Here is a 72,089-nt window from a genome sequence, read left to right on the forward strand (position 1 = left end):
GTCTGCCACACTGGTTCCTTCCGTCACACTTAACCTATCACATTAAAACACCATCACATTTCGCATGAGCTCATTTCCCAGTGATTTATCTAATCAATCACAATGCCCCACAATTATCTGTTGCTGAAGCTGTGCAACATGATACTGGGCATACATTCCAACACTAAGTGAACTATATTACTGCCATAATAACTTCCATAGCACCTGGGAGGAAACACAACAACCGTGAGCTTCTTTCATTCCCGACAAACCTTCTATCTGACCATCTAACCATTGATTCCCAAATGACTAACACTCTCCTCCTTTCCCCCCTTTCCTTCTGTGCAACAGAGAAGTCACCTGCACCCAAATACGTTCCCCTGGTAACCCGCCCCCTCAACATTATCCAAAAAGGGTACACTTGTTGTTCAGGGGAATGATCACCGGGTTCCCTGCACTGATTAATATCCCCCTTCTCACAGTCACCCAGCTTTCTTGGTGTCGAGGATTAACTATTTCCATGTATCTCTTGGGTATCACAGACTCTGCCTCCCGAATGATCCCAAGTTCAACCATCCGCTGCTCCAGTTCCCTAACGTGGTATTGGTGTAGCAAGAGTGGGGTGCACTTCCTGCAGCTGCACTTGGATGGGTTACTACTATCATCCCTCTCCTCAACATCATGCAGGAGGAACATTCCTCTCCCTGCACTACCTTCCCTGAAATGTCATTATCAGAAAGTAAAACAGGAGAAGCTTACCTGATGTGTCCCTGCTGTTAAAGATGAGGGGAGGTGGATGGTTGGGAGGCCCGACAAGTGTAGGGTCCCGGGTTTAGAAAACACTCACTTATTTCGCTGAGGGTTTAAAAACTCCCCCCTTTCCCAGAAACTTCTGCTCTCCGATATCAGATATAAAGATATAAATTAGTGCCGCACCTTTCCCGGCAGGCCCCTGGTCCAAACCCCCGCTTTTCCTGATGCTGAAAAAAGAAATGGCAGTGGACACCGATGAGAACGTCCATGACTACGGGCGTCCTTACTGCTACACAGCCTTGAGTATCACTAGATATTTTAACCATTCATGCAAATTGTATTTGATGCTGCAATGCGTCGTGGTTCTTCAGTGACCCATTTTTCACTCAAGGTTTGCAGAGAGACTTGAACACAGCAACCTGACTAAAACGTTGAAGCTAGTAATAACTGATGCGCAGTTAAACTATTTTCTGGAAAAGGTAAGATTGTTGAAAAGATTTTCGATTAAATCCGAACGTTAATTGAAACAACACAATCTTGACACTCACAATATGAAGCACTATCAAGCATGGGGATTGTTTGGCGGTGCTGATATCTACTGATGGTACTGGGACACTGAATTCAAATGTCTGTCTCGTAGGAATGACTCATATAAAATACGATCCTGTGAAAATGCCTACTTACGATCAACATTTAGTTTACTCATGGTTACACGTCAATAGTAAACAATGAAACAAATTAATTTAAAAGCGACGGTTTCCAAGACATTATACATGCCAGGAAACAAAGTGCAGCTTACTTTATCGTCGTCCTTCAAATGATTATGCAAAACATTTTACTTGAAAGGAAATTTCTGTTTTTTTTTAATTTGGTGAAAAGGATAACATGCAGCATTTGAGAATCAAAAAGCATGCAACACTAATTGCAATGAAGACTTAACCAACAAAAACGTCTCACTGATTAATATTAAATCTCGATTCGAAACATTTCAAATGCTATTAAGAAAACTTGCAAAGCCGAATTTTTGACGTAACAACAAAAAACAAATGCACATAGTTTTCAATACACGGCAGGCTTCATGGATGAAACACGTGTAAACTTCTTTGTAATGTGCCCCAAAGATCCAAAGCTTTACCAGTGATACCAATAGCTGCGAGCACTGGGTAGTAAAATCTTTCTATCTGAAAGATCATTGGAAATTCCATTATCTGTATGAAATATCTGCTTTCATGTGAGTCGGTGATTCCAGTTGATGAATTAACAATGCAGATTCAACACAGCCAATATTTATATAGTTGTGTAACCTCTAGTGATGTAATTATCCTCTTTCCCTAATGAATAATATCTATATTTCAGAAATCGTGAGGGAACCCTGTCTTAAATGTCAAAATACGGACATAATTCAATCGTGTTTGAGAAACGTTGCGTCATGTTTTGAAATTTAATATGGAGGGAGTAAGGGTGGAAGTACAGCCATAAATACGAGTAACATTTTAGACATCTCTGTTAATGACTTTGATCAGTCTGTGATTGGAAAATCAACTCCCCATCTTCCTGTTTATCATATAATGGCCCAATCCGAAGGTTGAATCTCATACTCTCTGATGTGGCGACAATCCCTAAAACCAAAGCATGCCCCCCACTGGTTATATAAATGTTACAACTGATACAAGTGTTACGACTGTTGCATTTTGTTTTATTTCAGTTGAGTTCTAATGTCCCCAAATTTGAGACTGTGCTGTATAATATGCTGTTGAATCCCGGAAATATTTGGTCGAAAAATGTTAAAAATGGAACAAATTCTTTGCATTTATATCTGAAGAAATTTTATGATTTGGTCCTCTATCTTTGCTGACAACCTGCACTAAACCGAACCCTCTCCATCTACTGCAACTGTAAAACTACCTAGTTCATTCCAAAAATTAAGAGTAATTTGAGGTCACCAAAGAAGCTTAGTCTGCATCACTAGGTATATTTGGATCTGATAGGAAATTTTCGCTCCATACCATGAGAAGTTTTCGACATGATATCAGTAAATAAGAAATGGGTAGTTTTCTTATTGAAGCAAATTGTCCAAAGTAGCAACAAATCCAAAGAAATTACGGAATATTGTTTTCTGTATTTGTCATTATGAAACTATAAACATTTGAAACTGACCTATGAATATTTATCAAAAGAATCAGTTTTGGATTACATTGTAACAATGCGAGCTACAATTTGGAGGGTGTGACATTGAAATAAGACGAAGATGTCCACGTCGATTTGAAACTAATCCATACACCTGAAATTCACTTCATTGAGTGACTTGAAGTTCCAAACACATATCTGACCACAATTAAACACGTAGTCCTGTATCTTTTTAATCTACATAGGTTATATATTAATCAATCGATAATCATGAATCACAACTGTGAACTTTTCACTGTCTTCTCTCACAACAGCCAACTCATATTTGTCTCAGTAAACACATGCTGGCTTTTTAAAAAAAACTTGTATCCACATCAATTTGAAAACAATCTTTCATTTCACTTCCTTGGCAGTTACAGAAAAACAAAGGCTTCTGGAAGACCATATTGATCCATTATTTCCAGATATCCAATGGAGAAATCGAATCCTCAAAGTGCAACGTTAAAATGCCTGACACCCTAATTTTCCAGAAATGGTATGAGAACCTGGTTCTTGACAACAGTACAGAATGCTAAAGTTCTGTATTAATTATAACATGTTAATTGTTGCATTAGTATGTTGACATTTATACATTTAAGAAAAAAAACCGATGTGGTGTTTAAGTTACTCCAGGATGATACAACGACATGATGATATCATTACCGTGATGATATCTCAACAATTCCAAAAACAGCCACAAAAATTGGATGCAATATTGATATCAAGAGGATTTTGAAGTAAACCTACTGATTTGGGGTCAGCTCTCGGATTAATGAAGAAACGTTATGTGCGTGAGTTTATGATAGCTGCTGGGTATTGTGGAACCGTCAGTAAGAATCCTAAAGTCTGGAATGGCTTTATGAGGTAGCTGGTGATTAATTTCAATACTATTAGGTCGACTCAGTAAAATGCGACTTGATTTTACTCTCAGTTCCAAAACGAGTTTCGTTCTTTTGGACAGCCGAATGTTCCTTTGCTCAGCCATTATGTCAGGATCCATGTGGCATTGGCAGAACAGAAGATGAGTACCTGTGTGTAATAGTTTATTGCGAAACTGCCAGTTAATTCCATTGCCGACGCTATGTTCTATATTTGTTTCAGCGAGTAGACATATTGGATTGAAAGGTTGCCTGGCTCATCACCCTTGAGGCAAACACAAAACATCTGCATCTGTCGACATATTTAGACTGCATACAAGAGTTGTACATTCGTGAGCCAAATTGGCAAAGAATATCTCTTTCTGTGTGTTAAGATTTCAGTATTATTTGCGTGGATTTGTTCGGAGCATAGTCACTAATTGTTCAGTATTTCAGGCAACTGCTTAATATTACATAGTTTGAATCCATGTTGATACAAGACTAGCTTGTCCAACTAACCCTCATCAGATGGCTTTCTTTTTCCAATTTTCCAATGAATTACCCTCTCTCAAATCTGCTCCAAATGCATATTAATTATTACATGAGAGTATATGTACACGATATGTGAACTGTTTTACGCCATCCCAACGAAGATTACATGTTCATGTGTGATAAATCAGTCACATTGATGCAGGAACGGGCAGTTGATAATGGAACTTCGATTTTGCAAATGGAACAATGGCTAATTAAGAGAAATCATGTTTGCAAACAACATCTTTAAAGACTATATAATCGGAATATCGATTGTAAAAACATAAAAAGGAGTAGAAACTGGTTATTAAGACTTCCAAACCTGCTACATCATTCAATAATATCATGGCTGGTTGAGGAATAATCTCAAATCCGCAACCTGCTCACCTGTGAAAAACATGATTATACCCCGTTGCTTAAAAAGCACCTAGTGGTTTTCCAGTGTCATAATTTTTGAGTGGAATGAATGTATTGTTGAATTTCAAAAGGTTCAAAGAGACTGCTTCAACCATTTGTTTCAAGGAACAATTTACAAAATTTTGCGTCCCTCTGAGAAACAGAAAATAATAGCTTCTCATCAAAAATGTCAAATGGCAACCAATGATGTTAAACAATGATGTTTAACTTCAAAACTGATAAACCAGTGATGTTTAGCCTCTGCATTCTCCCATTCGGAAAACAGCCTCTCCACATCCATTCTGTCAAGGCACCTCAGGATGCATTGTTATATAAATTTGTTGCTGCTTGATTTTTAATCTCATTTACACAAACCGAGTCAGTCCCTTCTCGCTTTATTAACTGCACTTACTCCATTTCGTAGTATTAATCGAGGGAATAGTCCCTAAACTGCCTGAGAATCATGTACATCCAGTCTTAAATGGGAGGATCGCGGGCAATGTAAATCTAAAGGTGGTCTCATGAGCAGAACTGGAATGTAATCTCCTGATTATTGAATTCATTACCCACTTTACATCATTGGGGATATACGTATTTTACTTTAGCTTTTGCAGTTCTGGATCCAATTTGCATGGTTTGGCACGGAGATATTAACACATATGACGTATCTTTCTTCCAAATTTTGCTTTCGTTGACAAATCTTTTTTCTTCCATTTCAGGCTGTACTCTTTCTCTTAATTAAGTATACCAGCCTTGTTGTCAAATGATATTTATCAAAACCGGATTTTACTGCAACCGTTTGTTTGGGGTTAGTGACAAATTCTCGGCTATTTTTGGCATTTACATTTATTTCAAGGACGTATTTACAGGCGTTTCTGTAATGAAGGTTCACTCTACTCCTCCTTGGGATTATTGCATTTCCTCAGGAGGGAGATTGATCCGTTTCAGTGTGTCTTCATTCTCATTGAATTCCAAGGCAAGATATTGACAAGCCTGGACTGTTAGCACAACAGAAGGATGAATTTCACTTTGACGGAGACGAAAAACTAATATCAATGTTCAAGCTGATATTTCATGATTTTTTGTTTCCCTTTTTATCAGTTTTAGCTTGGTATTCTGAGCCGAGAGATTGAGCTAAAAGTGGCGTTTGGACTCTGGGTGACGCGATGTAGTGAAAGCTGAAAATGATTAAAGAAGCTTTTATTGTATTCGTTTGGTCAATCCGGTAAATTAATTGTAGGTTGATTCCCAATCAAAAGTTTCTCCTGATGTTTCACCAACAGGTAAGGGCATTATTTTGCAATAGATAGCAGAAGTTGACTGTTCACGATGTCAATACCTGGAAACTCACTACAGCACGTCATGAAAAATCTTAGGTTCAAGTAGGTAGCAAATGGTGAATGGGAAGTGGGGCCTCGTAAGGAAGGCACTCGGTATACCAGTCAGTAGTCAGAGTATGAATTGCGTATCGCATTGCGTTTTCTGAGAAGCAATCTGTGCTTTGCGGTTATGCTGAAAAAAAAATGATTTGGAAACACTCAACTGACCTGTCATTCATAGTTCTTAGAAGCTCAAAAAAATATAATCCTAAATTTTAACTCGGGCTACAGTGCTCTAAGTGAAGAATAAAGGCGACTTTGAACTTCACCATTCTGACAATAAAACATGTGTGAAAGCTGTATCGTTGCCTGTGGTACGGCCCATCGTGAAACACACTAAAGTAATTTGGCCAGTTTTATTGCTTCATTTTATTTATCCCTTAAGTGGGTTGCACGTTTGCCTCCTTTGTCTGAATGAGGCTGAAAACAACGACTTTTAGATTGAAGTGATCGCACAATTAGATTTTTCTACTGCTTAATTTTACTCTAACAAATGTATGTTCGTTGATAAAATTCCGAATTTTTTGCTTAAGTTACGAAATGGTGTTGAGAAGATATTATTCCCAAAGTCTGCAATTAGTTTGAGATTTTGGAGAAGATTCAAAGCTCAGGTTGTGGATTAGTTTGTCAGTTTGCTCCCCTATATGGATGCCGTTTGCCAAACTCTCAGCAAAATCAGGAAGCGATTTTACCTACCACAACAAACCGTGACAGAGAAAATGAAGTGTGCGGGACAAAACACCACAGGAGGCTCACTGATTATGTTGCAGAACATGGTGACAAAGCGTCTGAGATCAAAATCTATCAGCTCAGGGAGCAAATTTACAACCTGGTCTGCGAATGCTTATTACAAAGGTTTGCGTTGGAAACTCTGCGGTCAGTTTTAGGGCTTCCTGAATGTTTCTGTTTTAGCGTGTCATGAATATAAAATCAAGATTCCCTTAGAATGGAGACAGGCCATTCGACCGAAACTGTTCGATGATGACCACGTTTCCAGCCACGCTATCCCCATTTCCACAACGTTAACCAAAAACTGGCTAATCCTTTTCTATTCATGTATTCGTCCAAATGCCTATTAAATGTTCTTAATGTGACAGTGTCAACCACATCCGTTGGCAGCTCATTCCATATACGCATCACTGTCTGTGTGCAAAAGGTGCCCTCAGATTTCCTTTCATTCTTTCCCCTCTAATATTAACTCGTGCTCTCTAGTCCTCGATTCTTTTGCCAAGGGGGAAAAAAATCATTTCCTCTATCCTTACATCTCATGATCTTATTCACTTCTATAAGGACCCCCTTCATTGGGGCCTTGCACTGTATTCCGATCTGACCTGGAGAGCGCAGCGGAGCAGAAGGAAGCACTGTCGTTCAGTGAGTTGCTGGGGAGGGGATGTTGGGAGAGAACGTTCCCTCTGACACCAATGCCACAGTGCCTTCCAAAACCATTCGTTTCTATTCTCTCACGGGAGGGTGTGGCTCTGCTGACTGGGTCAGCATTTACTGCCCATTCCACCCTGCCGTGAACTTCTGCAGTCCATGTGCTGGAGGGTCGACCGACAATGTTCCTCAAGGAGAGGGACCCAGGAATCTGACCCAGGCACACTGAAGGAACGTCCGAAATATTTTCACTTCGGTTTGGTGAGGGACTCAGAATGGGACCTGAAAGGGAGGGTGTTGTGTTCCCACACGGTGTGTCTTTCGAAATCGAAGTAGCCTTGGGTTAGGGAGGCGCTATAACAAGGTGAGTTTCTGCCATGCGTCTTGTCCTTGTTAGACACTGCTGTTGCTGAGGGTCGGTTGGAGAGGGAGCGATGGGGGGTTGTGGTGCCAATGCAGACAGGCGGGTACTGCTCTGTCCCTGGTTAGTTTCGACTTTCCTTCATGTGTTGGAACAACAGCTACCCGGGACAAGTGGGAAGTCTTAGCGTTCTGTCGGTTTCTCCCGTTCCTTCATTCCTGGAAATTCGAGGGGGAAAGACACAACACTATGCAGTTGGCTTTACGACACCAGTCCGGCAAACCCTGCAATGAGTTTGGTAAACTCCGTAGCCAGGGCGGCCCTCTGCCAGGGAAGGAGACCAAAACTGCACTCAGCACTGCAGATACAGTCCGACCTATCCAATTGCAACAGATGCTCCCAGCTCCTGGACACAAGTCCTCTCGATCTGATGGCCCAGTGTACCGTTTGCAGTAGCATCATGGGCAGGAGTCTCTCTGATTGATGACTGAGGCCGAAACATCTTCAGCTGCTTCAAAGATGAACTGGTTTCCATAGAATGTCAGGAGAGGGGGATGTTCACCGATAAATATTCAGCACTATTCGCCACTCCTCAGACACTGCAGAAGTCCGTGTGGTGGACTTGCAAACCTGGACAATAACAAGGCCGGTCTGAATACTACAAGAGATGAAAATGCGGACGCTGGAGATAAGATTTGACGGTGTGGTCCTGGAAATGCAGAGCAGGTCAGCACATTCCGAAGAGCAAGAGAATCGACGTTTCGGGCAAAAGCCCTTCATCAGGGCCAAGGGGACTGAGAGCGAAATAAGAGTTGCGTGACGTTGGGGCAAGGTAGCTAGGAAGGCGATAGGAAGATGAAGGCTGCAGAAAGTGAAAGTTTGGAGTGGACAGTTAAGCAGATAAATAGACGAGACAAGATTAGACAGGACAGGCCTTGGATTTGGGATAAGTTGGGATGGCAGGGAGAAGAAATGCCAAAACTTGTGAAATTCCCATTGATTCGGTGTGGTTGGGGCACCCATGGCAGAAGTTGAAACGTTCTTCCTCCAAGCCTCTGGTGGTGAGGGTTTAGCGATGGAGAAGGCCCAGGACCTATATGGTCTCAATGGAGTGAGAAGGGGAGTTGAAATGTTCGGCTTACAGAAAAATCCATGTCGGGTGTGGAAGCTTCCTTTGGGACTGGATGCCAATTGCGGAGTGCTTCAGGGACCACCCCCCAAATGTGCGCACGGACCAATCCCACTGCCCCGTGGCCGAACACTTCAACGCCACCTCCCACTCTGCCAAGGACATGTAGAGTATTGGCTTACTCCATTCCCACTCCATGACCACACAACGCCCGGAGGATGAACCTTTTTTCTCCCTTCAGAACCCTCCAACCCCACACTATCAAATTGGATTTAACCAGTTTCCCGAATTCCCCGTACCCCATCCTTTCCCAGATCCAACCTTCCAACTCGTCACCTCCATCTTGATCTGTGTAATGTCTTTCTCATCCATCTGCACCACCCTCCTCTCCGACCTATCACCATTGTTCCACCTCCCCCTAACTATCGCCTTCCAAGCTACTTTTCCCAGCTCCACCGTCCTATTTATCTCTCAGCCTCTTTACCCCGCACACCCACATTCTTCATGAACGAAACATCAATTCTTCTGCTCCTGGGATGTTGCTTGATGTGGTGTGCTTTTCCACATCCCACTCTTGGCCTAAAACCTGCAAATTAAAATCTGCATCACGCAAATGTGAGATGATTAATATCTCCAGTCTAAAAATATGTCTATGCTTTTGTGCTGATGACACACAATCGCTCGCAGGAAGCAGTCTCCACACTTCACATGAGGCGATCACTGATTGAAACCTGGATGGTAGCAGCTCACGCTGTATTAGCGCGGCTGCACAGAAAGACAGTGAGCTGCTGTGTTACATCAAGGGACGGTCGCTTCTGACAACTGCGTTGATGTGGTTCAGACTGGCTGGAGTCTGGGGATAAGGCAGTTCTGTTTCAGAAGGGAATGTTTAACAACTCAACTGCGGCTCAAAGGCAGAAATATTTAACCATCAAGGCAATTGGTTAAGGCAGGGAGAAGGAGAGAGAGAGAAAAAAGAAGGGAGAGGCTCAGAGAAACAGAAGATAGGATGAGGAGACCGTAAGTGTATAAAAAATAGCCACATCATTCGACCTTGTCGCCCCCTCCATCCTATTCCTCCTTGAAGTAGGAATATCGCTGGTTCAACAATTCTGCGCATCCACATTCCTTCCTCCGACCGATCTCTCGCTTTCCCCGACTGATCAAGAAAGAACCCTTTCAGTTTTTAATATGCATAAGGACTCTGCACCACATCCCCCAACAGCGCTGTGTGGTGTTGAAAAGTCTGACACTCCTCTGAGAGAAGACATTCCTCCTTACTTTAGTCAGAAATTTGTCGTTTTCTTTCCTGCGACGATGCTCATCGGTCCTGCACTCGCTCACATAGGAAGACACTTTCAAAGCTTTTACTCGGTCGAGCCACTTAAGAATCCCTTGTGTTTCGATGAGATCCCCTCTCAGTTGTCTGAACTCCATGGAACAGAATCTAAAATTTACTCAGACAGTAGAGGGGTGTGGAACGTCCTGCGTACAACCAGCAGTAGACTCGCCAAAGTGAAGGGCATTGACATGGACTTTGGATAGACATATGAACGAGAATGTAATGGTGTAGGTTAGCTGGAATTCAAACTAGTTACACAGGCCCACTAACAACGAGGGCCTGAGGGACTGTACTGCGCTGTAATGCTCTCTGTTCTATCTTCGAACTCGTTTCACCTTTGCCCTTAAGAGATTGGAAGGACAAAGTGCAAGGAAGGTAGGGAGAGGTTAAAAGCACTTGGAAAAGGCCAAGAGGGATGGAGAGAGAGAAAGAGAGAAGAAAAGAGAGGAAATAAGAAAAAATGAAGACGTGTCTGTACAGATGAGATAACGGGATTAATAAGGATGTGAACATTTTGTCGCGTCGGTCACAACCCCAGGATGGCCCAGAGATTTGTTCAGACAATTGAAAAGTTGTAAGTACTGCAATTCCTGAAAATAAATCAAGATTTTCTTTTACCAGGGAGAATTATCCAATTCCACTCCAATCGATGGCTAGAGTTTTAAAATTTCGACGAATTCATTAGGCAGGGGTTACCCCAAACCTCTGATCTGCTCTTGTAGCCACAGGATTGGTGCAGCTGCTCCAATTCCTTTCAGGTCAATGGTTTCCCCCAGGTATTTGCTAGTGTCGGAATCAGCAATGTGTAGTCCATTGGATTTCTGTGTGTCTGTGTGTGTGTATGTGTGTGTGTGAGAGAGAGAGACTCTGTGTCTGTTATGGAGAGACTATGTTAGGGAGACAGATAAACGCTGTGTGTGTGTGAGTGCGATAGAGACTGACAGACTGCGATAATAAGGCTGTGAGTCAGAGTTAGGATGTGTCAGACAGAAAGAGTGTGAGAAAGACAGTGATAATGTGTTCAACACACAGAGAGAGTAACTCACCCAGAGCCATTTCTGTATAATTAGTGCACCTAACACTTTTGACAATTTAGCACGGCCAATTTCCCTAGCCTGCACACCTTTGGAGTGTGGGAGAAAACCGGGTCAACTGGAGGACAGCCATGCAGAAACGGGGAGAACGTGCTAACCACTGAGCCACCCTGCTACGCTCGATGTGCGCGACAGAGAGATTGTTTTCGAGTGTCAAAGAGACTGTGTTAGAGAGACAGGGAGACTGTGTGTGTGTAAGTGAAACAGAGAGAGACAGAGTATGAGACAGAGATTGTGTTAGGGACTGTGTGAGAGACAGAGAGACAGACAGTGTATGTGAAGCACATAGATTGCCGTAGAGAGACGGAGAAGCTGTCTGGTTGTGAGAGAGAGAGTATCCGCGTGTAAGACAGGGACACTGCGTGTGTGAGATAGAATGTGTGTGAGAGACAGAGAGACTCCTTCTGTGTATTTGTGTGTGTGTGTTCGTGTGTGGCGTTTGTGTGTATGTGTGTGTGTATTTGTGTGTGTGTGTGTGAGAGAGAGAGAGAGGCTGTGTGTGCGAGACAGAAAAAAAACAGTATGTGAGAGAGGGAGTCTGTGTGTTTGAGGTAGAACGACTGTACGTGAGAGATGTGTGCATGAGATACAGAGATTGTGTTCGAGAGACAGAGAGGCTGCGTGTCAGAGTCATTGTCTGTGAGACACAGATACTGTATTAGATAGACAGAGATACTATGTGTGAGAGTCAGTGACAGTGAGACAGAAAGGCTGTGTGTGCGGGACAGAGAGATTGTGTGTTTGTGTGTATGACAGAGAGAGACTCTGTTAAAGAGAGAAATAGAGACACTGTTTGTGAGATTTAGTGTGTGTGTGAGAGAGAGAGACTCTGTTCGAGAAACAGAGGGACTTTGAAAGACTGAGCGACTGTGAGACAGATACTATGTGTTAGAGACGGTGTGTATGAGACAGGTAGGCTGTGTGAGAGAGACAGAGAGAGAGATAGTGTCAGAGAGGCAGACAGGCTGTCTATAAGAGACAGAGACTGTGTGTGAGACAGAGACTATTTTACAGAGAGGCATAGTGACTGCGCGTGAAAGACACAGAGACAGATTATGTGAAAATCTGTGTGTGAAAAAGAGAGATTATGTGTACATGACAGATATACTGTATATGACTGACAGAGAGAATGTGTGTGAGGCAGAGTGTGTGAGAAAGAGAAACTGTGATAGAGAGACAGAAAGACTGCTTGTGAACAACGCTGTGTGAGAGATCGAGAGACGGTGTGTGGGTGTGAGAGAGAAAGAGACTGTGTGGCAGAGAATGATGAGAGACTGAGACACCGTGTGTGTGTGTGTATGTGTGTGTGTGTTTGTGCGGGTGTTGGAGCGAAAGAGAGAGAGATAGACTGTGTCAGAGAGAGGGACTGTGTGCGACAAACAGAGAGACTGAGTGTGAGTGACAGAGAAACTGTACCCATGTAAGAATCGGTGTGTATGAGCTGGAGAGACTGTGCGAGAGTCAGTCTGTGAGACAGAAAATCCATGCGTGTGAGACAAAGAGATCGTGATTGAGAGTCGATGTGTGTGTGCGGTAGAAACTGTGATGCAGTACAGAAATCGTGTGTGAGAGACAAAGACTGTCTGTGAAGACAGAGAGAGAGGGAGAGACTGTGTATGAAACAAAGTGTGTATGAGAGTGAGACAGACAGAATGCATGTCAGAATCATCGTGTGTGAGACACAGAGAGACAGTGCCAGAGAGACAGAGAGATTGTGTGTGAAAGTTAGTGTGAGGGAGGGACAGAGTCTATGTGTGCAAGACAGAGAGACACTGCATGAGAGAAACAGACGAACTGTGCGTGAGAGATAGAGAGACTGCATGTGAGACAGAGAGACACTTAGAAAGAACATGTGTGTGTGTTTGTGTGTGTATGCGTGTGTGAGACGCATGTGTGCATGTGTGCGTGTTTGTATGCACGTATGGGTTAGGGAGAGAGCCTGTGTATGCGCATCTATCTGTGTCAGTGTGTGAGAGAGTGTATGGTTGTATGTGCGAGTGTGTTTGTCAGTGTCTGTGTCAGACAGAGAGCATGCACGTGTATTTGAGTGTGTATAAATATGCATGCTTCGGTATAAGAATGAGGGTACATCTGACAGTGAGTTAGAGTGTATCTAAATGTGTGTGTATGTGCACGTGTATGTGTGAGGTGTGTCTGTACAATTGTGTGCGAGAGTGTGTGACTACGTGCGTGTGTGTGTGGGAGACAGTCTCAATATGCATTTGTCAGTGAGTGTGTGGAAGAGAGTTTGTGTAAGTGTATCTGACCGTGCATGTGTGTGTCTGTGCGAGTGCGTGTGAAGAATTTCTGAGGAAGAATGTGAGCGCTTAAGAAAAGGGTCTGTGTCAGTGTGTGTGAGTGTGAATGTGTGTGACGTAGGACTGTGTAGTGTACGTGAATGTGTGTACATGAGGGACACGATCGTTGTCAGTAAGTGTCAACGTGTGTGTGTGGAGGATCTGTGTCTGTGTGCGTGTGTGTACATGTGAATATGTGTGATTATGAGCCTGTAGGAGCATGGTCTGTGATTATGTGTGTGTTGGGGGACTGGGTCTGTGGCAGCGTGTGTGAACGTGTTGTAAATGTGAGTGTATGTCAGTGTGAGTCAGTGGGAGGGGAGTTTGTGTCAGTGTGTATGATTGTGTGGGGGGACAGGTTGTGTGTTAGTGTGTGTGCGTTGGAGGAGTGTGCGTGGATATGTGAGCTCGTGTGAGTTTGTGTGCAAGGATGGTCTGTGTAAGTGTATGAGAATGTTTGTGGATATATGAGTGGGTGTGAATGTGAGTGTGTGAATGAGGGTTTGTGTAAGTGTAAAAGTACCTGAGTATGTGTGATCGTGAGTGTGTGGGAGGAGGGTCTGTGTAAGAGTTTGTCAGTCTGTGGGTGAGGTTCTGTGTAAGCATGTATAACAGTATGTGCATGCATGTGTGTGTCTGTGTGTAGGAGTGTGGATGTATGTATTTGTCTGTGTTTGCAAGCGTGCGTCACAGATTGTGTGTGAATGTGAGTGCTGGTGAAAGGTCTATTTTAGTGTGTGAGAGCATATGTGTGTATATGGGAGTGTGCGTGAGTGTGTGTGCGTGGGAGAAGGGTTTATGTAAGCGTTTGTGTAAATGCGTGTTGGGAGAGGGACTATGCAAAGTTGTGTAATGAGTGCAAGTGCGAGTGAGGAGGGTCTGTGTCAGTTGTGCATGAGTGTCTCTATGTGTGAGTGGGTGCGACTATGTGTGGGATAAGGGTCTGTGTAAGTGTGCTTAGGAGAGTGTATGTGTGAGTGTGCGTGAGTGTATGCGAGTGTGTGTGGAGTAGAGGGTTTGTGAAACATGTTGAGTGCATGTGTGGGAGAATGGTTAATGTTGGGTGTGTGGGAGAAGGTCTGTGTTCATGGGTGTGAGTGTGTCAGTGTCAATGTCTGAAGAGTGTCTAATAAGCCTGTGTGTGTGTGAAATTGCATGTGTGTGTGTGTTTCCATGTGAGAGAGTGTCTGCGCAAGTGTGTGTACATGTTAGTGTGTGTTTGTGTGAGTGAGAGAGACAGTCTGTGTAAGTGGGTGTGAGTGCATGTACAAGGGATGAAGGCGCTCTGCCTAAGTGTGTGCGATTGTGTGTTGGAGGGCCTGTATAAGAGTGTGTATGAGTTTGTGAATGTGAGTGTGTGCATGTGGATATATGAGCGTGTGAGAGTGGGTCAGGGTGGGAGGGGGTTCGGTGCAAGCCTGTGATTTAGTGAGTGTGTGAATGTGGACTGTTTGATAAGTGTATCCGAATGTGTGAGTGTTTGTGTCAATGTGTGGGAGAGTGTGTATATAAGTGTGTGAGAGTATGTGTGAGTATTTGTGAGCTTTTCTACGTGTGTGGGTTAAGGGTTGATGTAAGTGAATGTGTGGTAAATGTGAGTGTGTTTGAGTGTATGTGAGATAAAGTCTGTATAAATGTTCCTGAGTATATTTGATTGTGTGTTTGTGAGTGTGTGTGGGTGTCGGGTTGAGGTGGGCCTGTGTAGATGTCGTTGTGTGTCTGAGCGTGGGTGGATGTCTGGTTGTGTTTGTATGCATGAGAGTGTGTGTCTATGGAAGGAGGTCTGTTGCAAGTGTATGTACATGTGCGTGAGTGTGTGCAATGAGGGTCTGTATAAATCTCCGTGAGTTTGTGAGAGTGTGAGAGTAAGTTTGTGGGAAAGGTTTTGTGTCAGTGTGTGTGAGTTTGCGTATTTGGGAGAAAGGTCTGTGTAAATACATGTAAGTGCATCGCAGCAGCATCTGATTGAGTGTGTGTAAATGTGGGTGGGGAAGAAGATCTGTCTAAGTGTGTGTGATTGGGTGCGGGTGTGTGGAAGAGCGTGTGTGAATTTGTGAAGGGGAGGGTCAATGTACGTGTGCGTGAGTGTGAGTGTGTGTGAGTGGATGAGAATAGTCTGCTTAGTGTGTGTGAATCCCTGTGAGTGTGTGTGTGGGAGCGGGCTATGATAGATGTGTGATTGTGAGTGCCAGCATATGGTTGGAGATTCTGTGTAAGAGTGAGTTTGTAGGAATGTGTGTTTGAATGCATGAGTGTGTGAGAATGCGTGTGTGGGAAGGGATTCTCTGTAAGGGCATGTCACTGTGTCTGAATGTCTCTGTATAGGTGGATGGTCTGTGCAAGTGTGCATTAGGGTGTGTGTGTTTGTGTGGGAGGCTGCATAATTATCTTCCTCTACAAGCTCCTACGATGCTGCCTGACCTGCTGCGCTGTTCCAGCAACACATTTTTCAGCTCTGCATAATTATGGTTATGAGTGTGTGTGTGAGGAGAATCTGCATATGTCTGTGTGTGCGAGTGAGGGAAGAGGGTCTGTCGAACTGTGTGGGAGTGTATGTATAGAACAGAATATGTACGGGTGCATTAGTGTATGTGTTTGAGTGTGGGTGGAGGGTATGTACAAGTGTGAATATGTGAGTGTGTGTGGTGTACAATGCAAGCATATGTGAATGTGTGAGTGTGATTGAGTTGGACGAGTGTCTGTGTCAAAGTGTGTGCTTATATAAGTGGGTGCGCTTGTGCACCTGTGTGTATGGAGTGGTGTGTGTAGTGTGTGAGGGAGGTTCTGCGTAAGAGTGTGTAACTGTTTTTGGGAGAGGAACCTGAATAGTGTTTGTGAGTGTATGAGTGCAGCAGGAGGGCCTGTGTAAGTGTGAGTCAGGGCCTGAGTGTTTGAGTGTGTGCATTTGGCAAAGTGTCTGCTAAAGTGTGTGTCTGCATGGAAAAGGGTCCGTGAAAGTGTGTGTCAGCTTATGTGTGTTAGTGTGTGTGTGTGAGAGAGAGGGTCCGTGTAAGTCGTTGTGAGTGTGGGTACAAGGGAGGAAGGCAGGTCTGTCTAAGTTTGTGATACTGTGTTTCGGAGAGAACCTGTATACGTGTGTGAGAGTGTGGATGTATAGGTTCTGTGTAAAAATGTGGATGACAGTGTGTGAGAGCGTGTGCATGTTCATATGTGAGTTTGTGAGAGTGTGTACTTGTGGGAGGGGTTTAGTGCATGTGGGTTAGTGAGCTTCTGCATGTGGAAGGTCTGAATAATAGTGCGAGTGTGAATATTTGTGTCTACATGGGCGAGAGTGCCTTTAAGTTTGAGTGTGCATGAGTGAGATAGAGATCCGTGTAACTGTGTGTAACTGTGTGATTATGCATGAGTGTTTGTTAGTGTGTGTGAGTATGCGTGACTCTGTGCAAGAATGTGGGTTAAGGATCAATGTAAGTGAATGTGTGGTATATGTGAGTGCATTTGAGTGCGTGTGTGTGGGAGAAGGTATGCATAAGCATGCCTGCGTACACATGAGGATGTGTGTACGGGAGGAGAGTCTGTATAGGTGTTTGAATGTATGTGACAGGAAGGACAATGTAACTATGCACGTACACATGAGACTGTGTGTATGGGCCGGTGGTCTGTGCAAGTGTTTGTGAGTGTTTGTAAGCATGTAGGATGAGGTGCTGTGAAAGTCTGTGTGAGTACGTGAGTGTTTGTGAGTGAGTGCGAGTGTCATTGTGTGGCATAGGTTCTGCATGTGTGAGAGAGTATGAGTATGTGGAAGAATGGTTTCTGTCAGCATATGAGTGCCTGGGAGGAGAGTCTTTCAAAGTGTGCATGCGTGAGTGCGAGTTTGTGTGTTGAAGAATATTTGTGTACGTGTCTGTGCGCGTAAGTGGAGAGTCTAAGTGTGTGGGAATCTCTGTGAGTGTGTGGGAGAGGTCCTGAATGGGTGTTTCAGTGTAAGTGTGTGAGTGTGGTTGGAGAGTCCATGTAAGATTGAGTGCATGGGATTGTCTTTGTGCATGCCTGGTGGGTATGAACGTGTGTGTGGGAAGACATTTTGTGCAATATTATGTGACTGTGTGTGAGTGCCAGTCTGTAGGTAGTGGGTCTGTATGAGTGTGTGTGGGTGGAGACATCTGTGCAAGTGTGTGAATGGGAGAGAGCATGCAAAGTCATGTGAGTTTGTTTGTGAATGTGGGTGAAGAATATGTGCAACTGTCAGTGTGTGGGGCGCGGGGGTTACTGTGCATGAGTATGTGAGTGAGAATGAGTATGAGTGTGAATGAATGGGAGGAGGGTCTTTGCAAGGTTTCGTGAGTGTGTGAGTGAATGACGGGAAAAAGGCTGTCTAAGTTTGCTTGAGTGTGCATGTGGGAGAGAGCACGTATAGGTCTGTAAATGTCAGTGTGTGCACGTGGGGGGAGGGTATGTGAAATTGTGACAGTGTGTATAATTCTCTGTGTGTTTGCGTGAAAAATAAGAGTGTGAGAGTGTGGGTGGGATTGTGGTCTGTGTAGTTCTGTGTAAGTGTGTGTGGAAGAGGGAGTATGAACGTGTGGATAAATGTGTGTGAGGGAGGAATACTTGTATAAGTGTGTGTGATTGTGCTCGTGTGGGACGAGTGTCTATGTACATGTGTATGATTGTGTGAATTTGTGAGCGTTAGAGTCGTGTTTGTGTAAGTACGTGTGAGTGTGTGTATATCCATGTGGGTATGTGTGAGAGTGTGAATGGTGCAATAGAGTCTGTATAATTGTTTGTGACGGTGTGCATTTGGGAGGAGTGCATGTCTACATGTGTGCGACTGCATGTGCACGATAGGAGGCGGCTTGTGTACGTGAACGTAAAAACGTTGGAGGAATATCTATGTAAGTATACGTTAGTGTGCGAGAGTGATAGTGTCTGGGAGAGAGTATGTGTACGTTTGTGTGAGTTTGCTTGGTTCTGAGTGAGTGGGAGGAGAGTCTCTTTATGTGTCCGTGATACTGTGTTTGTGAGTGACAATGAGTGAGTATATGCGAGCGTGAGTGAGAGTGTAGGTGCAGGTGGAGGATCTGTGAACCTGTGTGTATATATGTGAGTTTTTCTGAGTGCGTAGGAAAGGATCTGTGTAAGGATCCGTGAGAGTGTGGGGGACGGGGGTCTGTATAATTGTGTGTGAATGTAAGTACCTGTATCAGTGTTTAGGACTGTAGATGTAGGTGGGAGGAGTGACTGCGTAAGTGAGTGTGTGAAAGAAGGTTTGTACCTGACTGTAAGTGTGTACGCAAGAGAGGAAGGAGGGTCTCTTTAAATGAGTATATTTTAGATTACTTACAGTGTGGAAACAGGCCCTTCGACCCAACAACTCCACACTGACCCGCCGAAGTGCAACCCACCCAGACCCATTCCCCTACATTTACCCCTTCACCTAACAATACGGTCAATTTAGCATGGCCAATTCACGAAACCTTCTCATTTTTGGACTGTGGGAGGAAATTGGAGCACACCTACACAGACACGGGAAGGACATGCAAACTCCACACAGACAGTAGACTGAGGCGGGAATTGAACCCGGGTCTCTGGTGCTGTGAGGCAGTAGTGCAAACCACTGTGCCATCGTGCCGTCCGCATGTGAGTGTTTGAGTGCGTTTGATGAGGGCCTGCATAAGTGTGTGAGTATGAAAGTGTGAGAATTGGTAGAGTATCTGTGCCAGTGTGAGTGTGCGTGACAGCGTCTGTGTGCGTTTATGTGCATGTCAGTATGAGACATTATGTCTGTGTGGGAGTGAGGTCTGTAAGTATGTATATTATATGTGTGCAAGGGAGTGCGTGTCCATATAGGGTCTGTGTGATTGCATGTGTGTGTACATGAGTGTGTGTGAGTGACAGTGCATTGTAGTGTGTGTACGTGTTTGTGAGTCTGTGTGAGTGTGTCTGTGTATATGAGAGTGTAAGTGAATGTAAGTGTGTGGGAAAGACTCCATTGAAGTGTGTATGCGAGTATTTGTGTACAGTTGGGTGTTTGTGACTGGGCGTGCGTGAGAGTGTATGTGATTTTGTGTTTGCATTTGTGGATGTGAGAAGGTCTGTTTGAGGGTATGGGAGAGGGTCTTTGTAAGTGTGCGCCTGTGTTTATGTTTGTGAATATGTGAGAGTGTGTCTTTGTTGGAGAATATCTGAGTGTGTAAATGTGTGTGTATGTGAGTAGGTCTGTGCGAGTGTGTGGCTGTGTGAGTGGTTATGATTGTATGAGAGTTTGTGTTTGTTGGAGAATATCTGTGAAAGAGTGTGTGTCTGTGTTGGAAGTGTGTAAGTGCGGGTGAATGAGTGTGCATATGTGTGTGTGAGGAACGTTTTTGGAAGTGTGTGTTAATGTGAGTGTGTGTCTGTGTATTATAAGAATGTCTGCTCAACTGTGTGTGATTGTGTTTGGGGATGTGTGCCTGATTGTTTGTGTATATGTGAATGTGTGTGCATGAGTATATTGTGGGCAGAGGGTCTATGCAAGTTCGTACGTGTGTGTATCAGTGTGTGGGAGAGGAGTTGCGTAAGTGTGTGACGTGGGTAAGTGATGAGAGTTTGTGTAATTTTGTGTGAGTGTGAGTGTTTGGGAGATGTTCAGTGGTAAGCGTGTATTTGTGTTTGTGAATGTGTGTGGGGGAGGAGGATCTCTGTAAGGACGTGTGTGTGTGAAAGTATGGGAAAGTTTCAGCGTAAGTGTGTGTGAGTGTGATGAGAGTGTTGACTAGGTTCTGTATAAGTGTGAGTGCATGGTCGAACATCTTTGTGTGTATGTATGTGTGTATTGTAGAAGGTGTGTGTAAATGTGTGTGAGTTTACGTGTGGGAGAAGGTTTGTGTACGCATGTGTGAATGTAAGAGGATTGCCTGTGCATGTGACTCTGAATGTGTGATTGTGAGTGTGTGCATGCTTTTGTGTGGGCAAGGGTCCATTTAATTGGTCTTTATCTATGTGTGTGTCAGTATATGTGAGTCCATATCTGGGAGGTGGGTCTGTGTAAGTGTGAGTGACTATGTATAGGGGAGGATGGTCTGTTTGGGTATATGAGTGTGACTGTTGAAGAAATATCCATGGAAGAATGTTTCAGTGTGTGTGAGCGTGAGTTTGTGGAAGGAGGGCATGTGTAAGTGTGAGTGTGCGTGCATGTCTGTGATAGGATGGGAAAGATTCTGTGTAAGTGAGTTGGAGCGTGTGTGAGAGGGTGGGCCAGGGTCTGTGTAAGTGTGTGTGAATGTATGTGATGCCGTCTTTGTAAGAGTGTGTGAACGAGTGTGTAAAACTGTTACAGGCAGATATGTGCAAGTGTGTGCTAGTGTATGTGTGTGGGAGAAAGTGTGTGCAAGTGTTGTGAGTGTGTGAGTGTCAGAGGAGTGTCTGTGTAAGTGTGCGTGAATGTATGTGTAAGTGTGTGTGCATGTTTGCGTGTGGGAGATTGTCTGTTTAAATTTGTTGGAGGAGGGTCTGTGTCTGTGTTCGTCAATGTGTTGATGTGTCTGTGCGAGAGGAACTATACAGGGGTGTGAAAGTGAGAGCTGGCAGAGGTTCCATGTAAGTGTGAGTGTGTGCACTAGTGTGTGTGTGTTTTCGTTAATGTGTTAGTGTGTGAATATGTGAAAGGGGCTATCTGTAAGTCAATCTGAATTTGACTGTGTTCCAGGAACGTCTGAGCTAGTGTATGTGCCTGTGTGAGCCTGTGTTTGAACGTTTGTGAGTGTATGTGAGTGTTTGGGAGAGAATCAGCGGAAAGTGCATGTAAGTGTGTTTGAATGCGAGTTTGTGAGAGGAGGGCCTGTGTGTGACTTTATGTGTGAATGATTTTGTGTAGATATGATCATATGGGAATGTGTCTGTGGAATTGTGTGCCAGTGTGTGAGTGTGAGTGTGTGGGAAGAGTGGCTGTGTAAGTGGGCGTATTGTGTTTGATTGTGCACATGCATATGAGAGGACGTCTTATAGCGTCTGTGTAAGCATTGGAGTCGGTGGAAACTGTATGCAAGTGTGAGTCTGTGTGTCAGAGAGGGTGTACGTAAGTATGTGTGAGATTGTGTGAGTGTGAGCGTGTAGGGGATGGTCTGCGTAGGTGTAAATGCCCGTGAGTATATGTGTGTGGAAGAAGGTCTGTATAAGCGTGTGTATGCGTGAGAAGTAGCTGTGTAAGTATCGACAATTGTGCGAATGTGGCAGGGGGTCTGCGTAAGTGCGTCTGACTGTGTTACTTTAGGAGAATGTCTGTGTAAGTGCATGAATGTGACAGTGTAGATGCTGGTCTGTGTAAGTGTAAGTATATGAATGTGGGAGAGCGTCTGTGTAAGCTTGTGCATGTCAGAGTGTAAAGGTTCCGTGTACGTGTGTGTGAGTGCGCAACAGTGGGAGAATATCTGTGTAAGCGTGTGAGTGTGTGTGGAGGGTCAGTGTGAATGTGTGCGAGTGTGAGTATGAGGGAGGACGGTCTATGTGAGTGTGTGTGAGTGGGTGTGTGAGTGTGCATGAGTCTGGGTATGCGAGTGTCCGAGAGTGTGTGTGAGAATGTGTTTGAACGACTGAGCATGAGTGTGAATGTGTGGTTGCCGTTTACATAGAAATACTTTGATATTTTACGATTCCTTCTGTGTCACAGGATCCTGCCCCCCCCCCCCCCCCCCCAGCGAACTGACAAAGTAGCAGCGTTTCGAATGCAAGGCTTTTTAATAAACATTTTGAACTCTAACCTAATATTATGCGCTTTTTAATTTTGTAAACTCCAACACTGGCAACTCTACATTATAGAAATATGATTTCCCTGGAGCGATGGAGGCTGAAGGTAGACTTAGTTGAAGTCTATAAAGTCATGAGATGCAAAGATAGAGTTAAGAGTCAGAATAATCTTTCCCAGAGTTGAAATATCTAATACCAGAGGCTATGTATTTAAGTTGAGAGGGGGGCATTAGAATGAAAACTTTCTCCTTAAATCTCCTTTGAACTGCCCATCTCTCAACTCTCTCTCTCTCACACAGATTTTTTTCTCTCTTTCTCTATCTCTCTTTCTCTGGCATTTCTCTCCGTCGCTCTCAGTCTCTCCCTTTGTCTCTCCATTTCTGTCTATCTCTATCCCTATCTCTGTCTCTCTTACTCGTCATGCTCTCTATGTCTCTCTATCACTATCCCTGTCTCTGTCTCTGGGTCTCTGCATTTTCTCTCTTTCTCTCTATCTCCATCCGTATCTCTTTTTGCTTCTTTTTTATAATCTTTGTTTCCCTCTATCACTATCTCTGTCTCTTCTTCTCTATCTGTCTATCTCTCTCTGCCTATGTCTCCCACTCCTCTCTGTCTCTCGCTGTTTATTTCTCACTCTCTATCTCTCTGCCTTTAAGACACTTCTTGATCGAAAATAATTTTGAGGCAAATACTGGTGTGCTGTGGAAGCATTTTTGTTACGTGGTCCTGTGAAGCACGGTTGGAGATTTCGTGAACTCCCTGGTTCAAAACGAGCTGGTCCGTTCTCCCAGAAATTTGCTCCCAATCGTTTGACCTCAGTCGGAGAACTGTGTACAGCTCTGATCTCCAAAGTGAAATGATCGCAGCTTGTGGTCATACAGGAAAAGGAAGGTCCCACACTGAAACCTGGTTGTTAAGCTAGAGGTGTCAGATTGTTTTGTTTCTGCTATCATTGAGGGTAATCAATGGACGTATTCAGAAGAGGTTCGAAGTGTACAATTAACACGAAGGACATGGACATTTCAAAAATAGGCTGACAGCTTTGTTGAACAGCACAAGGATTGTTGGGAACGTGCAATTTCAAAGTTTAGAAAGAACGTTTCATCGTTTTAGAAGACACAAAAACAGACGGATTATCACATCTCAGGTAACATTGAATCCACTCTACACTGAATTTTCTCATTCAACTGATTGCAAAGTTGATTTCCATTTCGCATACAGTGCATCTCCACTTAATGTATCCGTGCTGATACCCTTAAGACAAGCTGCACAATTCTGTTCTCAATATCCCTCAGTTATACCATACAGAAAACAACATGCACAATTGTTTTCTCAATGTCCATCAAAAAAAAACCGCATATAATGCACAGTGCAGAATTCTGCACTCAATATTTCTCAGTTGCATCACACATAAATAACTATGCACAATTCTGCTCTCGATATCCCTCCATTACACCACACATTAAGCACAGTGCACAGTTATGGTTTCACTATTGGTTCAAAAACACTTTGAGCACTCTGGGTAGTTTTTCGTTCTGTATCCTTCTGTTAAACCACACTGCACAGTGCGGTTCTCTGTATCACTTGGTTGCATCCTACTTGTAATACTGATTGTTGATAATAATGAAGTCGCGTTTTCTGTTTCCTACGTTTATTCAGCGATTGTATGAGTTTGGGTGCAACTTGTAAACAAATGCACTGTGACAACAGTGAGACGACTCTCACTGGGATATGTGCCGGGAACAAGTACTGCTGTTGGAAAGACTTAGGAAGGGAAAACCGAATGAGTAACAGAGCGAGGCATGACTGAGTTTCAACTTGTGCTGTCTGCCCATTCTGAACTTCGGGTTCATCTCAGTTATGAAGATATGATAATGTCTGACCCACTGGTTTATGAAACAAGGGAATGAAACTAACTGTATTGATCACTGAGTATTTTCTGTCTCTCATTACTCACTGGGATCAGGATGAGCTCACACTGACCAGGAGTTAGGGGACGTGAGTGGGGCGTCGTTCGGACAGGAATGCCACAATATGGAGGAAGCACACTGATTTTATAGCTTCTACCTAGTCACAATGCCAGTGTCATCGTGACATGGCAAAATGCCACGTTTACCCATTGCGTAGCCTGTTCGGCTGCAACTGGGAGTACAGGCTGGAGATAATCATTACGAGGTCTGGATGCGACCAGTCCTGTCAGAGATCAGTGTTTAGGCATGTAGGCACTGCTGGACAGTCAGTGCTGAGGCAGTCAGGACTTGCCTTGCGACAGTGCTGAGGGAGCACACTCTATCAGAGTGTCAGTGCTGAGGGAGCACAGCACTGTCAAAAGGTCTTTGATGAGGGATCACCGCACTGCTGGAGGATAAGTGCTGAGAAAGTGGGCAATATTAATGGGTCAGCGCAGACAGAGACGGTTCTGTCAGACATTCATGTTGTGGAAGTAACCTCCCTTCGAGGCTCAGTGCTGGGGAAGCAGGATCTGTCAGATGGTCAGTGCTGTGCATTACAGCACTGTCAGAGGAGCAGTGCTGAGTATGTGGGCTCAGTTAGAAGGTCAGTGGTGAGGCAGAGGGTGCTGTTGGAGGGTCAGTCCTTATACACAGTGTATTGTTGGAAGGTTACTTCTACAGAAACACTGTACTGTAGGAGGGTTAGTGCTTTGTCATCACTGCACTGTCGGAGGGTCAATGCTGAGGAAGTGGGCATTTATGAGGGACACTGTTGAGGGAGCAGACAGTATTGGTTGGTCAGCGCTGTGAGTGGTTCAGCGCTGTGGTAGTGTCACACTATTGGAGGATCAACGCTGAGACTGTGGGCACTGTTGCATGGCCAGTGCTGGTGGAGCTCCGTACTGCTGAGGGCCAGTGCTGACAGGGTGCCACACTGTCTGAGAGTCCGTGCGGAAGGAATGGAGACTGTCGGAAATTCAGTGCTGAGGGAGTGCAGCACTGTCGGAGGGTCAGTGCTGGGTGAGTTCCGCATATTGAGAGGATCAGTGTTCAGGGTGCTTCGCACTGATGAAGTGTCAGTACTAAGGGACTGATTCAATGTTGGAGACTCAGTGTTAAGGGAGTGCCACACTGTCAGAGACAAAGTGCTGCTGGGTCTCTGCACTATCGGAGGGTCGGTGCAGAGGGAATGCCACTCCGTCCGTGGATAAGTGCTGAAAGAGCAGGAACATTCCAAAGGTCAGTGTGGAGGAAGCTCGCACTGTCAGAGGGTCAGTGTGGAGGGAGTGTCATACTGCCAGAGGGTCAGTGCTGAGGGAACCAGTAATGTCAGAGTGACGCACTGTTGGAGGGTTAGAGCAGAGGGAATGCTGCACTGTCGAAAAGTCAGAGCTTCCACACTGTTGGATGGTCAGTGCTGAAGCGAATATTTCACAGTCGTAGGTAGAGTGCTAAAGAAGCACCGCTATGTCAGATGTTCAGTGTTGTGGGAGTGCACCATTGTCAGAAAGTCCATGCTGTGCGAGTGCCACACGGTCGACTACTCAATTATGAGGGTTCTCTGCACTGTCAGAGTATCCGTGTTCAGGGACAAGGCACTTTCAGAGGGTTCATGCTGAGGGAGTGTGGCCCCCTCAAAGGGACAGCCCGAAGGGGATGCCACACTGTTTACCGTCTATGGTGAGGGAGATCCACAAGGTCAAAAGGTCAGTGCTGAAGGAGCGCCGCACTGTTGGAGGGTCAGTGCTCAGGAGGTGTGGTACTGTTAGATGGTCAGCCTGAGGGAGTGCTGCTCTGTTGGAAAGTCAGTGGTGAGGGAGTTCCGCATAGTTTGATGATCAGTGCCGAGGGACGTCCACACTGTCAGAGGGTCAGCGTTTACGGAGTCAGCATTGTCGGAGGATGACCACTGACGGATTGTCCGACAGTTGGACGTTCAGTGCTGATTGCGCTCCACATTATTGGAGGGCCAGTGCTGAGGAACTTTGGCACTCACAGAGGGTGAGTTCTGATGACGTGCTCCACTGCCAAAATGTGAATGCTGAGGGAGCGCTGCACTGATGGTACATTAGTGCAGAGAGAGTGCTGCACTGTCAGAGGGTCAGTGCTGACAGAGTGCCACATTGTCGAAGACACAGCGGTGAGCGAGCCACACGCTATCGTAGTTTCACAGTTGAGGGATCTCCGCAGTATTAGAGGTTACTTGCTGTCCGAGTTCCATACTGTCCGGGTATCAGGGCTGAGTGAGTGCGGCACTGTCGCAAGGTCAGTGCTGAAGGACTGCTGCAGTGTTGGAGGCTTAGTGCTATGGGAGTGTCACACTGTCGATGTCGCAGTGCCGAGAAAGCTCTTTTCTTTCAGACTTCCAGTGCTGAGGGACAGCAGCACTGTCAAAGGGTCAGTGCTGAGGAAGCTCCGAATTGTTGATGGGTCAGTGCAGGGCGAGCTCCACATTGTCGCAGCGTCAATGCTGAGGGAGTGCAGCACTGTTGTATGGTCAGTGTTGCGTGAGTTGGCTCTCTTGAGCACTCAGTGGTGTGGTTCTGGTCTCTTTCGGAAATTCCGTGCAGGGGAAGTGGACACTTTCAGAGGGTCAGTCCTGAGGAAGTGTTGCACTCTCGGAAGTCAGTGATGAGGGTGTGTCCCACTGTTGTGTGGTCAGTGTTGATGAAATATCTCTGTCAGAGGGTCAGTGCTGATGGATTTCCACAATGCCGAAGAGACAGTGCTGAGGGAACGCTGTATATTGGAGGGTTACTGCTGAAGGATCTCCACAACGTCAGAGATTCAGTGCTGAGGGAGCACCGCACGATTGGAGGGTCAGTAGTGGGGAAGGACAGGTCAGTGCTGAGAGAGTGCTGACCTGTCAGCGAATCAGTGCTGAGGGACTGGGCACTGTAGGAGGGTCAGTGCTGAGAGATTGTGTGCTTTCAGTCCTTCATTGTTGCTGGGTTCCCATAATGTAAGGGGAAGTGTTGATGGAGCTCTGCATTGTCAGATGGTCAGTGCTGAGGCAGGGTCCCACTATCAGAAGGTCGATGCTGAGGTAGTGTGGCACTGTTTGAGCATCATTGTTGACCGAATTCCTCACTGCTTGAGTTTCAGTGTTGAGGGAGCACCGCACGCTCGGGATTTCAGTACTGAGGGACTCGGCAAAATCAGAAGTTCAACGCTGAGGCAGTGGGAACTATCGGAGGGTCAGTGATGAGGGAATAGGCACTGTCGGATGGTCAGCACTGAGGATGTCAGTACTATCAGAGGGTCAGTGCTGTGGGACCTCCACATTGTTGGAGGGACTGTGCTCTGGGAGGTGGGTGAAACTCGTTAGTTCTTCACCACAGAGGGCTGATGATGATGGGTTATTCAATATATTGAAGACTGAGAAAGAGAGTGGGACTCTTATAGAGTGAGGGAATTGTGGGTTTATGGGGGAAGACAGGGAAGATGCAGGAGAGGTTTGTCAGATCAGCTATGGTCCCATTACATGGTGCAGCAGATGTGATGTTCTGAATAGCCCACTTCAGCTCCCGTCGTGAGAGATATTCTCTGGATTTCTGTCTACCAGGAATGCGTGTTGCAATTTCACTCAATGGTTAGCACTACTGCATCGCAGCGCCAGGCACACAGGTTCGACTCCACACTTTGGTGACTGTCAGTGTGGAATCTGCACATTCTCCCTGTGTCAGCATTGGTTTCCTCCGGGTGCTGCTGTTTCCTCCCACAGTTCAACGATGTGCAGGCTCAGGGTGGATTGGCTATCGGAAGTTTCTCCGCAATGTGACAAGGATGTGCAGGCTGGGTAGATTAGCTCTGCAGAAAATACAGGGCAGAATTCTGCTTAGAGTGTCGGTGTGAAATCGATAGGCCGAATGGCCAAAAGACATAGGAGGAAAAGTTAGGCCATTCAGCCCATCAAGTCCGGTCCACCATGCACAGTTTTTCTCTGACTGCGGGATTGGGGTAAATGATTAGGAGTTTGATTCAGTGAAGAATGAGGTGAAATTTGGACAGAGTCTCTGAAATTCGATGCAGTATGGTGGAGCAAGCCCAAGTTGTGAGGAAGGTTGAGTACACATGTTAATGATTTAAAGCGATCACGGATTCAGCCTGCTGAGTTTCTTCCAAGGAAGGAGGACACTCCAATCAACTTGTTGTAGTGCTGTTCGATTCAGAACACGTCAATACGATACTATTCCTGTGGAACTGCCTTGGTAAATCGTGTCAGATTCGCTCTGCCATCTCCAGGCTCAGAAGAGCTGACCAGAAGATGACGGGAGTATTCCTCATCCTCCTCCTTGAATTACTGGCCCTGTCTTTGTCTGGGGCCGGCCTTTTGCCACGGAAGCATTTCATCAACCAAGGTGAGTCGCTACCGTATGGGGGCATGTGGGTGGGAGGTTGTCGATAGTCTGACTCTCGGATTGAAAGGACACTGCTGGGTTTAGCTGATTTCACACAGCCCCACGGGGCCAAGGCACCCTCCATTCCCTGTCAATCCACCCTCTGACAGTGCCTCCTCTTTGTTTGGAACTGTGGCTTTGTGGACCAGGGAAACAAACAAATAGACGCACAGCCAGAGAGAAACACAAACACACACACACACACACACACACACACACACACAAACACACACACACACACAATGAGAACCAGAAACATATGACCTCAGATCAGGAGTTGGCCAATTCCGTACCTCAATATGCTGAAAGGTGATCCTCTCACTCAACGTCAATTTCCCATGTGCAACCCAAATCCCTTGATACCTTTAAAACTACAAAATAGAATCTCTTTTTCTGGTGAATCAGCACAAGGCTCTGTGACACTCCAGTAGCCACCCACAAATGCTGCCAGTTCCTACCGCTCAGGCGCAGCCTGTGATAATAGATAGCAACCATTGAATTCGATATTCGCGTTGGAGCTGGAGAACAGATCAAATTGGAGACACAGGTTTGTCAGACTCTCTGTGGAGCAGTTTTAGAGGTTTATTTTATGGGAGTGGTGGTAGACTCGAAATGACTCGCATTCACACTCTGTACAAAGCTAGAAAAAAAGATGCAGAGTCAAACACTTTCATGATATTTGTTTGCAGAGACGAAAGTCTCAACTGCGCTAGCCCCCTGACCATATTTGCTCCCACTCCCGGCTGTTCAGGTTTCACCATTGGTAATCCTGACCTGGTGCACGAGTGGGCTAAGGGTAATCCTGGCTAATCCTCGACCTCGCTGGTTTCGTTCGCAGAGACTGGAGCCACATGTGACGAGTTGAGAGGCCTGTGCCGAGAGCAGACTTGCCAAGGGGACGAACTGAAGATCAGAGCCAAGTGCTACCGGGGTACCCATTGTTGCCGGGCGAAGGAGTTGGTGATGTTGAATCTGCTGATGGCTCAGACCCTCTCCATCTTCCACGTGTGACAGCGCAATGGCATTGAATATGGTGTGAAAGGAGACATGGCAGTCCCAGCTCCCAAACCTTTCCTTTTTCACAGCTTAACTTGGCACTCAAGACTTCGACAGCCTTATTACCCTGCCCTATATCATACTGTCAATAAATTTTGAGGACAGTGCTTGTCAATCGATCACTCCACCATTGTTGGTGTCTTTGTAACCCATCCTGAATGCTCAGAGGTTGGAACGGTTTGGATATCAGCACACATGCAGACACAGAAACACACACAGATACACAGACACGCGCAAACACCCACATTCATAGACCCACATTTGCAAGTGACACACACACACGCTTGCAAGACACACCGACACACATGCACACACGCAAACACACCCCTCACACACCCGCCATTTCCACACCCAACCACACACTCACACTTCAACACCCACACTCCCACAAGCACACACCCATACCCACATATACACACATCTTCACTCCACACACGCAGACACAACTAAACACACCCCCAGATATACTAACACTCACAAACACACACTCACTCACCCACACACGCATACTCACACAGGTACCCACACACATCCACACTCATACATAGACAAACATGCACACACACAATTTCAAACGTTTCCAAACACACCCACATGCACACAGACACAACGCACTCACGCGCCCACACACACGCACTCAAACGTATGCACATATGCACTCACCCACCCAGATTCATACACACACCGATAAGTGCACGCTCACCCACCCACAGACACAAACAACAAAAAAGTGTGAATACATACACAAACACACACCACAGACACAAATCTGCACACTCACACACACATCCCCTACACGCAAACAAACAAACCCACACTCCCACACATGTCCTCACCCAATGACGCACATTCACTCACTCACCTACACACAAACACACAACCACACACACCACATAGACATACAACACCAAACACCCATACAACAGCAAACACCCATACATACACCGACATACATACCCACACCTCCACTAACTGACACGCATCCACCCACACACGCACGCACAGCTCCCGCACACACCCCCATGCACACAAAACACAGCCATCTTCACACACCTACTAAACCCTCACCGACTCACACTCACACATACAACCTCATAAACGCAGTCAGACACCCCCACACACCCACAGGAATCCACACAAACCGACACACATCCTTCTACACACACCCACACATGCCCACAGCCATTCTCTCTCACACACACCACAACTATACACACCCACACTGTTGTAACCGTGGTGTAGAATTGATGGAAATCATCCCCCAAATGCTACATGTTCGAGGAAGATACAAGGGGACTAGGGATACATCATTGGCGGCAGTCGATTTTGCTATTCTATTAAAAATGGTCCTCTCAATTATGTTTTCAAAATATTTAACACTCTGATTGATAGTTTTCTGTATGTAAAAGATTATAGTTTTTTAAAAATCCTGAAACTGCGATTTGCTAATGGTACGACAACACAATTCAACCATATTCCACTTACATGTCAGTACAGGTTAGACAGGCTGAATGGACATCCGTGGGCCAATCAGTATTTTAGCAGTCACTTCAATCAGAGATGTACCCTGTAAAAGGAAAATATGATATCTTCTGTTGGTAACAAAGGTTTCCAGTAACATCAAGGTTGCAAGGATGAAGAGAAGTGTTTACACCACTTTACAATGTGCTCCTCGGACGAACCCTTTATATGAGATTTCGAATAATTCTATAATGTTCTGGCCCACACGGCCTCTGCGGATTGGGCTCCAACCGTGGTCATATGAGTGGAACAGTCCACTTTTTTGCTTTCACCGACTGAGATCAGAATCATTCTGCATTGCTGCGAAACATTCAGCTCACCATGTGACAAAAATTACAGATACCAACACAATCTCTTATTTCTTACGGATTGACCCACGCCTAGTGTTGGAGTCAAAGATCTTTCACTGTTACCTTGGCACCAATTGTTACAAAGCCAGCAGCAAAATGCGCACAGCTCTTCCATTTATTACAGTTCGGATGTTTGTGGCAACTTTCCGTGTGCAAATTATTTGCCATAAACAGACAAATTGCATTGCAAATAGTTTTGTTCCTCAGTACTCTGGGATGGCATTGGCTTGTCTTAGATCACAGGTCAAACTCGACATTCTTTTCAAGGTTGTCTCTCTCCCTCTTTCCCTCTCAAACTCTTTCTCTCATATTCACATTCTCTTCATTTTCATCACCCTCTGATTCTCGATACTGTTTCTCTCCATTTCCGATCGTTCCCTTTCTCCATCACATTTCTTGATTCGCTCTAGCTCCTCCTCTCACCAAATATATAATATCTCACCTGCTGTATTCACGGTCTTCCTTGATTTCTCAGTTTACTTTCCTCCTTCGCCTCCATTTCCAATTTTCTCTCATGTTTTCACTCTGTACTCTGTGTGGACGTTGTGTCTGAGCATGTACATGTCTGTGTGAGAATGTGTACGTGCATGCTGATTTTTCTTGCCATAAGGACACATAAGGTTTCACAACAAATAATAGATTGAACCTCGTGAGTGAAATTTGAGATATAAAGGATAGTGAGGGCTGCTATTGGAATTACTGCATCAGTGTATTGAGTATAGCAGTTGGGAGGTCATGTTATGGTTGTACAAGCCATTGTTTCGGTCACTTTTGGAAGATGATTTGCATATTCCGTTCTGCTTATTATCGGAGGAATGTTGTGAATCTGAATGGGTTCAGAAAAAGATTTAGAACAATGTTACTAGTATTGAAGTGTTTGAGGTAGAGGGCGAGGTTGAATCGGCTCGGGCTATTTTTTCTGGAGAGTCAGGAGCTGAGGGATGACCTTAAAAATTTCTGTAAAATCAAATGAGGCACGGATCGGGTAAACAGACAATGCCTTTTCTCCAGTTTGGGGAGTCCAAACAAGCGAGCGTATGTTTAACGTGAGAGTAATAACATTTGAAATGGAATTTTTCACGTGGGGTTGGTGCATGTTTGGAATAAGCTGCTAGAGGAAGATTTTTTTCCCAAAGTGTCTGTTTCCATGCTGTACATGTCGATGACTCTGTGATTCTATAAACCAATGATACTGAACACAGTATCTTATCAAGAGCGAATGAACAGTTAATATCCACCATTAATGCACTAAACCCATAAACAGACAATGGGCGATTGGTGCATACTCAGCACAAGCTCACACTTCTGAACTTCACTGAAGATTGTCATATATAATGGTGTCTGAGAGCAGGACAATTTCAATTCGTGGGTAAATATTTAACAAACCGACAATGACTGCACATGAGTACTCTGCTGAAAACTGGCAGGGAACATTTGCGTCATAAAATTACCAAGAAACGGCCAGCTTTATAAGACGCTGAAGAATCACTGCCTTTTGATAGTCAATGGCGTTACCATCACTGATTCCGCCCGCCCCCTTCAACCCATCTATCCATATACTGGGGAACAGCATTGAGAGCAAATCGCCTGATTGTCTCGTGTCATTCAATGGTATTACCATCATTGAATTATCGTATTCCCTGACGATTAACATGCTGGTGGTTATCATTGAACGAGCAGCTAATCATTGACCTTTGAAGTTCAGTGATGTCACTGTCACTAAATGCTGCCCGCATTGAAATCCCTACAGATTAAAAGCTGGGGGGTTACTATTGAACAGAAATTGAACTGGAGTCAACAAATCAGTAGAGTCACTATAAGGGAATCTTGCAGTGATCAACTCACCACATGAATCACTCCCTGAAGCCATTCTACAATCGATAAAACGTAAGTCAGGAACGCAATGAAATACTTTCTAAATGTCTGAATGAGTGCAGCTCCAACAATACTCTCGAGTGTCAACATAATCACAGATAAATCAGCCCGCCTGGCTGACACCACATTCAACAAGCCTTCTTCAAACCGAAAGGTGAAATTGTGGATTCCTCTGCAGGTCTTTCACCAGGTGCGAGGAGAAAACTGAACGAATGTTCCTGGAAGCAGTCCACAGGTATCCCTCCCGCCACTTTAATGGCACAGTGCCAGTAATGCGTATCAACTACAAAAAGGCATAAATTATCTAAATATCCTCAGGCAGCACTTTCCAAGCAAATGACGACTTCCATCTAGAGGGACAAAGCAACCAATGTATGGGAACACAACACCCTGCACGTTCCCCAACAAATCACTCCCAACCTGACATGGAAATTAATCGCCGTTTCTTCATGAATTTTGACACAAAAGTTTGGAATTGCCTCAGTAATGGCACTGTGCACTCGACCTACAATACATGGAACATAACATTTCATGAAGGAACTAATGCTACCTTCTCAAGGGCAAATTAGGAATGGCGATAAATGCTAGATCCACAAGTGAATAAAATAAAGGAATCATTTTCAGAAGGGTAAACATGTGGAGAATACATCTCCTCAAAGATCCGCAAGGCGCCATTTGTGTGGAGCTGCAGAGGATGAAGGAGACACTAAACTAGTATTTTGCATCTATGTTTGCTATGGAAAAGGATATGGGAGATGGAGAATAGAGAAAAACGGAAGGCGTCATCTTGAAAAATGTCCATTTTCCAGAGGAGGAATAGCTGGATGACTTGAAATGCATAAAAGTCGGTAAATCCCCAAAATCATGTCAGGTGCAACCCGAAACTCTGCAGGGCGCGAGAGAAGTGACTGCCGGGCCTCTTTGTGAGATATTCATAGCATTGATCGTCACAGGTGCAGTGCCGGAAGATTGAAGTTTGGCTAATGCAATACCATTGTTTACTAAAGGTGGTAAGGACAAGCCAGGGAACTGTAGATCAGTGAGCTTGACGTCGAACGTGGGCACGTTGTTGGACGGAATCATGAGGGAAAGGATGCACAAGGACTTTGAAAGCAAGGATTGATAGTTAACATGACTTTAAGCGTGGAAACCATGTCACGAAAACCTAACTGAGTCTTTTGAAAAAGTAAGAAGGAGGCTTGATGAGGCCAGAACATTAGATGTGATCTCTATGGACTTCAGTCAGCATTCAACAAGGTTACACAATGGAGATTGGTTAGCAAGACTAAATCTCATGAAATAAAGGGATAAAGAGCTGGCTCAAAGGTAGAAGAGAGAGGGTGTTATTGGAGGGTGTTTTTCAAACTGGAGGTCTGCCACTAGCGGCGTGCTACAGGAATCGGTGCTGGTTCCGCTACTGAGGCATAGTTAGTAAATTTGCAGATGACACCAAAATAGCACATGTAGTGGATAGTGAAGAAGACTACCTCGGATTAAAACGGCATCAAAATCAAATGGGCCCATGGGCTGAAAAATGACAAGTGGAGTTTAACTGAGATAAATGCGAGGGGCGATATTTTGGGAAAGCACATCTTAGCAGAATTTTTACACTTAATGCTAAAGTCCTAGAGTGTGTTGTTGAGTAAAGAGACCTTGAAGTGGAGGTTCAAAGCTCCTTGAAAGTGGAGTCCCAGGTAGATACGATGATGAAGGTGTTTGGTATGTTTTCCTTTATTGGTCAGAGTATTGAATACAAGAGTTGGGAGGTCGTGTTGCGGCATTAAAGGACATTGGTGAGGCCTCTTCTGGAATATTGCGGTCAATTCCGGTCTCCCTCCTATGGCGAGGAATTCGTGAAACATGAAAGCGTTAAGAAAAGACGTACGAAGATGTTCCCAGGTTTGGTGGTTTTTGAACTATGTGGAGAGTTTGAATGGGCCGGAGCAGATTTCTCTGGAGTGTCGGAGACATATATAAGTTTTTTTAAAAAATGAGTGGCATGGATATTGTAAATAGACAAAGTATCTTCCTTGGGGTGGGGGAGTCCAGAACTGGAGGGCATAGGTTGAGCTTGAAAGAGGAAAGGTGTAAAAGAGTCCTAAGGCACTAAATATTCACGCAGCGGGCGTACATGAATGGAATGAGCTGTCAGAGGAAGTGGTGGTGGCTCGTGCATTTGCAACATTTAAAAGGTATCTGAATGGTTATATGTACAGGAAGTTTTTCAATTGATGTGGGCCGGGTGACGGTGAATGGGGCTAGATTGGATTGGGATATCTGATCAGCATGGAAGAGGTGGACCGAAGTGTCGGTTTCCATGCTGTACATTACTATGACGCTGTGACTCTATTTAAGCATCTAAAGCATTTCGATTCATCAGGGAAACAGAGAGAGGGAGATTTTGAGAGACAGCAAGTGGTAAAATCGGAAAACAGAGAGAAAACCAACTCATGAAACTTCACGATAGAGAAAAACAGATACAATGACAAAAAAAGATAGGAAAAGGATGTGGATGTGGGGAAGAAAGAGGGAGAGGGAGAGAGATTCAGGGACATTTCTGTGAGCAGATGTACAGATAGGCATGGAGGGAGATAGGGATCGTTAGGGAGAGAAGGAGAGTTGCAAACAGATGGTGAATGAGTGAACAGGGAGACCAGGAACAATGGAAAAACAGAAAACAAGGAAATGAAGGGGTAGAGATTTCTCACTGTGACTTGGAGCAGCAAAAGATTGTGGATGTGAGACTGTTGAAGCGGTGGAAGACATAAATACACAGCAAGGTCAAACAATCAACATTCGGTAGTGATGTGCAATATCAGTTGTACTGATGCCATTCTGTGTGTAAATGTTAAATGTCAGCTGAAAGAAATATGTAAAATCCGGAAAGGAGGAGGATGCACTCCGGTTGGTGCAAATTGAACATACATGGTGACAGTAACCTCGTTTGGTTTGTTTTGAGAACCTTTGACGATCTCTAACAGTCAGACCCTATAAGTGGTATCTAATTGAGTAAACCCTTCCTGTAATTCCTTGCTACATCCGATAGCACAACCCAAAGTGACCGTTTGAAGCTAACTTTGAAATGTATAAATTATGCAAAATCTGCCTGAATACACAAAGGTTGGTTTCTGCCTAATTAAATGAAAGGACGTGGAAGGGAATTATCTTTCTGTTCTGGATGGTCAACTCACTGAACTGCTTTAGCTCAGAGTCTAGTCGTTGTCAGTGAGTGACTGATGGCTCTTGGTGGGGTCCGACATTTTTGACTATGCATCATGCATGGGGACAGAAAAGCACAAAGTGATACACGTGGAGCTGTGTATATCTTTATGGGCAGAGCTTCAAGCTGAGAGTAAACAACATTCGCCTCTCCCTCCTGCGGCCTGAAAGAACGCTCTTCTGTCTGGCTGAGAGGGAAGGTGAACGGGAAATGCCGAGTTGTATTACCATTAATCTCAGCGTTTGCACTGTAAACTGGTTCCCTTCCTGCAACTGGGGGACGTTCGCACTTACCCTTTGGACTGCAAACACAACCCCAGAGATAGATGCCTTTCACAATGGCGTGGGATTGTGGAAGGAATAACTGTCATTGCTCTCTCCATTGAACAGCGTACCTCTGTCAACTCGATTCGTTGGAACATACTTTAAATTAGTAAAATTTGAAACCAGACCTCTTGGCTCAGATATTAACAGCATGGGAAATTGCTAGAGAAACTCAGCAGTTCTAGCACACCTGTATATAGAAAAATCCAACATATGAGTGGTTTCATTCCGGTGTTCCGGTTTCCTTCCACAGTCAAAGATGTGCAATTTAGGTGAATTGGCCATGCTGAATTCCCTATGCACTCTCTGGTTATGTAGGTTAAGTGCATCATTCATGGCTAATATAAATCTTAGACTAATATATTGTTTTGGGAAGGGATACTGATCAGAGATGTAGTGAGGACTCGGTGGGTCTAATTGTTTGTTTCCACACTTTAGGCTTTCTATGAAAACAGAGTTAATGCTTCAGAGACACATTCAAAGAAGATCTGCTCCCACACCACAGACGTTCAGAGCAACAATGTGTACCACGTGCATGATGAATTGCACAGACGATCAGAACTTGCTTGGTGATCTCTTTCCAAGACCAAGGTGATATGAATTGTAGAGGTCGGTCAGGTGATGATCATAGGGGATTACGCATCAGAAATATACTATGCAGTGTTTTAAGAGATTGTGATTGAATTGACTTCCACTGGCCCCAAATGGCTGCCCAGATGGGAGATTCCAGGTCTGTCAAGAATCTGCAGCATTTGGCACAATGACTGTACCCAATAACAGAACTGTATCCTCAGTGGCGGGAAGATTTCATCATCGCCATGACTGTGTGGTCTTCATTTCTAACAATGCCGATGTAGACAGATGTGTGTGAGGCAAGAAAACTAGTAAGAAGGAAGGTAAAGACATTATTTCCCTTTCTGCTGGTTCTCTCGCCACGAACTGCAGGCAGAGTGCGGCTTGCAAACCTCGATAAATTCGAAGAATCATTGGAGAACCCAAGACATTCATGGTGAAAGCGGTTCAAATCTGAAAGCCATAATGGAATCAAGTGCTGAATCCTCTCCAACAGTTTATTTCTGTTTGTTTTACATTGTGGAGGTCAAGACCAACTGACGAGGATGACACAGTTGGAAAAGCAAGATATGAAAGATTCTGCCTGGGTTTTTGTGACCTCCCCTCTCTCCGATCAAATGAACGAAAGACTAAGGCTTGGACAACGGACATTGCAACGAGTTTTATTGATACGAGTTACAATGCAGTAAGTCAGGGTCATTGGATCCACACAATGGAACACAGTCGATCTACAGAAGTAACAGTTTTTATGAGTGGGTGCCTCAGACTTGTCTCACTTCAGATTTATTTACTGAACATCCATTTTCTCTTGCTGCAGTATAGCCCAATTTAACAAATCCCACTGTCAGGGAGTTCTTGTGGAAGACAAGGGGATAGCTTGCAAGTTCCTCTCTGGAGTGCACAAGAGTTGAAGATAATGGTAAAACAGAAATCTATTCTTAAAAAAATGTCTCCAGCCGGGAATATTTACCCTCCCTGTGTCATCAAACCAGGAAACATGGCGAGCATAAGTGTATCCAGTACTGCCAGTGTGATCCAATCAAGGAGATGGACGCCAGAACTGTGTACGGAACTCCCAATGTGGGCTGACCAAGGGATGTAAAGATGAGAACCGTGACCAGTGCTCTCAGTGATGTCTTATCAAGGGAGTTAGAGACGAAAACTGTCTGCACCTTCCATGGTTCTCGGTGAGTTAGTATTCGGAGGATTGGTGTGGACATCATGGGTCAAAGGGCTTGTTTCCACACAGTAAGGGTTCCATTAAAAGAATGTTGTCACTGGGACATATTAAGATAGGGACTGTGCACTGTGCTCCCACTGTTGTCATACTGAGGGTTGTGGCGTCGAGATCTATGTACAGTGTTGTCTTACCAAGGAAGGTTGAGACCATATCAATGTTCAGTGAACAAAGTATAGTCTAACTAAGGGATATGGCGTCAAGGACAGTGCACAGTCCTTCCAATTTGGTTGACATTAGAGATATGTAGACCTGTCTTGTACGCATTGCTTCTACTGTGACTAAACGAAGGGACATCCAGTACAGTTCTTTGTGCACAGTTCTATCAGTGTCGTGTAACTGACGGATGCGGAGCCGATTACAGTTAAAAGTGTTATAAATTTGTTTTACCAAGGAAAACCGCAGGTATCGCTACGCACAATGTTCGAAATAGTGGCACACTGAATGCTAGAAGGATCAGAACTGCCCACGGTGATCTCAATATGAGCTAACAAATGGAAATGTCGATCAGCTCTGTACACAGTCTTTTCTTTCGTATGGAAAGAAAAAAGGACAGAAGTAGATATATGAGTACGTTTTCAGACAACTTTTTTTTTGACATGATTGATTTCAAGGAATCTTTGAGATAATTGATTGCATTTATACGGAGCGCATTCCTGTGCTCTGTGCTCAGGCAGCTGAATAAATTCCGAAAACATGACATAGATCTCTTGGATTCATCAGAACTAGATGAGCTTAGGTTTCACAATTAACGTGGCATGGGTGACAACTATTTCTATCGGTACTGAAGGATATTGCAGAGGGACGGGGGACGGGTCAAAAAACATTTGAAAACGTTTCTCTATTCAAAGTGTAATCGATGCAGTGACTGACATCTCCTTGTTTGACAGTTTTTGAGGTTAGATAATTAGCAGGGAGGAATGAGAATCTGGGCTGATAGAAAGAAGACATCTAAACAGTCAAATTCCAATACAAACCGGCACACACTTGAGGAGCTGATGGTGTTTTGATTATTTTTCATAGAAATGTACTAACCGAGAAGGAAGAACCTTGGTCTCGATTCTCCATTCGCAGTGATTGATTCGACAAGTACCAGGATGATGAGGAGCAAAAGCAGTGATTTCATCTTTCTCTAGAGTCTTTCAGAGTCATGGAGAGGTGACTAGAACACCGAGGCTCTTTAGAACAGATGAGTGACTACACTGTAGTTAATAATCATTGTTCAAAATTGAAGATTGGATTGACGATGTGCTCATTATAAAGACATTTCACTAATACCAAATCTAGCTGGAGTCAAAGATTAAGATCTTCTGTCAATCAGTTACTTCTCAATGAACAGAGAAACCTAACTGTTTACAAATTGACGTGGTAAAGGTTCACAGTAAACTTTCACACTGGATATGTACGTGTTGTTTATTTTAGTCAAGGGGAATTCTTGGCCGATTATTCCCCTGCTGTCTCTTTCAGTTCTCCCACAAAGAACTAACAGTGACATTTTAAGCCGAATGGCTGAAGTTCCTGTGCATTTAAATGCATTAATCGCTTCACACCTGTGAGTGTTATTGCTCAATGCGACAGAGCAGCACTGCATGCTGATGCATTAGTGAAAAATGTCATGTTATATTGAACACAAACAATATGAAGTGGATCAAGCAACAATTCTGCCTTATATCTCACTCAGTCCTGTACGAAGTTCAGCTACGAGCGTGATATTATTAAAGAATAGAGTGGGAGCTCACGTTGAGTCCTTGCTCTCTGTTACTGCTGTTCTTAGTGATTGAACTGTCCCTTTAACTGTTCCAACGTAGGGCCAAAATCAATGAGCCTGAGGTCAGTATAAACCACAATGTCTTCTGCCCGTTAATAATCAGCTTCTGTTCTCCAGGAGGTCACTGTGTCTGTGAGGGGAAAAGTAAAGATGAGACAGATGCTGCCCTTTCTCTTTGGGTGCCTGGCCGTGGCGTTGGTACAGTCTTTAATTGTTGCTGGAGTTGTGCCCTTGCTTTATTTTGCGTGGCATGAATTTATCTCAGCGTGAAATTCTGGTAGGAACTTCCAGGAAAAGAGAATCACTTTTTATCCAATCACGTCTCTTGTGACATGGCCCAAGCACACTGGGAGAATTGTCCATCCTTCTTCGGTTTCCCCAACTTTGATAGTCCCAAGTGGAGCATTGTGTACTTCTGTGATTCCATTCTACATTGGGCAGACCACACTGGGAGCAGTGTGCACTCCTCGGGTCCCAATCTACAATAGACAGACCGAACTTGGAGCCCTGTGTAATCGTCACGCACCAATCTATATTTAGCAAATCACACTGTGAGCACTATGCAATACTGAGGTCCCTACCTACTTTGAGCAGGGATATTTGTAAATATTACCTCCCCGTCTATATCGGACTGGCAACAATGGGAGCACTGTGTAATCCTGAGTTCCCCAACTACTTGTTCGAAGAACACACTGGGAGCAGTTTATGATTCTTAGGTCCCTATCTACCTAGGACAGATCACACTGGGAGCACTGCGTAATCCTCACGTCCCAATCTACATTGAGCAGGCCACACTGTGTAATCGACATGCACCAATATAGATGGAGTAAACCACACCGTGAGCACTGTGCAATCCAGAGGTCAAACCCTATTTTGAGCAAGCTACACTGGGAGCAGTGCGCAATCCCCACGTCCCAATCGACACTGGACAGACCATACTGGGAGCAGTGTGCACTCCTCGGGTCCCAATCTACATTAGACAGACCAAACTTGGTGTTTTATGTAATCGGCATGCACCAATCTATATTGAGTAAATCACACTGTGAGCACTATGGAATACTGAGTTCCCGACCTAATTTGAGCAGGGATATTTGTCAACATTATGTCCTAGTCTATATCAGACTGGACACAATGGGAGCACTGTGTATCCTGAGTTCCCCAACTACATTCCGAAGAGCAAACTGGGAGCAGTGCACGATTCTTAGGTCCCTATCTGCCTTGAACAGATCACACTGGGAGCATTGCGTAATCCTCAAGTCCAAATCTACATTGAGCAGGCCACACTGTGTAATCGTCATGCACCAATATAGATGGAGTAAACCACACTGTGAGCACTGTGCAATCCTGAGGTCCAACCCTACTTTGAACAAGCTACACTGGAAACAGTGCGTAATCCCCACGTTGCAATCGACACTGGACAGACCACAATGGGAGCATTTCGCATTCCTCAGGTACCAATCAACATCTTGCAGATCACACTGGGAGTACTGCGAACTTTTCAGGACCCAACAGATGTTGGACAGAATACACTGGGGATACTATGCAGACCAGATCGCGAGCACTGGTGAGGTCTCAGGACCTAATCTACATCAGGCAGAAAACACTGGATGCACAGTACATTGCTCACCTTCCAAATTCCATTGAGCAGTCATAGCCCTCAGGACGATGTTAACCCGTCACAAACAACGACGGATAATCGACCAAATTATTTGTGTGTAAGAATCGTGACCAATTTTACACCAAGTAATGAGTGGAGCAACACAGAATGTTCCAAATTTCGGACCCCTTCCACACGCAGCGTGTTCACTTTAATCTTCTGAGTTATGGTGATAGCAATGTCTGTCATTCAGGCACTTAGAGATCACGTGTAACCGTAGCCCCTTGCTTCAGTGATATTAAGATAATTTGAATAATGCTTACTGCATTAAATAATGCCTCTGGATTCTCTTTACTTTCTGAATCGCCCTCTTTTAGTATGAACAGGAGGGGCCAGCACAGAGATTCTGAGGGCCCCTTTGAAATGTATTCACTCTAACAATCCCCATCGCTGGATCATATTTTACACCCAATGCATTGGCCTCGTCCGTCACCATCATAGGGATGTTCTGTTTCAGAGCAGAGTTCCCGCAGAAAACCATTCAACTCACTGCCTCAACTGAGGAAGATCCACATTTCCTTTGCGTTCGTTGATTGCAGATCTCCGTGACTGAAGTGTCCCTATAAAAGATTCGCATTGGAACTCGCCCTCTGCGTATACGTGTGTGTTTGTCTGTGTGTGTGTGTGTGTGTGTGTGTGTGTGTGTTTGTGTGTGTTTATGCATGAGCACGCTTGTGTTTGTGCGTGTAAGTGTGTGTTAGGGAGAGAAAGATAATGAATGACAGAAAATAAAGATCTTCTCCCTTCCAGTGAACACAACTGGCACCGAAGAGCGCAACAGAAAGCAACAAAAGCCTTGCTTTTTCTCCTTTGAACCTTGTTTTCAATGCAACCCATTACTGCTGGAGGAGGAATTAGTGCAAGTTACTTTACTGAACCTGAGTGTATCTCTTAAAATACAGGGACTTTCAGGTATAAAGAAGTGGAGAACATACAACTCCCCGCACCCCCCCCCCCCCCATATCCTGTGGTGACATTCAAGTAAATTGAGTTTAAATGTGTGCCCTAACCAGACAAACAAACTTTGATCAGTAACATATAAAACTCAAGCCTCATGCAAGTTACCGGTTATGCTGTTGAAATTCCCGAAGTGTTTGTTTCATCATCCAAACACATTTCATTTCCATCTAGGGGTTTGCTGTCCCTGTCGAATATCTGCTGATGCTGCTCCTTGAGCAAAGTTACATTTTTTTCTTGTTTTCATTTTTCAAGAGGGTTTTAAACGACAGAGGATCCAATTTGTCTGGTTTGTGTCTTTGCTAATGGAAATCAGATACTACTTAAACAAACTATCAGGGTAAACGTTTTCAGGTAATTTTCAAACACTTGTCCAATGAAAGGTTAGTGGATAATTCTTCAAGTTCATGGCTGCTTCTGCTTGGGTTTAGGTTTTAGCTGGGAATCCAAAGAAAAGCTGCAGTGAAAAGAATTTCAATGCTCATTCTCTCCCCGACAACTCTCCTGTAAGGACCTGTGTTTGATTTTAACTTATTGTCCATGTGATATGTTATGGGGATGTTGCTGGAACTTGGAATTTGATATTAAGCTGCGATAGATTCGGTTGTGTATCCGGAGAGGTTAAAATATTCCATATTCTGTTATATTTTTCTTTCCTGCATCACTCCGTATTTTGTATCATTTTGTTTAAAAATGTGTCGTTTGAGCAGCTGTATCACTCCTTCTTTAAAGACCGCAATTTCCCTCCGATATGGTTAATGATGCCCTGCAGGGCATCCCAATCACTTTCTGCAGCTCCGCCCTCAAGCACCAACCATCCAATTGCTCCAAGGAACCAATCCCCTGCTCCTCTACTTCCAACCAACCAATGTCTGTATCCATCGCATCATCCTCCACCTTTTCTGCCCCCTACAAACGGAAGCAAGCCACACTCCTTTTTTTCACGCCCGACCCTTTGCCGCTTTCTATAAAGACTGTGGCGTCTGCGATTCCATCGTTATTGCCACGCTCCATTCTATCCTCCCCTCCTGGCACTTTCTCCTGCTACAGCAATTTTTGCAAAATCTGCTCCCAAACCCCTCCCCTCATCTCCGTGCATGTTCCAAAGGAGCCTTTGGCAGACATCAAAGTTTCACCCGCTCTTCTGCACATGTTAATTACTGTATCCATTGCTCCAGTTGCGGTTTCCTCTGCATTGGCGAGACAGGATGCCTCATCGCAAAGTCCTTCAGAGAACAGCTCTGCAGCACCCATAATAACCAACCCCACCGACCCGTGGTTAAACAGTTCAACCCCCCCTCCAACTCTGCCAATGATATGCAGATCCTGGTAATCCACCATTGCCACACTCTAACCACCTGACTTCTGGATGAAGAACGCCTCATCTTCCGCCTGGGCACTCTGCAACCCCATGGCATCAATATGGATTCCACAGATGTCCTCATTTCCCCGGCCACACCTTAGCACAGAACCATGCTTCCAACACAGCGCCACCTCATGGCCGGACTCCCTGTTCATCTTCCTTCTCACTTATCCTCTCTACCCTCCCCTCTAACCTATCACCACGCCCCCATCTCAATTCACTATTGCACTCTCAGCTAACGTCTCCCAAGCCCGAACTGCTCCCATTTGTCTCTCGACCCGTGAGATTCCCAGCCTCATTCATGATAATGGACTTTTGCCCGAAACGTCGACTCTCTTGCTCCTCGGATGTTATCTTACTTGCTGTGCTTTTCTAGCACCACACCCACGACTGTACTCTCCAACAACTGCAGCCACCACTTTCACTCCTGTGATTGGTCTGCACTACCTTCCTGATATGTACCATTCGCAAACCGACGTTGCAAATTTGAGTAAAGGGCTGAACGAAGTACTGACAAATGTTGAAGACTGACTTTTCAATCTTTTTGGTGTTTTTTACCAAGGTGAAAATGATCCATCTTACAGATGTCATAGTCGGTCATTCTAGGTGCTCGCGTATCCTGCCCGAAGATGTGTAAGGATGTCGTTGTCCAGACAAGTGAAGAGCAGATAGTCCTCAACATAGATCAACATAAACAGAGCAGCATGATTTGATCTTATTCTTTCACGGATGCGGGTGTCACTGGCTGGGAACAACATAAATTGGTCTTCTTCTGCTCCTCCTTCAGAAGATAATGCTGACTTGCCTTTTTGCGCAGTTGCAGTCCATGTGGTGTTGTGCCTGTGTCATTACGGAGGCAGTTGCAGTGAATTTTCTACCAGCACTGAAGGATCAGTGACATGTTTCCATTTGGACTGGTGCATGACTTGAAGGGGAACTTACAGGTGGATGTATTCATATGCGTCTGCCATTCTTATCATTCGATATAGCCGTGGTCGTGACTTTGCAATACGTTATCTGAAGATCTTTGGCGAATTTCTTGCTGAAACTGAGAGTTGGTGCTGCAGGGAATGGTTGCTTATGAATGTGTTTCGCAAACAGGTGGATTGCTTTGCCCCGAATACTAACAAGCTTCTTGTGTGTTATTGGAGCTGTACTCATCCAGGCAACTGGGGAATATTCCATCAGACTCCTTACTTGAGCGTTGTTGACAGGCAGTGCCTGAGTGGCAGTAGGACTCTGTATTTTCAACCTGCTGTTGTTGTCACTCTACTTATATTGCAAGTCTAGTTTGTACAGACTGCTGCTACTAAGCGCAGAGATGTGTTTAAAATCAGATTATCCATGACCTTACTGAACTGCAGAGCAGGCTTGTTATGATCTTGTTCATATGTTCGAAAGGGTCGCAACCTCTGGGCATCGGAGGTTGAGAGAGAGAGAATTGAGAAAGTATAAATGACCGGCCCCGGCAAAATAAGGGATATCAACATTTGATTTGTGGCAGTGGTGTGCATGGAGAGGTACGGTTGTGAGTGAGAGGATCCGGAGAACAGTGATACCATTTTGCCATAATGGCGTGGCTATAAAATGTGTACTGTATCGTGGTTTCTGTTTAAAAGTGGATTGAAACCAGAGGCGCAGAGCTGTTCGTGGTGCTGTAAAACTTTTGTAAGACCTTAGTTTAAAAAAAAGCTGGAACAACAGAAGTAGCCTGGATGGGTATTTCCTTTTCTCGCAGGTTAGGATTTCTAGATTGTATTTAGGTTTTAAATTCAACAGGAGTAGAAGAGATCTTTCACCTTTCACGTACACAGCCAGAAGCTGGCGTTACGCTTTCTGCTGCAGACATTGGATTTGAGGAAATCAGACTTTTAAATATGCTTTTTTGTAAAAGGATGTGTTCATGGCATGTTACTAGATCAGAAGAGTTCCTCAGTAAGGATTACTGTACCCAGCATCCTTTTAATTGTGTTTTGTTTAATGTTGAGTTATTTGAGCATTAACGTCGCATCTGCAACACAGCACCTTACATTTGCCTTAAAATAAGCAAACCGTCCTGTTTATACATCAATCGTAAACTACTTTGAGATGGACTGGTATGATCAGGACCATAGCAATTCCTTTGGGAGAAGAACAGAAGTTACGCTACATCAGCCTGAAGCTATGCCAGGGAAAAAGACACTATTTCAAAACTATTACCCACCATAATTCCTCCAACTACTGGATAGACCCGGAAGCAGTATAACATGACGAAATCCCTCTCATATCAACAACGAAAAATCAGAATCGGTGGATGTCTTGCCGATTAGGACAAACTGGGCGAGTTGCAGAAACCCTGCATTGAGAATTATGCAAACCGCAACTGGAAGACAGTATTGATCACAACATTACAATCTCTCGCATGTTGACAAAATTCACAATCAAACACCTGATTATTGGTCAACAGGTTTCTTTGAAATAAACGATTTGCACTATAAGCTGGTGATTTTCGATTCATAACGTGGTCCATCTCCACATCATGTTTTCTACGTTGGCTGTTGTTAAAGCAAAGGTTCCAAATACCCTACGTACATCAGGGGACGGATCGTTTGGTACAGTCGCAAAGGCTTCCTTTACAAAAGACATGCCAGACGTGGAAGACTTGCCCAGCAGAGACTTTGGTCACAGTTCAATTAAAGTTAAGATGAGATTCTAGACCAATGAATCAAGGAAACATGAAATTTGGAGGAATTGGTAATCTTTCGGAGACATGGAATTGGTGACTTCGTAGAGTCAGTGGGAGATAGGTGGTTCTGATGCAAAACTTAAGCATATACACCAAAACTGCCGATGCTAACTGCAGTGTCAAGAATAAAACTTTTGTGGACCTCTTGTGTCATCTAAGGGTTTTGAAATAAGTATATCAGCGATCGAATCAGACTTATCCATTCTAACTCTGTCGAAAATGCATGGATGAAGGAATTCAGATCGTAGTGAAGTGTGTTATGTTATCCCCGGTCTCTGAAAGTCAAATAACAGTTTTTGGCCAGATAGAAAGTAACCTCCTGGTTCCATGAACTAAAGCACAGTTTCATATGAACTCAAGAAAGGAGGAGTCCGGTGAACTCTTCAAGCACATTCCACCATTCACTAACGTCGGGGTTGCCTCTATTGCCGAACTCCGAAGTCTTGCTTTTTGCCGATAATCCTTAGTCTCTTTGGACAACAAAAATGTAACAACTCATCCAGAACCCACTCCTGTTTGTGCAAGATCGTTTCAAACTTCCATGTGAAGAAATGCTTCCCAACATCTCTGGCTGTAAATGTCATAGAAAGCCCACTACTTCCAGAATATCCAACCGGCAATATAATTTTAAGTTCATCCACCCGTCCCCTTCCCCCAGACCGAGCCAATTGTCAGCATGAAGATTTCCATCAAACTTTTACCTTTCTAAATTCTAGAGTCAAATGTTTCATTTGTCTAATCCTCTTATCGTAAACCTGAAGAACATATATAATTTCTGTAACCCTGTATTGTTGCTGCTCCATCGCCAATATACCCTTCCTATGCTTGAAAACAAAGGCTTATAGTGTGCTTGCCTTCATTGGAGGGGGCAAAGAGTACAAGGATAGACAAGCTATGCTGCAATTTTATCGAACTTTGGCTCGGTCACTCTTGTAATATTGCGCACAGTTCTTTTCACCGCACGATCAGATGACGGTACAGTAACGTTTTCGGGACATTTTGCACATTATGGGCAGTTTTAGCTGTGAATAATGCTTGCACTTTCTGGCTTTGTTTTCAAGACAATGCAGGATGTTGAGGGGCTACTTGATAGATGTTTATAAAATTATGAATGCATGGATCGTCTGGAACTTATGACACTTTCATTGTCAGGTTGGAGAGTTCATTTACTAAGCGACTCAGGTTCGAAGCATTGGAGGAGGTGGGGCGATGTGCTGGGAAGTTCGATTGGGGGCTGTTGGTCGTTTTCAAAGCGATTTTCAAGGCGTGTCTTTGACCCAAATGGTGTTGAGTGCCTGGAAAACGCGGCCAGAGGTGATGGAGGGAGCAGACACAGCAGCAAAATTCCTTGTGAATCTTTTCTGAACCAGTTCAAGTTTCATGACACCTTTCCGATAGGAAGAACAGAATTGCACGGAATATTCCAACAGTGGCCTAACCAATGTTCTGTAAAGCCGCAACATGACCTCCCATCTCCTGTACTCAATACCCTTGAGTTTCTCTTTGACTCTCTTCGTTGCAGTGAGGCCATACACTCCTCCTTGTATATTTTTGGAAATTAAACTATTTCTCATGTTTAATAAATGTGAAGCATAAATGGTAGAGATGTAGTTTTGGTGTTAGAATGGGGTGGAGATACTCACCTGTGAACGAGACTCGAGAATACTTAACACCAGCTGTTCTGTCGCGAAACCAGAGTGTTTGTGAAATTCAGTGAATGCACTCCCAAAATACAGTACTTTGAAATCTTCAATCTAACACTCTCCCACATGGCACCCCATCAGATTATTTCGGGTCATTTACCCAGTCATGATTAAAGCACCTGTCATCAAAACTGATTGAACAGCGCGTGGAACAGTTTCTTCCTGCATCATACTGTCCATGTTCCTCAATGTCAGCAAGCACAGCGAATGAAACAGAACCCAAAGGAAACTGTATCAGGGCTACTACGTCAGCCCAGAGAGAGCTGCAAAGACAGAATTTCAATTAAAACTACACAGATCAAACACTGGTATTGTCTCTATGTATACATGTGGAAAAATGAGTATTTCGACACTAAACTTCTGTTTGCAATTGCCAGAGTATTATTGGTGCCCTTTCGTCTGAATTACTTACATAAATGTTCGTACTGCAGATGCCAGTAATTCAGAAACTATGCAAACTGAAACAAATCGAGTAAATAGCATTTTTTTAGAAACTTGCTGCCTCAGGAAGTTACTTGCCTGTCTATCTTCATTGACTCTCTTTGTTAATCCATTTGAAATGCTTCTGAACTGTGTGGGTGAGAACCGCTTTCGTGACCTGAATAGAAGAGGCATACAATTGATTTTCCACGAAGTGTAAGACCAGCAGAAAGATGAATGATCTCACTGAAACACAGTGAGATCATTTTCTGTGTTAGTGAATGCGGCAGAACGTCGACAGAATTCGCAGCATCTATGGTGAGATATCAATATTTTATGTCCAGTTTAACCATGTTCAGAACAATTCTCGTTGGGGAATTTTAACTCAATTAAGCAGAGGCGAGAAGGTGGGTATCAGGGTCTGGGGTTAGGAGAGTAAATATCTTGAATTAAGGACTATTGTTTAAAAAAAACCGTTGGTCTCTCATATCCTTTGTGGAATCTGTATGTTAAATTTGTCTCTTCTGCCTGTGACTCCAGACAAACGGCAGCGTGGTTAACTCTTAACGTCCCGCCGACAACTTGGTCAACAAAGACTGGTCCAGACAGTGAAACTAATTAACGTAAAACCATGCTTCTGAAAATTGTGTCGTCATTTGATTGTCTGTATTGCTCCATGGAACAGATGTACTGACTTCAATTGCTTGCTTATAGTTGTAATAGAGTCAATGGTTTTATATATCTGTTCGAAACTATATTCGTTAACCTTCGCTTCAAATCATGCGAGAGATTTTATTTGGTACTTAGCTGTCGATAAGTCTTTGTATACGTACGTTTGGCTAAGCTTTCTGCTGCCATGTATTTCGTTGAGAATTTTCTTCAGTTATTTTGTACACCCGTTATCATCCAGTCAGTAAGGAGAGAGGAGAATTGGTCACTTTTGACTAATTCAACACTTTCCTCAATTTTCAGGAAGCATGTCCACATTCAAACCAGTTTTAACTCTGTCCTTACAGGTAGACACGACACAAAGTCTTTAAAAACCTCTGTGTCAATCTATGACTGCTCAGTGCAGTATGGATATAATTTGGTTTTGCCATTGTCAACTGGTTTTCTCGTGGTTCCTCGTCAACTCTTCACACTTATATTTTAGGCAATTGTTTTTTTAAGTAGACACTGACCTGATTTCTGCTTTTATTGCAGAATGCAGTTTATGGTAATAGGTTGAATGGATTTCAGGAGTTTGCTGGTCATACAGCATCCAGGACATTTTCATTGTCACCCATTCTCTTTCTCCGATATTCATGACAAATAAAGGCAACATGACCAAGGAAGGCATTGTGAAACTTTTAAAGCTGCATGTCATTTTTAAGTTGTAACTTAGGCGCCTCAGAGGCAGAAAACTACATTTTTCCCTCAGAATGGAAGTGAACACGGCTGAAGAAAAGTAATTCTAATCAAAACACTACTTATCTATCTCTCTCCCTATTAAACAGGAACTGTTTAGTTACTCTTACACTTTTTTTTAATGACTAAAGAATTAATATCAGTTCTACTTTTATCTGAATTACTTGTGATGTCCGTTTGAGTTATTTTACATCAAACCATACATTATTATATCACTATGCTAAAAGACTCATATAACGCATTTTGCAATCAACTATTTAACAACTTACACAGAGAAAAGGCAAAAAGATACTCAACCATTCTGAAGAAGGGTCACTTTTATTTTAAATGTTCGAACTGTTGTATTTCCATGTTAAATTTTCAGACGTTTTGATGTTGTCTATGATTTGAAATTTTTATGATGTCACTCAAGTTGTCGCTGTACCAAACACAATTCCCGAAAGACTGCAGTTTGAGTGAATGCGATACTCAAAGTGTAAGAAATATCCAAGACCAAACAAGTGAGGTGGAATTGTTTCCTACAGAGGTCTTTAACAGTGTGCAAAGTGTCCTATGAACTTTTTTCATTGATACCTTTCTCTCCTATATTGTGCCCACACCCTACAATAATCTTACGCAGTTCCCGAGTGAATTGTCTTATTCTTGCTGAAGTTTATGGTTCAATGAGATGGAATTGATGGTTTCATGTAGACGTTCTCGATTTCTATGTCTGCAATGGAATCCTCTGTTTTTCATTGGATGTTCAAATTCATTAACATCGGGGTATCTGAGGTCTCTCACTTCATGATGTGCTGTATTTACCGTACGAGGTACTCTTTAATCAATAAATAATTGGGAAAACGGAAATCAATATCCACTGCAAAGGGGCTCTGCTAAGTCCAATAAAGGTGAATAGAGAAATGAACCACGTTTTAGTTTATCAGAAACAGGGATGTATTCTTCTGGAGAAAGACGTTAAATTGAAACGTTGTTAGCTCGACATTTTCTCGGCAGAATTCATTTTGTAGACTAGTCAAAAGTAAGGACGGCAGATGCTGGAAACCAGAGTTTAGATCAGACTGGTGCTGGAAATTCACAGTAGGTCAGGCAGCATCCGAGGAGCAGGAAAATCGATGTTTCTGGCAAAAAAACCTTCATCAAGAATAGAGGCAGAAAGCCTCCAGATTTGAGAGATACATTTTTAGACCGCAATCAAACTTATCTCCGATTTAATACCCACGGCGATTTTGCAAGATTTTTCAACTCTGATCTCAATTTGCTCTGTGCTGCTGCATAAAGACAAGGGTTTGGAAAGGAACTAAAATACATCAAGATGCCTCCCACTGCACTCGCGATAAATTTAGTGTTTGTGAACTTGCCTCTGTAATTAACGGTGCTTTTCATTTTGGTAAGACACAACTTCACGGTATTTGTCAACCAGAGCAAGAGAAAGCTGACTGACATTAACAATAATAAAACGATGGATTTTCTGAGGTTTTCCATTTTTGATTTGATTTGCTTTCCAGTCTTGGAGCTCTGGAGTTCAGTGCGGATTCGATTCGCCAACACAATACTTTGGACGGTTAATGAATTACAAAAGGCTATCAGAGTAAAGGAATCGGAATGACACAGGCGCTGTAAAACCAGACATAACGTACACCTGCAAATGAGGAACAAAATGCTGCCCGTGACCAGCAGTTCCACTACACATTGTTAATAGTTTTCTCAGGTTCACATGAAATCGAAACTGATCCTTCCTTCAGTACGACCACAACCATGATAGTTATGACAAGACTGACTGCAGGTCTCTTTGTGCAACACTTTATTTAAAATTTCTGGCGGAAGATCACAACACATCTGTCACGTCTGAAAAAAAAACAATGCACCAAACAGATAAATCGGGAGTGACAGCGAACATGTATGTAATGACTGCAAACAGGAGTATGGGATAGTAATGACAAAGCAATGTGGTAACTGGAGATGTATTAGAGTATTATAATGTTGATCAGGACCAGTATATCTGTTGTTGCTGTGGCCAACATGTATACACTGATACACTTGGCAAGACCACACTTTCTTTGTGAGAGAATCCAAATTGTGGCCAATTTCGCCATGTAAAGAAAAGAAAAACAGCCGTGAATAATACAACAATACCAGATTTATGCAAATTCGTTATTCTCAAAATGTAGCAGCAAAGAAATTGGTCAGTTGCCTCAATATACGTAGAAAGAGAGATGATATGGATCAACACAGGGAGAGACTATGTAGACTCACCAGGTTGTATTTTGTGGGATGGTGGCTGTGACCGTTCCCCCTAGTGTGAGAAGCACCCGGTCATTTCCGGCCTGCATTCGACATTTCTAAACATATCTTTGAACAAAGTTGATGAGGAAAAAAACATGTTAAACATATCAAATTAACAGGCATAGTGACTGTTGCAAATAACGGTTAATAAATGTCTTTCAACAGCAGAATTGTAGACTTCCCCATTTTTTGTGAGCGTGAACGATTTGGAGACTCTGTAGTTTTCTGGGGAGCCAAAGCCGTGGCAATGGATGGGAATCTATATTTATACATGCATCATTTCTACATGGAAGCAGTCAATTGAACTAATCACAGTTATTTAACAAATAAAGTCGGGAAGATTTTTTTTGGCTGAAATTGGAGATCGAAAAAACAATATTTTCAAACGCGAAAAGAAATCTGGTTTCTTCCTACCAAAGGAGCAATGGGAATTTTTCTCAATTGAGTGACATTGTCAATATCTGTGGCGAACGTCTGGTGGCCTAAATCCATGTGATAGTCATTAATCTTGTTTCAGGCCGAAACGCTCTGAGCTGTCTAAACACTTCCTTTCCTGCATCATATAATCTCACACTTTGGTGGTCGTTCTTATTCGGACTGTTAAACTTCCCGTGTCCCGACATTCACTCAGCCAAATCGGTCTCAGTATTTCCAGCAAGCTGATGGTATTTCTGATCTCTGGGCTATATTGCCTTTTCCTGTGCATCAGAAACACTGTATGTATCGCCATCAAAATTTTTGAGTTTGATTTTTGACAATTAATTAGCAACATAGTATTTGAGATACAGGGTGACTCATCGCCGCTGATCGTTGCTCAGGGTCTCAACTTTGGCAATCTGTCTTAATGGCTGAATGAATGAATTCTGAAGTTTTGACTTGTTTTTTTTTGTTAAAATCGCTGTCTCCCCATCTCAGTTACCACTTTGCCAATTTATTGCAGCTTCCAGCTTCTTCGCACCTCGCAACCTACTGGCGTCGCCTTTACGCCATTTATCTCCTGCAGAGCCAATTCCACTACCGTGATAGACTCGATCCCGAGCCCCGGCCGACTCCTTCCAGGTTCGGGCTAACATTAATGTGCTCTGCCCCGCTCGAGGTAAAGTCCATAATGAGATTTGGTTGGTTGCCATGTTCCTATCTTCTGTACGTCCTTCAGTGTGGGGGATGGGGGGGGGGGGGCGTGGTGTGGGTGGGAGGAGCGTGGTGGGGGGTGTGGAGCACTGTACCACGATATTCACCTGCCTATAGATGACGGAGAAGGGTTTATCAATTCCTCATCACCAGACTTCCTCATCAGTCTTCTGAGTCTTGGATTTTATCACCGTGCCTTGGCACTTGCTTCCTTGATAATAGAATACACATTTCCCGTGTCAGCTGTCCCTGTAGCCGTGTTTTCCACTACAAAGTGCCAGTCGCTGGGACCACAGGGATCCCTGCATAAGCATTTGTTGTCCCATTTATAGTCGTCCTGGTTACTAAACGTCCATGGGTTGCATATAAAGTTCGATTTAGCATCCTCGGATCAGATAACTGTCTGCAGCCACATCCTAGATGTCCCTGCCTTTACGAATAGTCCTGCCGGGGAGCTCGTTAATAGTGTGAGCTGGGGCAGAACCATATTTGTACGAGACCTCTAATCATTACTTGCACCTATTTGTTTCCTGTCTTGTCCGATTTCTCTTCAACTCCAGCTGTACGTTTGCAATGGCTGGCGTGTACCTACGTGGCTCCTTTGGCGATCATAACAGCTGTTTGTGCTGTAAGAAGCAATTGAAACGACCCCAGCCACCTCTTCACCATCCAGCGTTTACTCACCATGTCTTTCACCATTATTCAGTCTCCAGATTCTAGCTCGTGCCGCTTCCCTTCTGCTGGTTTGGAAAGTGAGCTTTCACTTGATTCTGTATTTGAGACAAGTGTGTCAAGAGCTTTATACAGTAACACAACATCTCATCCTCACTGTGATCTGTTAAATGTCTTATATTACATCTTGGGCCAATTCCTGCATTGGGCGGCCGACCTAACAAAATCTCAAACTTACGAAGATTGGCCTTCCTCTCCTCCCAGATCTCATGTACATCAGCACAATCGGAAGTGCCTTTGTCCATGTCACCTCTGGTTCCATTTTGTTAATTTATGTTTTCGAGTGGTATTCTTTTTCCCCTGCTCCACCGTTCGCTGGGTGGTAGACACAATGTTGCCACATGTTTAGTACCAAATAATTACCGATCTGCCGTCGGGCGTTATTGACAAATGGTGTCCCATCGCCGCTACTAAGCGTTTCAGGAATGCCCCATCTCGGAGTTATCTCAGTTATCAAAGCCTTGGCTACTGCACTGGCATTCTGTTTCGACATGGTGAAGGCTTCCACTCATTTGGTAAACATATCAACGATGACCAGACAATACCCTTTCCCTTCTGTGGTTGTCACTTCAAAAAATCCATCTGTAAATGTCCAAAGGGTCTACGGGTTTGGGGTTGTGTTGCCTGACGCATCAATATTCCTTTCCCCACATTGATAGTGCCACAGATAACACATCATTCACAATATTTCTGGGAATAATGTGTCAATTATTGAGTGTACCAGTGTATCGAAATACTATTGCACGAACACTCCCTCCCCCAACACCCACTTGACGCATTGTCCTTACTGTATGTCAGTATGGCATAGAATGAGAATGAAGATTGCGGTAGACAGGGTTTACCATTAGGGCCACACCATACACCTTCCCTCCCGCAGCACCCTGCCTTTGTCTACTCACACTTATCTTCCTGCGTAATCCCCATACGTCTGCTTGTTAGATTAGATTACTTACAGCGTAGAAACAGGCCCTTCAGCCCAACAAGTCCCCACCGACCCGCCTTGAAGAGCTGTTACATAAATGCTACCAACATTTTAACAGAACAAGCCTGACTGCTGTCTGGTTCTTGCTGCACATGGACACAGACTGCTTCAGGAGCTGACGGGAGTGTGGGGCAACTCGTTCAGAACATTGTGTAATTTTCCTTGGACATCCACAATAACAATGGTGGTGAGAGTAGCGAAAGTACACATTGATGTAGCAGCTGAAGATGTTTGAGCCGACGACGATCTCCCGCAGCGATGTCCCAGGACTGAAATTATTATGGTCCACCGACCACAAACATCCTCCTTTGTGCTCAGAAAGGCACAAGACGTGTGGAGGTTTCACCTGATTCCCATTAATCGCAAATAGGTTGGCGCTTCCGATGAATTCCTCAGTCAAATGCTACCTTGATATCAAGGCCATTCACTCTAACCTGAGCCCCTATGTTCACCTCTTTTGTTCAAAAAAATAGGTGACGGTCTCTGCACCGGCATTGTTTCCTTCTGACAGTGAATAATCAATGTCTGGGATTATCTCGTCTGGAGAGTTCGGGAAGCTAGATCACTGAAAGTATTTGAAGAGTAGATCGATGACATTTTGACCGGTCAGTGTGCTGAGGTTAGTGTAGAATTGGCATTAAAGCGGATTAATGCCAACAGTAGATCAACCATGATCGTGTACAATGGCTTAATTTGCCCATTTACAAACCCCTGTTCTTCTGTTCTCATGTTCTAGCATTGAAAAATGAGCAATTGTCCGAAGCGTTCCGTTATTGAATGTTTCAGTCAAACAGAGCAACGTATTTTGTGAGTCATCCCTTGGTGAGGTATAGTGTTGATATTCACAGTGAATCTGGGTCTATAAAATGACAAACAAATGACGCACAAGTTGCAGAGACGGGACACTCTGTAAAGAGAACGGAAGTGTCATTCGAACCCAGCATCGATTTGCAAATAACGTTTTCGAACCCACATCAAACCGTCTGCGACAGTCTTGAGGTACTGAAAGATAGCCTGTGTTACTGCGGACCATGTATTTGGAGCAAGTGGACTCCATCTACTCCTGTGTATGAAGTTTGAGGGATGATTTGAACATGGAACCAGGATTGGGGAGCAAGTGTAGGACAGTAGACACTTTGTCACGACTCCAGCAGGCATTAAGGTCGTTGCTGATGCGATTGTGGTCACAGCAGCACTTTTCTGAAAGCATACCATTTTCCTACAGTCACGTATCTGTCAAATGTTTAATAAATGTAAATACCCAGGCACCCAACTCTCTGGAGAGGAGAATTCCCACTTGACCAACTATTTCAGCATTGCTTGTTCTTGTTCCGAACAATGTTGGAGGGTCACCGATGCATTTTTAGCCCCCCTCATCCACTGGTTACCAGAAATGTTAAATTTACCCAGTTTTGTGATGTGGCTAATAAAATAGTCTCAGATAGAGTAATTATCCAGAAAAATCTGTGGCACAGGATGTTCAACCCATGAAAACGGGAAAATGATAGACTGCCCCAAATGTTATTCTGATTTTGAAATCACTTTTATTACCCAATTTGTTGCGAATAGATTTCTTCCCGGACCCAGAGCAGTTGGATTTGGCTGAATTCTCTTTGCTTCAGGCAGTACGATGATCCAATGAATCGACATCAGGAATCCTTCACGACTGGTATGGGTGGCTGAGGGCTATTCTTCTGTCACACTCTGTTGCCAGGAAAAACAATATGATGGAAAGGAAGCACGTGACTGCTGCTTCTCAGGTAGGTCACATTTTTCTCCCTTTGCGTGTTGGAACATACAATAATGCCAAAAGACCACCAAACCGGACCACGTGTGGTGTTCGTGAACATTCCTGTAGCGAATGATAATGGACTATATGCAGGTACATCATTTATGTTGTTGTACACTGCGTCTTTCATCAGCAAAAATATCCATGCTTCGTAATGCGATGACATGTTTATGTGCGACTGTGTAATTTTTTAAAAATTAGTTGACCTCTTCATATGTGCTAATGTCAACACATCTTATCCATTAAGTTTAATCTTTAACATTCGTTTCATTAACGCGTAATAATATGTCTCCAGCTGATATACGTTTCTGAAAATCATGGCAGGTCCAATAAGATTTCTGATCAAAGACTTAAACTGATAAACCTCCATAACAAAAGACCTTCATTCCAGGAATGAGTATAGGGAAAAATCTTTGAAAATCTTCTCAAAAATATATATTCATTTTGAATATATGGGGATCTAAACTGCACACCGTATATCGGATGTATTCTCAGCAATGCCCTGTGCAGATGCAGTCAACCATTCCTATAATTAAATCCATTCACTTTGACAGATAATGAATTATTCCATTTACCCTCCAAACTGAAAAACTTCATATAATTCATGACTTGCAGACTGACTTCATATAATCCGTGCAGAAGGAACATGGATACTATCTGTATCATAGAATTCTTCAATCTCTCTCCATTAAAAATGTTTTCTACTATTCCTTCATTCCTACCAAAATAGACAACTCTATTTTATTTTGCTGAAGGATAGCTCATGAATATCCTCTGTCTGTAATCACGTTGCGCACTCACTACCTCAATTTGACGATATATTGAATGACTATTTTAGTGTACGAGCTAATTGAGTGTCAATCCATTCAGACCTTCATTCAGATCTTTGAAACAGATTATTGCTCATTGATGACGCCACAGCGATACCTGAGGCACTACACTCGTTTCAGCTTTGTAGCCGAAAAATGAGTATTTATCTCTACTCTCTATTTCCTGTAAATGATAGTTTCCTGTGTCGCAGCTCAGACGGGTTGAATGGCCTGCAGCTGATTTGTGTAATGTATTCAATGAGTTGAATTTCTTAATTCGTTATTCGTGTGTATTTCCAGACAGGCACGGAATGTTTTTTTCTCTGATGTCATGGGAACATGGGAACTCTGATGTCCTGACTGGCTGAATGGAGTGGTTCCCTAACTCTGTCACAGCTCAAGGGGTGTATTGAGGAACAACATATTGGATATGGGCGGCAGCTGGCCATTGGTCTGCACCATTCAAAATGCTCATGGCTGATCCGATTGTGCCTGACTACCCGTCTCCTGTCTTTTCCCAATAAACATTGATTCTCCTGTGCAGCAAAGATCAGTCGAGGTCAGCCATGTATATCTTTAATAATGGCGTCTTTTCTATTCCCTGAGGATCAGGGCACCATAGAGAGCACAACACAAAAGTGAAAGGGATACTCTTATTGCTTTGCAGGAGCATTTATCATAAAGTTGTGTTAACCTAACATCAAAACGTCACCTCTTTTGAGATGTAAGGGTAGAAAAAATAGGAATAGACATAAACACTTCAGCTCTTCCAAGTTGCCCTACTTTCCAACTGAGGTTACAATCAAATATTGATCAAACTCAGCTCAACTCTTGTCTCAGCAGCAGAATACCAAATAACATACCACCTTAGAAACACAGAAAAGACCAGAATTAGGCCATTCAGCCCATCAAGATTAATACACCATTGAATAATGTGATATATCTTTCTCAACATCATTCTCCTGCCTTCTCGCTAGAACCATTAACCCCATTATGAATTAAAAACAAATCTATATGTCTATGACTGAAACTTATGCATATGTCTGTATGTGTGAATACATGTGTCGATGTGCCCATATGCTCGAAGTCTGAGTATTTGTGTGTCTACAGCTCCCTGTCTATCAGAGTATACATTTTCAATCTGTGTTTGCGGTCTATTTTATGTGACTGCACATGCCTCTGTGCACGTTTGCCTAACTCCTTGCATGGATTGTGGATGTTCGTATATTGTGGTGATTACCATTATTGTGTATTTCTATGTCTGCATCTCTGTGCAGTGAGGTATCTGTTCTATTGGGATGGAGAGAACTGATGTTGGAACTGACAATGGGTGTAAAGTGAGAATTGCCATTCACTGAACACTGCTCCTTTCTCAATTAGTATTACATGGATGTTTCAGAATCTTCACAGAAGTCTCCGGTTCAGGTCAGGGTCCACCCCAAATGCCGTTGGGAGAGGGGTAGAGGGAAGTGATATCTGGCAGTCCACCACCCGGCTTGGTCCTTTCTGTCGGATTCCCGGCTGTTTCTCGTGGAATGGGAGAAAGGGAGGGAAGGTGGTGGGATGGGATTAGTAGCTGCTGCTGGTAGTGCGAGTGTCGCTGAGGTATCCAGGGTCAGCCAGCCGTCAGTGTTATGTCCAGATATTGTTATTAATCTAGAGATCTTGCGTAGGCGTCAGAGAACGTGAGGGAAGTCAAGTGGAAAATTCAATAATGAGAGTGGTAATGCCTTAGCTTTATTTGAAGATAGAGCGTGAGCCTTGTTCGAGGTTACGTGCTATAACAGATAGACAGTGAGTGTGAGGGAATAGAGAGAATACATTGACACTGATTTTGACAGAGCGGGGAGGTTATTGATGCTTGTCGATTATTGCTTGACATTACTACAGATCATCTCGGAGTTGAGGTGACCCTCCCTGAATGTCTTTTCGAAGACTATCTCTAGTAATGCCACAAACTACGGTGCACAGCTCCACAGAATCAATTTACTTGTAACTTACATATGCAAGGAGAAGCAAACGTTGGTGTATTAAATATGCAAAACAAAACCGTAGCACAAATTTTGAACATGGTGTTCTCTGGAAATTAAATATGATTCCTGGTAAAAGTTCTTGCAAATATCTTCTGCACTCTTTCCAATTTAATAGCATCCTTCCTGCACAGTGAAGAAAAATGAAAACAATACTCCAAGTGCGGCCTCAGCAACACCATATGCAACTATGACATCGCTCTGCAACTTTGATATGCAATGCTCTGAACGATGAAGACCAGTGTGCCGAAAGCTTCCTTTACTCTCCAGTCTGCCTTTGACTCCACATTCAGTGAACCATTAACCAGAACTTCAAGGTATCTCTGTTCCATTCCACCTACTCAGGCCCTACCATTCACCTTGAAATTTCAACCTTGATTTGACTTTCCAAAATGCTGGAGCTCACAGTGATCTGCATTGAACTCCATTTGCCATTTATCAGCCCTCTTTCCCAGCTGGTAAAGGGCCTGCTGAAATTTCTGATAACGTTCCTCATTGTCCACGATATCACCTATTTTAGAGTCATCAGCAAAATTATAAATCGTGCCTTGTCGATTCCCCAAAAAAATCTGTGTTGCAGATAACAAAGAGTAATGGGCGCAGCACGGCCCCCCGAGGCACTAAACTACTCACAGGTATCGAAACCCACAAACATCCCTTCAATGTTACCCTTTGCTCCCAACCATCAAGCCAATTGCGCGTGCAATTTACTTGCTCCCCCGGATTCCATACAACCGAAACCTTCAGAGCAGTCTATCACGTGGAACCATTTTCAAAGGTCTTTCTGATGTATATATATAATCCGTATACCTCCATGCCCTCGCAAAGCATCCAGATCAATCCATCGGAGCCGTGCTGACTGCTCCGAATCACACCCTCTCTTTCTAAATGCATGTGTGTCTTATCTCCCAAAATCTTCTTACGTAAGTTACTACCTCAGATGTTTGTCTAACTGGTCTTTAGTTTTCTGATTTTCTTTGCAGCCTATCGTAAATAAGGACCCAAAAGTCGCCGCGTTCCACACTTCGCGGACCTCACCCATTGCTAACGATGTTGCAAAAATACCAGTCAATGCCCACGCAATTTCTTCTCTGTCCTCTGCAGTGTCCTTGGAGATATCTGGTCAGGACCAGGAAATTTACAGAAATACTGCAGTCTGAGAAACTCATCTATTTCTTTCAGGTGCAAGCAAGAAAGGGACAGAGTTATAATGATATTTAACAAAACAAATTAAAGATTAACTTAATTATTAGAAGTGACTTGAGAAGAATTCCAGAGAGAGCAGAAACATAAGAACTCTCAGGAATTTATGACCCAGAAAAGGAGTGTTTTGAAACTGATAAGTAAAACATGAAGAGATCATGTATGCGTAGAAATATGCGGGGCTGCACGATGTTTCAGTGTTTATCACTGTTGTCTCACAGCGCCAGGGACACGGGTTCGAGTTTAGCCACGGGCGACAGTTTGTGTGCAGTTTGCACATTCTCCGTGTATGCGTGGGGTTCCTCTGGGTGCTCTGGTTTCCTCCTATAATCCAAAGATGTGAGATTAGGTGAATTGGCCATGCTCAATTGCCGACAGTTTTAAGAAATGTGTAGGTTTAGTGCATCAGTCTGGGTAAAATGTGGAGTAATAGGGAAATGGCTCTGGGTGTGATACACTGTGGACGGTCGGTGTAGACTTGTTGGGTCTAAGATCTGTTGTCATACTGTAGCGATTCTATGATTTTATCAAAGAGGAAGACAAAATTGCACACATTTACAATCTCTATTTCAAAGAAAACAAAATAAAATCAAGGTCAAGTGTGGAAATTCGTAATCGGGATCGGAGAATTTGTTGTCGAGAACAGGAAAATGGCTGTAAAAAAAACAGTTACTTTGCATCGGTCTCCATGAATGAAGTTCCAGGAATAACAGCCAGAAATATTAAGTTATCATATTAGGCTTGTGGAACGAAAGACAGTTCGCATCAGGAACAAGGTAATAGTTCAACGGGAAAGGATTGGAAAATTAGCTTCTTAATTCATTCACAGCAGTGGACGATGGGCGACAGGGTGTGTGGCTTTTAATTGTGTGTAAAAAAAACAGATTTAAAATAGACGTAATTGAGGTTTGAATTAGTGAAATCGATTCTCTCCGTGAGTGCACACATACAAAACACGATCATAGGGATCCCAGGAGGGAGATTGCATGGAAAATGGAGAACAGCCATAATGGAGTCAGGCTGTGAAGTGAATGAAATGAGTATTAAATCCTAGAGGCTGTAACGTACCAACGTGTCAAGTGAGGCGTTAGTCGAGCTTGCACTGTGCTTCACTGAAACCTTGCAACAGCCCAGAACAGAATTTTTAGCATGACAGGGAAGTAGGTTATTGAAATAGGAAGCAGTGGGAACGTCAGTGTTATTCCTACAGACAGAGTGAAATATTCCTCAGTGTAGTGTTTTCTGCTCTTCCAAATGTAAAGGAGACTACGTCGTGAGCAGCGACAGCAGGAGACTGGATTGAAAGAGTGCAGGTCAAATGCTGCATCATGTGGAAGGTGTATGCTGGGTTGCTAAGAAATGAGCAATGAGTCAGTGATGTTTTGAACTATCTGGTGTTATTTCTTCTTCGAAGTAGAGGACATTGTTGCACATTGGGTACTCCGCACCAACAGCATCAGTCATGCTTTTTCGACAGTTATTTTATTCTATTTAGTCACACACCGTTCCCTACATCTTAACAACAAGGCTAAGCTAACGATCTGTTTGTCACATGTGCTTCTGCCTACGTTGAACCGATTCCATTGAGTCAACCACATATTTGCAATAAAAGCAATAGGGTAGAGCAGATTATATACGGCGATATGTAAGCTTGTACATAATACGACAGGAAACTGCAAGAGTGTTCTTTAAGATCTATAATGTGTATAGAGAGAAGAGCAAACGACAGTCTGCTGGAAAATGAGGCCTGAAGAGTTATGGGTAACAATGAAATGACAGTGGCATTGCATCAGTCTTCAAAGCGGAAGATACCCGAAGATTGTATAGTTGTATAGTTAATTTACAGCATAACAAGAGTACCCGAAATTTGCAAGGTTTCAGTGAAGCACAGTGCAAGCTCGACTAACGCCTCACTTGACACGTTGGTACGTTACAGCCTCTAGGATTTAATACTCATTTCATTCACTTGTTGTTTGAAATAGCTTTGTGCCAGTTTTACTCTTGTTATGCTGTAAATTAACTATACAATTTTCAATGATCTCTATAACTTCCTTGTTTTTATACTTTATTTACATATCGAGAAACCCAAAGATTCACTGCGCTTTCTTACTAAACAAAACTTGACGAACCACTGTGGATTTCCTGCACTCTGTGTCCCTCTCTCCTGAAACTGGAAGGTTTATTTGCTAGTCCTCTGGGATCCTCCCTGACTCCAGTGATTCCTGAACTATTCCAGAATGATCACCAACAACACCTCCACATTTCCCTCAGCTACCTCCTGAGAACAATGGGGTGCAGTCCATCAGGTTGTGTGATTTGTCCACATTGAGAAATTTCAACATACCCAGCAACTCCCCCTGAGTGATGGTCACTACAAGCACCTCCTCCCCCTGACTCTCTTGAAATTCTGGCAATCTTCGGGTATCTTCCGCTTTGAAGACTGATGCAATGCCACTGTCATTTCATTGTTACCCATAACTCTTCAGGCCTCATTTTCCAGCAGACTGACGTTTGCTCTTCTCTCTATACACATTATAGATCTTAAAGAACACTCTTGCAGTTTCCTGTCGTATTATGTACAAGCTTACATATCGCCGTATATAATCTGCTCTACCCTATTGCTTTTATTAGTAATCCTCCACTGGTATTTAATAGCTTCTTTTTCCTGTGGACTCCCAATAACCTTTCCCACATTGTATGATTTCTCTTTTGGCTTTATGTTGTCCTTGACATCTCTAATCACTCATGGCTGCATTATCCTCCCGAGTATGTTTCTTCTTCTTTGAGATGAATTTCTGATGATCACCTGGATCATCCCCAGAAACCCCTGTCATTAATGCTCCATGGTCTTCCCTGCTCGACTCCCCCTACAATTAACTCTGTCCATCTCCTCCCTCATTAATTTGTTGTTAAATTACTCGATTCTAATCAGAGTACGTCAAGAAGAGAACAATAGAAATAAACTGTAAGAAGGTGAACTGAGAAATGGGTACGAGATTGTTTGGATGTATTTATTATCAAGATACAAATGGAGAAAGATAGAGAATATAGAAGAAGAGATGTCAAAAACGCGAAAACTAGATTAATGGCAGAAGTAGATACACTTCCGTATTTGTTTTCACAATTCCTGTTTGCTTTGTTCTTTGTACAATGTCGGTACAACAGAGTAATATGTTCAAATGCTGTATCTGATGCCAGAACTTTTCTCTGCAATAATATGACGCACACTCGCTTTTGACAGAACGCAGCAGGACAATATATTTGTTTACCAGTCGGAAGGCAGTTAACTGACATAAGTTGGGACACCAGAAGCAGGAATGTACAGCATACATCCTGACAAGAGTGAGAGATTAAAGCTGAGAATCCCAGAAAGAGAGGAACATTGAGAGAATGGGAACATGACACCTCAGATGAGGGCGTAGGTTTGCTCGCTGAGCTGTAGGTTTGATATCCAGACGTTTCGTTACCTGACTAGGTAACATCATCAATGGCGACCTCCAAGTGAAGCGAAGCTGTTGTCTCCTGCTTTCTATTTATATCTTACCCCTGGTTGGGGGTTCCTGTGGTTTGTGCTGATGTCATTTCCTGTTCGTTTTCTGAGGGGTTGATAAATGGCAGCTAGATTTATGAGCTTGTTGATAGCATTGTGGTTGGAGTGCCAGGCCTCTAGGAATTGTCTGGCATGCCTTTGCTTAGCCTGTCCCAGGATAGATGTTTTCTCCAAGTCGAAATGGTTATTTTTTTTGTTCATGTGTAGGGCTACGAGGGAGAGAGGGTCGTGTATTTTTGTGGCTAGTTGGCGTTCTTGTATCCCGGTGGCTACCATTTTTCCTGTCTTTTCTATGTAGTGTTTGTGTCAGTCCGTGCATGGACTTCAGTACTGTTGCAGGAATGATATCAGGGCACATTTTATTTGACATGTCTATTGCGTCAACACTTTTTTCATGTCACGTGCAGCAACTTAAATTCTTTGAAGACTGTCAGCTGTGATTCTGTGGACATCATGACGACAGTGAAGTAGATCATCCTCTCACCACTTCTGGTTGAGGATGATGCAAGTACTACATCCATTTCTTTGACGCTGATGTACAAGGCTGTTACGTTCGTAATGATGGGGAGCACTCTCCTCCAGTGATTTTTTTAACTGAACGTCGCAAGTTACGACTGAATGTTGCTGGACTGCAGAGCTTTGATCTGATTTGTTCTTTCAAGTGCGGTTTGTTAACAGGTTGTTGTCATGTTTAGGTTCACATGGTTCTGACCCTGGCATGTTGACCCACACTCGTCACTGAACCATCGATCGTCTAAATGGTAATTTTCGACTGACGGAATATCCAGGAAAAAACAACTTTCAGATTGTCGTTGAATGTAGTTCTGCTTGTACCACTACAGTGGACAACAGCCCTACATGAATGCGCAATTTCAAGGTGCAATGTCTGAAATGCAATTCTGCTGTCTCTTCCCCAAATCACATCAGGACCCATTCACTCATCAGCCATGTACACGCGGATCTACTCTTGGTTCTGATGTGGTAACACTTGCATTTTAATATTCTCATTCTCCCTGGTGTTGCGCCTCCACCCTGACACATACCTCAAAACCATTCCTCTGATATTAATTCAACGGTTTTCCTCTCCGGTAGTTCATTTTTTTGTGATGGTTTTGAATGTATTTACTTGTGTTTCCCTCTCAGACGATGATTACTAGCTCTGTAGTGTTAGTGATGCCAGTTTTATGTGTTTTCAGAATCAAAGAATTTATCCACTTTGTGTTACCGTTCATTTCCCGGTATATTTTGATCCATGTTGGACACGGCGTTTGAGCAGCTTTCACACACGTATTTGAAACTTGCTCATAAACACAAGTGCTAATGAAACCGAGCAGGCCTGGCACGATCTGCGCAAAGAAAGAGGAGTTAATGTTTCTTCAAAGTTTCTAGTTGTTTTTTTTTTGTTTCATAATTCCAGTATCTACAGTTCTTGGTTTTGTTGAAAAGTTATCCTGCTCATTCTGGAGAAATTCAATAGATTTGATCTCATCTTCGAAGACAGAGTAACAGAGTTAATGTTTCAAGTCCTGCCTGACTATTCTTCAGAACTGGAAAGGATTGGAAGATTAGCTTTTTAATTCCTTCACAGCAGTGGACGATTGGTGACAGGGTGTGTGGCTTTTAATCCTGTGTGAAAGAAAAACAGATTTAAAATAGACGGAATTGAGGTTTGAATTAGTGAAATCGATTCTCTCCGTGAGTGCACACATACAAAGCACGATCATAGGGATCCCAGCAGGGAAATTGCATGGAAAATGGAGAACAGCCATAATGGAGTCAGGCTGTGAAGTGAATGAAATGAGTATTAAATCCTAGAAGCTGTAACGTACCAACGTGTCAAGTGAGGCGTTAGTCGAGCTTGTACTGTGCTTTACTAAAACCTTGCAACAGCCCAGAACAGAATTTTTAGCATGACAGGGAAGTAGGTTATTGAAATAGGAAGCAGTGGGAAGGTCAGTGTTATTCCTACAGACAGAGTGAAATATTCCTCAGAGTAGTATTTTCTGCTCTTCCAAATGTAAAGGAGACTACGTCGTGAGCAGCGACAGCAGGAGACTGGATTGAAAGAGTGCAGGTCAAATGCTGCATCATGTGGAAGGTATGTGCTGGGTTGCTAAGAAATGAGCAATGAGTCAGTGATGTTTTGAACTATCTGGCGTTATTTCTTCTTCGAAGTAGAGGACATTGTTGCACATTGGGTTCTCCGCACCAACAGCGTCAGTCATGCTTTTTCGACAGTTATTTTATGCTATTTAGTCACACACCTTTCCCTACATCTTAACAACAAGGCTAAGCTAACGATCTGTTTGTCACATGTGCTTCTGCCTACGTTGAACCGATTCCATTGAGTCAACCACATATTTGCAAGTCTGTTGTTTGAAATAGCTTTTTGTCAGTTTAACTCTTGTTATGCGTAAATTAACTATACAATTTTCAATGATCTCTTTCACTTCCTTTTTTTTATACTTTATTTACATATCGAGAAACCCAAAGAATCACGACGCTTACTTACTAAAAAAAAACTTGCCGATTAACTGACGATGTCCTGCATTCTGTGTCCCTCTCCACTTAACCTGGATGATTTTATTTGCTCGTCCTCTGGGATCCTCCCTGACTCCAGTGATTCCTGTAATATTCCAGAATGATCACCAACAACACCTCCACAACTTCCTCAGCTACCTCCTTCGAACAATGGGGTGCAGTCCCTCAGGTTGCGTGATTTGTCCGCACTCAGAAATTTCAACATCCCCAGCAACTCCCCCTTAGTGATGGTCACTACACTCACCTCCGCCCACTGACTCTCTTGAAGTTCTGGCAAGCCTCGGGTGTCTTCCGCTTTGAAGACTGATGCAATGCCACTGCCATTTCATTGTTACTCATTACTATTTAGGCCTCATTTTCCAGCAGTCTGACGTTTGCTCTTCTCTCTATATACCTTATATATCTTAAAAAAACTCTTGCAGTTTCCTCTCATATTATTTACAAGCTTACTTATCGCCGTATATAATCTGCTCTACCCTATTGCTTTTATTAGTAATCCTCCACTGGTGGTTAAAGGCTTCTTTTTCCTATGGACTCCCAATAACCTTTCCCACATTGTATGCTTTTTCTTTTGGTTTTATGTTGTCCTTGACATGCCTAATCACTCATGGCTGCATTATCCTCCCGAGTATGTTTCTTCTACTTTGGGACGAATTTCTGATGTTCATCTGGATCATCCCCAGAAACCCCTGACATTGATGCTCCATGGTCTTCACTGCTCGGCTCCCCTTCCAATTAACTCTGGCCATCTTCCCCCTCATGAATTTGTTGTTAAATTACTCGATTCTAATGAGTACGTCAAGAAAAGAACAATAGAAATAAACTGTAAGAAGGTGAACTGAGAAATGGGGCACGAGATTGTTTGGATTTATTTATTATCACGATACAAATAGAGAAAGAGAGAGAATATAGATAAAGAGATATCAAAAACGCGAAAACTAGATTAATGGCAGATGTAAATACACTTCCGTATTTGTTTTCGCAATTCCTGTTTGCTATGTTCTTTGTACAGTGTAGGTACAACAGAGTAATATGTTCAAATGCTGCATCTGATGCCAGAAATTTTCTCTCCAATAATATGACACCCACTGGCTTTTGACAGAACGCAGCAGGACAATATATTTGTTTACCAGTGGGAAGGCAGTTAACTGACATAAGTTGGGACACCAGAAGCAGGAATGTACAGCATACACCATGCCAGGAATGAGAGATTAGATCTGGGAATCCCAGAAAGAGAGGATCGTTGAGAGAATGGGAACATGACAACTCAGATGAGGGTATAGGCTTGCTCGCTGCGCTGTAGGTTTGATATCCAGACTTTTCGTTACCTGGCTAGGTAACATCATCAGCGGCGACCTCCAAGTGAAACGAAGCTGTTGTCTCCTGCTTTCTATTCATACTTCTCACCTGGACGGGGTTCCTGTGGTTTGTGCTGATGTCATTTCCAGTACGTTTTCTGAGCGATTGATAGATGGCATCTAGATCTATGTGTTTGTTGATGGCGTTGTGATTAGAGTGCCAGGCCTCTAGGAATTCTCTGGGCATGCCTTTGCTTAGCTTGTCCCAGGATAGATGTGTTCTCCCAGTCAAAGTGGTGGCTTTTTTTATCCGTGTGTAGGGCTACGAGGGAGAGAGGGTCATGTGTTTTTTTGGCTAGCTGGTGTTCGTGTATCCTCGTGGATAACTTTCTTCCTGTCTGTCCTATGTCGTATTTGTGGCAGTCCTTGCATGGAATTTTGTAGATGACGTAGATTTTGTCCATGGGATGTACTGGGTCTTTTACGTTTCTTAGTTTTTTTTGAGAGTGTTGGTGGGTTTATGTGCTACTAATATTCCGAGGGGTCTTAGTAGCCTGTCTGTCATTTCTCAAAATTCTTTGATCTATGGTGAAGTGGTTAGTGTTTCTGGCTGTGTTTGGCCTGCTTGTCGTAGCCATGAAACGAAACGTCTGGATATCAAACCTACAGCTTAGCGAGCAAACCAACACGCGAAATCTCAACCTGAGCTACAAACCTTCTCAAACCTTGCGAAAACCTCAGTTGAGGATCAAATATTGATTTATTGTTTTATAAATTTTATACAACCTATACATCACATTTCATTAACTGTGTCTCCGTTGTTCATTATGAATATATTGTGCACATATGAATAATCTTACCTTACTGCACGTCCAATGATTAAACAGTGTATGTTAAATAATTCTTCCTCCATTTCAAATTGTCCTGCTTTGTTTTCATTTTCACTTGCTATTCCTTCTTCTAAATGCGTTCTCTTTAGTTCTCTGCGTTTTATTTTTTTCCATCTGTCAATAAAGTATTGGTAACTGGGAGACTAACACTTGACTCCTCTCCAGTTTCCACACCGACTGTCTCCTATTCCTTTCTGTTTCTTCAGCAATGACACAAACATGCTGTCCCTGACTCTTTAATACCATTACAAAAATGCAATTGTCAACACAACATTTTCCTTCCATCTAAGGCTAAAAATCTGGGCAAGAAGAGCCGAACATACAGTGCAATAAGATGTCTGCATGTTTATAAACTAATTAATTAAGTGCATAGAGTTAAGGATAAAATGTTGCTTTGTTAGAGCAGTGAGAGGAATGTCCAAAGAAATCTGTATTTCTTCTGTTTAGGGCAGTTGTCTCCAGAGACAGTTTTTAGACTGATATTTGTTGACGTGGAGGAATGTTAATTTTTGTAAAAACGGGCCTCGACTTGCTCTCAATCGAGTGGTTACATAAAACATTGTATGTGGATACTACAGCAGAGTCTCAAAGCTTGCGAAGAGAAAGCATCGCCTTTCTCTATTGCATCTAACATTGTTGGTATACTTGGAGATAGTCGGTAAGTCCTGAAGAAGGGCTTATGCCCGAAACGTCGATTCTCCTGCTCCTGGTATGCTGCCTGACCTGCTGCACTTTCCCAGAAACACATTCTTCAGTTCTGATCTCCATCATCTGCAGTCCTCACTTACGCAATAGTCGGTAAGACCAACAGCAGGCGATGTCAGTACCCCAGCCAGACCAGCTAATGTTGTTACATTGAATGTGTTGCAGTTATGGGGTTAAGTGGAGATTCTGTTCAGTGACTGTGATTGACGTCAGTCTCCATGGACCCCAACTGAGTCACTGGAGTCTTTCCCTCTTCTATTCATAAGGGACATTTTAAATTATATCAGCGAGAGCATCATCCTCAACACGCTTGAAATCTACGGCTCCGGAGAGTGGGAGAGATCAAAGTCTGAGTGCAATAGACTGGAATGTTCCAACATGAATCAGAATCTAAGAAGAATAGTCTGGAAGGTTCCAAAAATCGATAAGAATCTGAGAACATTAGACTGGAATGTTCCCGCATTTGATCAGAATCTGACATCAATGCAATGGAATGTTATTAAAATGTACAGGAGTTTATCTAGTTCTCTTTACTGGATTCGTCAGGATTGGATGTGGTTAACATGGCGGATACGATGTGCACTGATAATTATTCAGGCAGTTTACTATCCCATTCTCGCTATAATTGGTGTTCCTGGTAAGTCTATCTCAGCTCATTTATAAATTCTGTAAAGGACTTTGAACGCCATCGCTCCTTCTGTTGTGCATATTTGGCACAGATGTAAAGTGTTGTATTCGCTTTCAATCACAGACTCCATTCCCATTTCATGAATTTCGTTCTCTTCACTTACAACCATTTGAGGATGAACAAAATAGGAATAACTAATACTTCCCCATTTTGCCCTAAGCTGATGTATATCTCGATAATCCCTCTATCACCAAATCTGTCCACTACCAACTCCTCAATATCAGCAGTCGTCATTTCTGCCTCAGTGCATTTTCTGAATGAACCATCACAGACACCTTTTTGGTTGCAGTTCTCTTCTGGCCTGTCTTCCAGTTACAGATATTTTGATCAAGAACTGATTTTTGACTCTACGTGGACCTCTGCCAGGTACAAACTGTAAACTCAGTTTGATTCGAAACTGTTGTTGCCACATCTTTATGACACCACTTTCAGCATAGCCTGTAACCTAACGCGAAGGAGAGCGCAGTGCTCTCAGTCCGTGAAGTCACAGTTTCATTGAACTATTTTGATTTTAGATGTTTCCGAACAGCATTGGATCCCATGTCAAACATCTCCCAAATGCAGTGCTCCTACGTTTTTACTTAGTGACGGAGACCATCTCTGCC

The sequence above is a fragment of the Chiloscyllium punctatum genome, chromosome 51, assembly GCF_047496795.1.
Source record: "Chiloscyllium punctatum isolate Juve2018m chromosome 51, sChiPun1.3, whole genome shotgun sequence".
NCBI classification, from domain to species: domain Eukaryota; kingdom Metazoa; phylum Chordata; class Chondrichthyes; order Orectolobiformes; family Hemiscylliidae; genus Chiloscyllium; species Chiloscyllium punctatum.